The sequence below is a fragment of the Heloderma suspectum genome, chromosome 7 (genome assembly GCF_057233095.1).
Source record: "Heloderma suspectum isolate Gila_16-S chromosome 7, 16-S_ref, whole genome shotgun sequence".
Taxonomy (NCBI): domain Eukaryota; kingdom Metazoa; phylum Chordata; class Lepidosauria; order Squamata; family Helodermatidae; genus Heloderma; species Heloderma suspectum.
In genome coordinates, this window is record NC_139464.1 from 44,003,132 (window position 1) to 44,057,487 (window position 54,356).

Consider the following 54,356-nt stretch of genomic DNA (forward strand, 5'->3'; position numbering starts at 1 on the left):
ACGGGGCGTTGTTTGTTTTTTTTAACTTTTCTGTTGAAGTTCGTGGCCGGGGAGACGGGGCGCTTCTCCCTGGCCTGAATTTCGACCGGGGGCGAGGCGGGAAGCCTCCCCCCCGGCCTGAATTTCAGCCGGGTGAGGCGGGAAGACACCCCCCGCTCGCATGAACTTCGGGGGGAGAAGTGAAGCGCCTCCCCCCCACCGCGAAAAAAGCTGCGGGACAAGGTAAGTCCCTTTCGTACATCCCTAAACTGGCTCTGATATCAGGCCGTGTTACTCCAGTTTGTAGCTTAGCTCTGCCTGTTCCATACCAAATTATTCATAGCACTCAGTTCTACTAACCCAAGTGCACTTCCTCGGAAGCCGTTTGTTTTGCGATCATCATAGTTTGTTGCCTGTGTTTTGATACGCAGTCCACACGATGTTGTCAACAATTTGTAAGCAGCCCACATCTTACTGGTGCTCAACCCATCTATTCCCTTAACTGCGAAAATCCACTTGTTTATTAAAGGCGGCCCACAACAGTATCGCTATGTTCATTAGGTGTAGAAGTCCCATAGCAGTATGGCTCCTTCTTGGGAGGTGGTGCTACTTTCACACAATCTCCTATGGTTTTGGTAGGTGTATCCTAACATCATGCCCTCCTCTTTCTGTTACTTTGCACCTGAGCACAGCCAGCACACCTTCACCATAGCATTTCAGGCACAAACAGCAGTAGCCTCAGTTTTACTTTCTCAATGAAGGAGTTGTGTGAAATGGCCACAATGGGAGAGAGGTTTCGTCATGGCAGCAGGAAATATTGGATTTGTTTTCTGGGGGCAGGGAAGTAAAATAAAGGACCAGCCCAGTAATATCAACTCCTTTGAAAATATTGCTACAGAGATGGCTGCACGGGGCTATAACCACACTGTACTTGAGTGCTGCTCCAAATTCAGTATATATTTAATAGGGAAAGTTGGATTGGAATCTATGGGTGACCTTTTGCACTGTGCGGGGCTGGTGGTTGTGGTCAATGGGGCAAGGATTGCTTTGCTTTTGGGGAGGAAGAGCAGACTTTGAACTTGCACAAGACCACCACCACCACCCACCTTGAAGGCATTGATAGGGAAACTAGGCTTGGAATCTCCAGATTTATACTTGTGTCTGCTACACATGTGGGCACAGGAACTATCACTGCATGGGTGGGCTTTTGAGCAGAGGGGGCATCTGTGGTTGGTGTAGCAGGCATTGCTTTGCTTTTTGGGAAGAAGAGCGGACTTCAGAAATTGTGCAGAAGCCGGTGTGCCCTCCCCCCAAACAGTTTCCTTGTATATTGTCTTGTAAAAATGTAGCTTTGTGACTTCTGATGTATGCATATCTGTAGCCGCTACACACATGATCACAGATATCACAGCTGCAGACATGCAGGAACTGTTGTGCCTGTGCAGTGCAGTAAGAAAGGGCTGCAAACTCTGCCTAGGTGTTGTTCAACAACACCTATTTATTTATTTATTTATTTATTTCTATACTCCCCAATAGCCGAAGCTCTCTGGGCAGTTCACAACAATGCACAGATAGAAACAGCATTACATAAATATTAAAATATACAAAAATGTAAAACAATTTAAACATCCTATGCCCATGCCTGCAGAGGTTCATGTCGAGGAAGTGGAGGGGCTACAGTGGAGGGGGTGGACAATGGGTGGTTGAATGGACTGACATCACCTGGCAACATCCTGTCACGTTCCACCCTTCAGTCTGGACAGCAGATAGCGATATGCAGCAAGGAAAAAAATGGTGCAGGATCAGTAGTGTGGGCAGCCCATCACAATCCCACATGCATATTATGACACAAAAGCAGTGCTAGGAGGGTGGCCATGGGATAAAAGCATTGTCTGAAAGTGCCCCATGCCTCACTTCTATCTGGTAAGGGGAAGTTTTAGCAAGCATAGCCCAGCCTGTACCCAAAGCAATAAAGCAGGTATTCTCCTAGCCACAAAATCAGACTTGCTAACTTCCTATTTCAATGGTAAACACCTGATCTGAAAGATAATTTCACCCATTTTGGATATTGTTTCCACCTTATTTGAAAGCTAATTTCCAATTAATTTTGAGAATTGATCTCCGGTCTTTTCCTTTTTTCTGGTCAGTTTCATCTGCATGTTTGTTCCCTAAAGGAATTATATTGTCTTGTAACTGAATTGTAAGGTCATGCAAGTTGATCAGCTCTGGAAAATATTGGAATTAATTCATAATCAGCAGCACTTCAGGTATTAGCAGGATGTGGATCAGGGCCTCCAGTTGCGGAGTAGCAATTTCAGTCTGCAGGTCAACCTTAAAGCATAGCACATGAAATCATGTGGCAAGGACTGGGTTGCCAGCTTGTGCTGGCTCTGCTTCTGTGTATTAACAGCAGTCTGGGTGAAACTTTTCCTACTATACAGATTAGTGGTGGGGAAAAATTCACCTGCTCAATGTCTGTGTGTCAGGCTGCTATAATTAAAGGCACAGTAGCAAAGCCAGTAAAAATTGGCAACCTTATGCAGGGGCAACATCAGCCTGCTCCTGCACCAATGGAGCTGTACATACAGGACAGCTCATAAACAAATGCCCTGTCTATGCATAATAAAATCTAACCATACTGTTGTTGCATAGCACATAACTTGCTCAAACTGCCTTTCTGAAATTCATATGCTTCATAATAGGACAGATTGGAAAGATTGACCCTTTCGTGGAATATCCTAATACTACTATATTGCTTTAATGAGTATACAGGGAAGGGCTGAAAAATCAAGCAGATTTTCTCATCCCCCAAATGTTGCAACATTTCCAGCACTGTTTCCTGCAAAATAGTGTCCCCGATTCTTGCTGGAGAAATGACTTAATCGAGTATTCCAAAAGCCATTGCACAAGCCCCTAGGCATTTTTAAAAGTCAAGAAATCACCGGGATAACAGGCAAGCATGGCCTTGGTGTACAAAATGAAGCAGGACAAAGGCTAATAGAGTTTTGCCAAGAGAACACGCTGATCATAGCAAACACTCTTTTCCAACAGCACAAGAGGCGACTCTACACATGGACATCACCAAATGGTCAATATTGAGATCAGATTGATTATGTCCTTTGCAGCCAAAGATGGAGAAGCTCTATACAGTCAGTAAAAACAAGACCTGGAGCTGACTGTGGCTCAGATCATGAGCTGCTTCTTGCAAAATTTCAGCTGAAATTGAAGAACGTAGGGAAAACCACTAAACCATTCAGGTATGACCTAAATCATATCCCTTATGAATATACAGTGGAGGTGAGGAATAGATTTAAGGGATTAGACCTGATAGACAGAGTGCCTGAGGAACTATGGATGGAGGTCTGTAACATTGCTCAGGAGGCAGCAACTCAATCCATCCCAAAGAAAAAGAAATGCAAGAAAACAAAGTGGCTGCCTGTCTGATGAGGCTTTACAAGTAGCTGAGGAAAGAAGGGAAGGGAAAGCAAGGGAGAAAGGGGAAGATATATCCAACTGAATGCAGAGTTCCAGAGAATAGCAAGGAGAGACAAGAAGGCCTTCTTAAATGAACAATGCAAAGAAATCGAGGAAAACAACAGAATGGGAAAGACTAGAGATCTCTTCAAGAAAATCGGAGATCTCAAGGGAACGTTTTGTGCAAAGACGGGCATGATAAAGGACAAAGAAGGCAGGGACCTAACAGAAGCAGATGAGATTAAGAAGAGGTGGAAAGAATACACAGAAGAACTATACAGGAAAGATCTTAATGTCTCTGATAGCCATGATAGTGTGGTCACTGAACTTGAGCTGGACATCCTCGAGAGTGAAGTCAAGTGGGCCTTGGGAAGCATTAGTAACAACAAAGCTAGCGGAGATGACAGTCTTCCAGCTGAGCTATTTAAAATCCTAAAAGATGATGCTGTTAAAGTGCTGCGCTCAATATGCCAACAAATTTGGAACACTCAACAGTGGCCACAAGACTCAGTTTACATTCCAATTCCAAAGAAGGGCAATGCCAAAGAGTGTTCAAACTACCGTACAATTGCGCTCATTTCACATGCCAGCAAGGTAATGCTCAAAATCCTACAAGCTAGGCTTCAGCAGTATGCGAACCGAGAACTACCGGAAGTACAAGCTGGGTTTCGAAGAGGCAGAGGAACTAGAGATCAAATTGCCAACTTTCACTGGATCATGGAGAAAGCAAGAGAATTCCAGAAAAATGTCTATTTCTGCTTCATTGACTATGCTAAAGCCTTTGATTGTGTGGATCACAACAAACTCTGGCAAATTCTGAAAGAGATGGGGGTACCAGACCACCTTACCTGTCTCCTGAGAAACCTGGACGAGGGAAAAGAAGCAACAGTAAGAACCAGACATGGAACAACCGATTGGTTCAAAATTGGGAAAGGAGAACGACAAGGCTGCATATTGTCGCCCTGCTTATTTAACTGATATGCAGAGTACATCCTGAGAAACGCCGGGTTGGATGAATCACAGGTCGGAATTAAGATTGCCGGGAGAATTATCAACAACCTCAGATATGCAGATGATACCACCCTAATGGCAGAAAGCGAAGAGGCTCTAAAGAGCCTCTTGTTGAGGGTGAAAGTGGAGAGTGCAAAAGCTGGTTTGAAACTCAACATTAAAAAAACTAAGATCATGGCATCTGGCCCCATCACTTCCTGGCATATAGAAGGGGAAGAAATGGAAGCAGTGACAGATTTTATTTTCTTGGGCTCCAAGATCACCGCAGACAGTGACTGTAGCCATTAAATTAAAAGACGCTTGCTCCTTGGGAGGAAAGCTATGGCAAACCTAGACAGCATAGTAAGAAGCAGAGATATCACCATGCCGACAAAGGTCCGTCTAATCAAAGCTATGGTTTTCCCAGTAGTAACGTATGGCTGTGAGAGCTGGACTATAAGGAAGACTGAGCGCCGAAGAATTGATGCGTTCAAACTGTGGTGCTGGAGAAGACTCTTATGAGTCCCCTGGACTGCAAGGAGGTCCAATCAGTCCATCCTAAAGGAAATCAACCCTGACTGCTCATTGGAAGGACAGATACTGAAGCTGAAGCTCAAATATTTTGGCCACCTAATGCGAAGAGAAAAGTCACTGGAAAAGACCCTGATGCTGGGAAAGACTGAAGGCAAAAGGAGAAGGGGAAGGCAGAGGATGAGATGGCTAGATAGCATCACCGATGCAATGAATATGGACTTGAGCACGCTCCGGGAGAGAGCACAGGACAGGAAGGCCTGGCGTGCTATGGTCCATGGGGTCACGAAGAGTCGGACACAACTGAACGACTGAACAACAACAACAAAATTTATTCACTGGCCTTGCATTTTCATTGCTGTTTCCAGCAGTGCAAGTAGGCAGCTTCAAATTCGTTAATACTTTTTCAGGGTGCTTTGGAAGGGATGCAGATGCTCATGCATCATACCTTGTCACTTGTAGGTACTTTAAGGCCACAGTCCTATGCAGGTTTAGACAGAAAAAAAGTCCTACAACTCCCAGCATTCCCCAGCCAGCCATGCTAGCTGGGGAATGCTGGGAATTGTAGGACTTTTTTTCATCTAAACACACATAGGATTGTGCCCTAAAGATCACTTCCTTTCTTAGTAATATGAGTAATAAGATTAGCCAGAAATTGCATCTGGAGCGTATGACTGGGTGACCAGTTTCATAAAACAAGGGCATGTAGTGAAGTATCTTCAGTGGTGGCTCTACAATACTAAGAGTGCAATCCTACGCAAGTTTAGACAGAAAAAAGTCCTATAATTCCCAGCATGCCCCATGGTTGTACCCTAAAGAGTTTCCACACTTGTAAGGTTTTTGTCTTTTATTTCAGTTGCTTTCCTGGTGTTAAGCTGGAGGATGTGGATGTGCTCTTCTCTTCTAGTTGTAGAAGATAAAACACATCTGTTTTTAATGTTGCGTGACCATAATTGGCTAACTGGTTTTTCAGTGTTTTTAATTATTTATTTATTCAAAGCCTTTCTATCCTGCTCTTCAGTCAAGAGACTCCCAGAGCAGCTTGCAAGAATCAACAATCAGACAGTCCCTCCCCTCACACTCACTATCTAAAAAGACAGAGACACAAGGAAAGGGATTGGGAGGGAGGAGCAGGGGAAACATAATGGTGGCGCTTGATTCCGTTGCCCAGATGGATGACAATATAGCAGTTGAACTCAGGTATGGACTTCATCTATTGTCCTTCTGGGCTAGCCTGTTATTTGTTGGCCTGCTCTTCTTTTTTTTCTTCTCTTCTGCAGTTTGTCTTTGCGTTCAAGCCTAATCTGTTTATTTTCACTTCCCCTCAGTGTAAGATGTTTCCAGCAAGTATATGCTGAATCATGAAACAACTTCCTCTGATGTCTAACCAGTACTGCTGACCCAAAGCTAACCCATCCTGTTACACATAGGCATTGTGCTATGGCTACAGTATGGGCACCTACTGGGCAGAGTCTGTGACATCACTGGTACTGAACAAAGCACACACACCATACCTGGCAAATTTGTAGAACTTTTACCAAGTGGTGTTGCTGCTGCTGCTGCTGCTCCTGTTTTTAACTTTTGTGGAAGGTGAGTGCCTATTTTCTTGTGCAGAATTGCTCTGACCATCCTTCCTCTAGATGAAGCTCTACAGGCACCACAGATGTAGCACCGGTAATCTTGAATGTTGCAATCCTGTGCATTTACTTGGAAGTAAGTCCCACTGAATTCTGTGGGACTTGCTTTGGGGTAAACATGTATGGGATCAGGTTGTTAGGTGGAGAGACTCTTGGTAGATGACTCCTGCTGTCCCAAAAGAAATGTAGTAACCCAAATTAAAAACTGAACAAGGAATGGTATTCACAACTTCAGCATACCATAGCGTGCTGAACTGGGTTGACTTTTGTAATATGGGATTATGTTTTGTGAACCTATTAGCAGAACATAACAGAGGTGGTCCATGAAATGATGGTGCCTGGAATACAATAGTGTCTCCCATGGTAGTAAAAAAACAAAAGTCAGCATTTTGCTGCCCTCTAGAATATGCCATCTGAAGGAAACTGCCTCACCCTGCGCAATGATATGGCTGGCCCTGGAAGATAAGGCTATCGATGGCTACTAGTGTGGAAAGAATCCTTTAACCTCACCCCTCATGTGTTTTGTGTACCCCAGACTGGCAACGCAGATATAAGAACCAATTCCCTAGGGCGGTGGTGGGCTCTCCCACACTGAAGGCATTCAAGACAAGGCTGGACAGCCATCTGTCGGGGATGCTCTGACTTGGATTCCTGCATTGAGCAGGGGGTTGGACTCGATGGCCTTGTAGGCCCCTTCCAACCCTACTATTCTATGATTCTAAGAATGCTGTTAGCATCTGCATAAGATGGCTAACAGATGCTTGCGTTGGTGTTAAGTCTTTGTTCCCCAGTTCACCCTGTCTTGGCCCCTCAGTCTATAAGAAACAGATGATAGCCTGTCAGCAGTTTGCCCTGGGAATGGTTAGGGAGTATGGATTCCTCCCTGGGGAATTGCTGATAAGCACTGTACTCCGTGCGGCAACTCAGTACCAGCACCGGGCAAACGTCCACCCTGTCCAGGGAGGGAACGTTCAGCTCTGTTCCAGATAACTGTGTGTGTGTGTATGCCTCCAAGGAATGTGTCTAGTAGAGCACGACTAGAATTCTTCCCTATATGTGACATATTTCACTGTATAAAAGCCTGCCCCACTGGACACTCGGAACTCTCTGCCCCTTTGCTGACAGAGTGCCTGTGAGCCTTGTAATAAACATGTGTCTGATCCAGAAGCTTACCCGTGTCTAGTTGAATTATTGGACCATCTGCTAGCCAACGAACCGAGAGGCCTTTGCCCCTCTTACCACACTAGTCATGATGGCTATATGCTACCTCGAGGGGAGAGGGCTATTGTCTTTATGTCCTCCTTTGGGGCTTTGCAGAGGTATCTGGTTCACAACTGTGTGGAATAGAGACTCTCTCTCTGTATACACACACACACACACACACACACGAGTCTTCAGGCATCTTTTAATTTGCTTTTATTACATTTTCTTCTTTGAATCTTGTCAGCTGTCTTGAGAAATCTGTAAGACAGCAGTCAGAGGTTTTGGTTTGTTTTTTAAGTGGAGGGGAGATAAGTATTGCTAATTTATGCAATCCTATGTATGCCTACTCAGAAGTCCCATTATGTTTAATGAGGCATACCCTCAGGAAAGTGTGCATAGGATTCCAGCACAAGTTACTTTTGGAGGGAGGTTTGCACCTTGATGTTCTGCATGTTTACTCAGAAATAAGTCCTGAGTTGTGAGCATGGTACTGCAAGCTTAATACAGTACCTATCCAGTTCCGTCTAATGAATTGACTGCCCTTTCAGCTCAGTCCTATGCATGTTTTGTCGTGTGTGTGTGTGTGTGTGTGTGTGTGTGTCTTTGCAAGAACTCTAGCTTCAGTGGTGAAGGAAAGGCACTTAGTACATGCTCAGAGTTTCTCCATAACTTAGCCCTAGTTTTGAAAACAGACTCATTGGCTGAATCCTGGTGAAGTCTTGACACAAATGGAGTTATGGGGAGGAAGATACGAGAGCTTGTGCAAAACAAGGAGAGGTAGAGAGCAGTTGCACAAAACATCTGTTTTTATGAAGGGTTGCTGGAGGATGGTAGGATGAGGAGGGATGGTTGCATGGACGGGAATAGAATTAGTAGGGGGAGAATGTAAGTGCTCAGTGGTGAAAGAAAAGCATTCTGCATATGCTCAGAGGCACTCTTATGTTTAAAAATGTAAGAAGATCTGTGCTGCATCAGACCAAGGTCCATCTAGTCCAGCATTCTGTTCACACAGTAGCCAACCAGATGCCCACAGGAAACCCACGAGCAGGACATGAGTGCAATGGCACCTTCCCACCCATGTTCCCCTGCTGCTAACATTGGTGAAATGTAAATAAATTCTAGTCATTCTAAATTTGCGTGCATGTATATCCTTCAGAAACTTTGCAGGTTTCTTGCCTGGGAGACACCTCTAATGACCTGTGCATTTTCATACAAATTTACCCAAAAACTATTGGGGAAGGGGTGAATGGAAGGGAAAGCAAATCACTCCCCCCTCTAAATTGGAGAACTCCCTTTCCACATGAACTGCTGCACCTATCCTTCTGAAACTTTGCTGGTTTCATACTTAGGGACAATCTAGGCTGCCTATAATTTTCAGCACAATGGTCGACAAGGAAAATAGGGAGATAAGTATGGCCTCTTATACATGTGCGTAATCTATGCATGTGTGTAATCTAGACACACGTGCAAGCACACCACATGAACCCCCCCTCCCAACGTATCTTTCTATCTGTATTAGAGGTGCGCTTAGATTTGGATATGTGTGTGCGCGTGTGTGTATGCAAAATTGTGTCATGGGCCTGTGCTCCGGGTCTTTTAAGAACCTAGCAGCGCCCCTGGTATATAGGATTAGGATCGCAACTTGACTGGGTCCCGCAATGCATCGCCTGGGTAGAAAAGAGGTCCCGGGTCTCAAAGGGCCTGCTAGGAGGCGGCGGCGCCCCCACCGCTAGTCCCCAGGAAGCGGCCAGCAAAGCTCCGCAGCGCCCCGCCCTGCCCTCCTCCAAGTTGCTAGGGGCTGAGGGGGCGCGCCGGCGCGCGCTCTCGTCTGCGGCGCGCGCGCCCGTCGCCCGCCCTTCCTTGGGCTGCTGCTACGCGGGAGCGCGGCTGGCTGGCTGGCTGGCTGGCTTGAGGCGAGCCGGAGCCTTCCGCTGCCGCCCTGGCTGCGAGCGCGTTTCTCCCCGCCTTCCTCCAGCCAGGCGAGCCTCGGAGGCGGTGAGCGAGAGAAGCGACGCCCGAGATGGCCGTGCGCAGCTAGCTAGCTGGCCCGAGCAGCCCCCTCGTCGTTGCCTTGCCCGCCGCGCCACCCTCGCAGCGCTGCCTCGGTGCGCTCCTTGCTGGGCTGGTTCTCCTGCCCTCTCCAAGCAGCCCCCTCCCCGGGCCGGTGCAATAAACTTTAGCTGCCGAGGGGAATTGCCGGGGGCGGCGGCGGCGGCGGCGGCGGCGGCAGCTCGGCGGGTCTTGCTACGGGGCAGCTCTGAGGATGGACGCGCGCGCGTACGGCGCGACCAAAGCCGGAGGCGCCTTCGACCCTCAGATCTTCCTCCGGCAACCTCACACGATCCTCCGGATGGTTTCCTGGGTAAGGAGGACGCGTCTTGGGCGGCGGGGGGATTGCGGGGACCGGCTTTTCAGATCTGTATTCCGGACAAAACACGTGCAAAGCCACCTGCCGTCTGGTTTGAACACCGTTCCGATGAGGCGGGGGAGGGGTCGTTGGCGGAAAAGCGGCGGCCCTGGGCGGCCGAGGCTTGGCTGGAAGGGACCGTGGGCAGAGCCCTGTATAGCCCGCTGTGCTCGAGGGGAGCTCTCCCGCCCCAGGGCAAACTCTGCCCGACATTCAGGGGGCCGAGGAGGAACAATAATATCCTTCCCAGCCTGCGTGCGTGCGGAGGAGACCATGGAGAAAGGGGATTAGGGATGCCTGGCGTTGGGCTTGCGGTTGCTGGGCCGCTGGCCGGCTTTTGACGCGCGCCTCCGGACGTGGAGGAGCATTCCGCCCCTCTTCTCTGACCCCGTCCCTTAATCCTTCTAGTGTGGGGAGAAAGAAATTTGGGGGCTGGAGGCGCCGTCCAAGCGGGGCCGCGTGGCTGAGGAGCATAGCGCCGGTGCCTCCCCCAAAGTGACCTCTAAGATGGGAGCGAGGCTGCGGTGTCGCCTCTTGGAACCGTCGGCTCGGGTTGCTTCTTCTCCGTTTTCTCGTTCGCAAGTCGTCGCCGCTGCAGTGAAGGCGCGACGTTTGTAAACTAGTGGTGCTGAGTGTGTGTTGGGGGCGGCGAGCGGGTGGGGCAGCGGGAGAAGGCATGGAGCAGAGCAAGCCCAGCTGGCAGGATGGCAAACAGTCTCATGCTTCGCTCCCTCCCTCCTTTCCATCGCCAGGGTGATTTTTTAATTATTATTTTTTAAGTGGGAAACAGTTTTTTCGAGAGAGAGAGAGAGAGAGAGAGATATTGGGGTCTCTCATTTTCTTCCAAACCACTGCTAGCTAGCTAGCTAGCTAGCTAGATATATATATATATATATATATATATTTTTTTTTTTAAAGGAAATGCTTTAACTGGTTCTCCCCACCCTTAAGCCTGACTCTGCTGTCACTAATTTTAATCAAAACGTTAAGAAAACAGAGAGCCTTTCACATGCATGAGGACGTATAATACTGGGAGGGAAAGTTGGAAGAGGGAATCACAAAAGTGATTATGAATTATCTGCTTTTTCCTAACCCCACCCTTAATTTCCTTTAGTTTACCGGCTGCTTAATTCCGCATTTTTGCAGGGAAGATCAAGGGTAAGGAAGCGCGGGATGAAAATGTGTGCTTTCCTCCCCCCACATTCAGTTTAAACATTTCTCCACCCCCACTGTAATGTGTAGAGATTTTTACGTGAAGACTGTGTATGTGTGATGGAGGAAGTGATGGAGTTAACGGGATCAGCCAGCAAGTTGGGAGGCTGGGTGTGTTTGCCTTGGAATGGCTGTAGTGTGGGAGGTCGCTTTATCTTGTGACCCTTTTGCCTTGGCTGCCTCTGTGCCTGTAGCATATGCAAGAAGGTCATTGGGATTAAGAGAACAAGCTGCAAACACAAAGCTAGAGAGAGATTTGCCCCCTGTGGGAGTGGCAGAGAAGGGGAAGGAACAGATCATGAAAATGAGATCCCTTTTCCTTCCCCTCCCCCAACAGGCCAAGAAAGACAGACAGATTAGATCCAGGAGGGCTAGGGAAGCTTCTCTTTGGATAGAGGACTGGGGGCGAGAGGTGTATGGTAAACTTGGCCTGCCTGTTGGCACCCATTCAAGAAATCCAGATTAACCTAGACGAGTGAGGAGCATTGGAACACTGCTATTTCTCCATCTAGCCCAATATTATCTATGCTGAATGGCAGCCAAGGCAGCCTTCCCCAACCTGGTGGCCTCCAGATGTTTTAGACTTCAACTCCCATCAGCCTCAGCCAGCATGGTCAATGGTTAGAGATTATGGGAATTGTAGTTCAACATTTATTTGATTTATTTATTTGATTTAAACCCCACCTTTCCACCCCAAAATGGCATGTAAAACATTTGGAAGGCTGCTCCAGGATTTCAAGTAGGAGTTTTTCTCAACTCTCTCTGGGCATACCAGAGAGACTGGACCTGGGTCTTTTTGCATGCAAAGCTTGTGCAGCACCACTGAGCTATGACCCCTCCCTAAAGAGTTTTGCTCTTGTGCAAGCATCACATATTCCTCATCCTTCCCCCAATCTGGTGTCCTCCAGATGTGTTGGGCTCCAGATGTTTTGGACTACAGCTCCCATCACCCTGGCCATGGTGTTGGGGGATGATGAGCATTGTGATCCAGCACATCTGGTTGGGGAAGGCTGCACTCGCATTTTCCAGTGGACAATGCCCTTCCTGTGCTGCCTGATTGCATATGATTTTGGAAAGTGTTGGAGGAGGGGGGTGGGGAAGAGAATGAGTCTTGCAGAAATGCTAGCAGCACCTTTGGAAAATGGAAGATGATATTCATCTAGTTGGTTGGTGTGTCTGTCTTATTTTATATACAGTGTACTACCGTTGTTACCAGAGGGTGGAAGACACTCTAGCAATAATCTCCTGGCTCATATCTGCCACTAAAATTCAACATGAAGTGGTGGAAGAACCTTTTGTTGCATGAACACCTGCAGTCTAAATGAGGCAAAGCCGCAGAGAGCACAGGCAACAATAAAGCACTAGCCCATTATGACTGACATGATGTTAGATGGACACTTCTGTCCTTGATCACCTGGGACAGAATGTTCTCCCCATTAAAGCTGTGACTTCATACTGTTACTGCAGGGCTTCCCAAATACAGGAGAAGAGAGAGGGTTTCTGTGGTGTGCTGCTTTCTGCTTCATAATACTATCTTATTGGCTCTCTTCATGAAATCAGGTGACTTCCCTGCTGTAGAAAGATACCCAGCATCCAGTTTTTCTTGGATGTGCTCCTGTTTTCCCAGAGCCATCAGCTGTGTGCTGTACCTTGACCTTGGAAGTGACTTTGATACCCTTTTATTTCATGCCACGGTATTACTTTGCTTGTCAAACACATCAGTTGCAGAACAGTGAAAACACAGGCCATTCCTGGGCATGTTTGCCCAGGAGTAAGTGGCACTGTGTTCAATGGGATTACTCCCAACCACATGTACAGAGGACTGAAGTCTCAGGAATTGGAGCTCTGGCTTAGAGGAGCAAGTTAGGAGAAGGAGCTGCTTGAATAAGACCTCTTTTTTTCCTTGTTTGATTTTTCTTCCTATATCTTTTCTCCCTTTTGGTAACATACCAGTCTCTGCACCTCTTACCTGCTTTTGCTCCCATGCTGTTGGTCACAAACCTGCATTTGGTACAAGCTTAAGCATGTTTACTCAGAAGTAACTCAGACGAAGTTCAATGTCACTTGCTTCCAGGCAAGTGTTCATAGGAGCATAGCTGTAAATGTTCTGAGCCCTGTCATATTATTATGAAACATTAGATATGTTTTTAATATATTAACACGTATGGTAAAAGTTACGGCCCCTCTCTAAGTCTGTAATAATTAATAAATGAGGTACAAAACACTAATCCTGTTACAGTTTTTGGAACTGTATATTGCAGTAGTGGCCTACATAGAATTTGCACTGTGCATGCATTCTCCAAAGCATGTGGGCTATTTATTTTATATATTATCCTGTAGTGCTGAGCCCAAACAGATTTCTGGGGCAGCTGCTTAGGATTTGGAGACTTTTGAGTTTTTTTAAAAAAGCAGTGTGCTAGTCCTCATTATCATAATGACAAGACTAAAAATACAGTGGGAATGTCTGCTAATGGCTCAGAAATCAGAAGATAAGAACCAAGTTTAGACTTTCAACCATCTATTTTATTTATTTTATTTTTATTTTATTGCATTTATATCCCGCCTTTTTTCCTGTTGCAAGGAACCCAAGACGGCTTACATGATCCTCCTCCTCTCCATTTTATCCTCATAACAACCCTGTGAGGTAGGTTGGGCTGAGAGTCTGTGACTGGCCCAAAGTCACCCAGTGAGCTTCCATGGCTGAGTGGGGACTAGAACCCAGATCGCTGGGCTCCCAGTCCAACACTCTAGCCACTACACCACACTGGCTTCCAAACCCAGTTTATGAGCTTCAAGGGAGTGATCCAAGTCTTTACAACTGGGACTTGGCAATTCTAGAGTAAAATATTGCAGAATAGGTCCAATATATTTCTCAGTTGTTGTGTCACCTACAGCATTTCCACATATGTGATATGAACATCACCATGCAAATAAGCAGGAGTAGTTTTTCCAACATTAGGCAGTTGTAAATCCCCCTCCTCTGCAAAGGTGCATGTCAACATAAATTGTTCTTCTGGTGATAACAGGCAGATCTGGGCTAAAATGGGGAAAGCAGGAGAGAAGGTTGCTCCAAGTAGTACAGCTCACTAGAACAGATTGATACTGTAACATTCTCCTTGAATGTAGACAATAACAAGCAGATGCAAGGTGGACATGGCATATGCAGATATGGCCTATTAAATAGTGGACTTCCAACTAAAATGCATTCACTTGACCTAATCTTGCCAACACTTTTCTGATAGGGCTTCTTTGCCTTGATCAGTTACATACAAGCAGAAACTCAACAAAGCTTTTCCTATTTATATGTTAAGAAAAGATTTGCTTGCTAGATCCATGCTTGTCTTTCTGTTGTGAAAGGCACAGGAAGCCCATAAAAATAAAAGCTGGCAATGCTAGATAAGCACACTTTTATTGTGTGAACTTGATAGCTTAAAAATATCCCCACTTGGGGCAATATCTCAATAAGTATGTTAACACTTAAATTATACTTAGGATAGAATTAGGATTTCTGAGTAAACATGCTTAGAATCAGGCTGCAAGTTATATAATCTGGTGCAATGCTTTGCAGGGTTGCCAGCTTTTCAGCTGGCTGCTGCAGCTGTGCCTTTAGCAGTAGGTTGATATGGAGGTATTTAAAAGCATTTGAGGTTAACACTTCATGCATTTGATGAAGCGGACAGTGTCCATGAAAGCATATGCCAGAATAAATGTGTTGGTCTTTAAAGTGCCACAAGACTCTGTTGGTTTTGATAACAGACTAACATAGCTACCCCTCTAAAAAGCAAGAGAGTATCTCTATTGTGTGAAAAGGTTCAGATGCTGATTTGCACATCAAGCTGCTTAGGAACAGGCCACACTAGTTTTTATGGTCAGTTGGCTACCCAAATGCTACATCTGTTCAGATGCAATGTAAGGGTTGCCAACTGACCATCAAAACTAGTTTAGCCTGCTCCTAGGCAGCTTGATGTGTAAAAATCAGCCTCTGAACCTTTTCACACAATGGAGATACAGTCGGTAAGAACAAAAGCAAAAATAACCCCACCCTTGGTGGCAATGACTCCATGACTTAGAATTTCAAATCATGCTTGGAAGCCCCATTGCATTCAATGGGGCTTACTTCCAAATAAGTGTGGTTCATGTTACATCTATATCAGTCCTCAGTGCATGGCCATTTTAATGGTAATCGTTCTGGTAGAGTAATGAGATGCTGTAGAAGATAGGACTCTGGTATCTTTAATGCAGGGATGGGCAACTTCTGGTCCTCTAGATGTTTTGGCCTACAGCTCCCATCAGCTGGAGCCAGCATAGCCAAAGGTGAGGGATGATGTGAGCTGTAGGTCAAAACATCTGGAGGGCCCCTGGTTTAATATTTTTTAGAAGACAGGAAACTTGACTTCAGTTAAACTGATTATCCTGAATACAGGTAGGTGAGATTATATTTGGGCTGTCAATTCATTAAAGAAACTTTAGTCAATTACCTGTATATGTTTCAGTTAATTAAATCTGCACAAATGTGTGTATCTGAGTAAAAAATAGATCTGAAGCAAAGCATACTCTTCTTGTTTTTAGATGATGCATATGTGTGTCATTGCACACGTGGCTTTACAAGGAGATTAGATGAATTCATGGAGGATAAGGCTACTAGTGGCTGCTAGTTAGGATAGGTGGATATTATCTCCAGATTCAGAGGCATTATGCCTTTATGTACCAGGTGCTGCGGAAAACGAGTGGCAGGGTGTTAACAGCACTCATGTCCTACAAGCAGCTGGTTGGCCACTCTGAACAGAATGCTGGTAGGCTTTTGGTCTGATCCAGCATGGCTCCTCTTATGTTCTTACCATATATTACACATCACAGCTATAGATTGTATACAATCTAGAATTGAGGTGCATGCAAGAGCATTTTTATGACTGGAACTACCCCTAGCAGTAGTTGAAGAACATCATACATGCTATCAGAGCAGCCCAGGAATAGCACCATTTGCACATCCAATTGGAGCTGCCTTCCCAATAAGGCCACAAAAGTTATTAGCCTATCATACCCACCCCTGCATATTTTATTAGTCAGTTTTAGTACGTGAATGGCCTGTAAGAACAACGATAGCAAAGAACCAATGCTTTCCACGTTTGCAGAAGCTTTCTTGCTTAATCGCCTGGGGCTGATTCTTAAGTTGCCAAAGGTGACCAGGCAAGTCACTTTTCTATGCCTGAAACAGAACAACCCTTGCTGTTAGACCATTTCTGGTGCTAACTCTTATGAAGGAGATTCCATGGGCAATGGTAATCCACCAGCAGTAGTCCTACTGGTAATGCTACATTCACACAAGCAAAAGGCAAACATGTTTTCTTGCTTATGAGAGTTATCCAGGAGGGCAAACTTCCCTTGTTTTTAACCTTCCATACAATTTTTGTGCGCAGGTGCTACATTTTTCACTTTAGTTCATGACCCCGATAATGGTGGCTGAAGTCATAAGAAGGGGCAATTTCTGTGGTCTTGAGTCAGGAAGGCAAAATGTAGCATGCATGCTTTGAAGACAGCTTTTAGTCTCCATCAGCAAATGAAATGTTTTGTTGGAATGAGGTGTGCCTGTTGCATGTTATTCAGGTTTTCCAGATTGCCTGGGGAGTTGTTCATTCTGCTGACATCTGGACTGTTCCGTTTAAAATAATCAAACAGCTTTCGGGTGTCTTTGTTTTAGAATATAGAGCCTTTTGAGATGACATATGTTTAAGAAAGCTAGTGTGCAAGACAATTCCACATGATTGCACAGCTATTCTTCAAATGCAAGATGAGCCCTAATGCTCAGAAGAGAGTAGAGTTGCCACCTTTTATTTTGGCCTTGCTACTGTGCCTCTAGCAGCTCCCTAAGCACAAAGGCTTCAACCCTATGCACTCTTACCAAAGAATGAGCCCCATTCATTGGGACTTTCTTGAAGCCTGGGGTTGTGCTGGAAGAGCCAACAGGTAGAGCTTTTGGCTTCCCCTACCCCCCAGCAAAGCTGAGCCTTTAACAATTATGTGGCGAGCAAACATTCAGCAGGTGAATTGCACAGCAGTGAGAAATGGTTTCCTCATCACTGCCAGGAAAAGATTAATATTTTTAATAAGAGCATGACAGGCAGATATTGAAGGCACAGGCGCTCTGCCAGGAAAGAAACCTGGCAACCTTGTCACATGATCCACTGCAATTGCCACCCTTACTACTTGTGTTTTGTTTCTAGATATGTAAGCAACTTGTCACTGAGCAAACCATAGCACTATATGTCATGCAGTCGCATTTTATTAAAACGTTATGTGTTGTCCTGGGGATCTTACTCCTGACATTTGTTTAAAAGCTCTTGGATAGGAACTGTGTCATGTGAATAGGAAAATGGCCAGCTATAAAAATCATAATTGTATGGTAATGATTAAATAAGCTGCAGTTTTTTGTTTGGTTTGAAGAATGGGGTAAAAAAAATAATACCCAAGGCATATTTAAAGCCTACCTTTTATCTGGAAGCTCTTAAATATAATACAGATGATATGTCCAGGCTATATACTAAATTAAACAGAGCGGAATTTATCAATTCAGTACAGAGAAATAGCACACAGGGAAAATGGGGGGGGGGGGGCAAATAGGGATACACTGAATTTGTTTTCAGGAAACTGCAGAGAAAGCATTTGTCTGGGAAAACACTCCAAAACTGAGAAGGGATAAAGTCATGAAGATTAAATGATAAATGGGGAGAAAGATCAGAGGGGGCAGCTATACAATGAATTAAATGTGAACTTGCAGTAGGATGTGGCAGCAATGATAACCCTTGTTGTTTTAAGCAACATATGTTCTATGCATTAATTGAGTGGGGAAAAAATGTCAATTTTTTCTGTATATGAAAATGTTATATTCAACCTGAGCCTCTTAGGCTGCAATCCTATGCACACATACCTAGGAGTAAGTCCCATTGGTCTTGCTTCTGAGTAGACATGGAGAGGATTGGGCTGTTCATAACAAATACTGTAGTAGGACATTGTAAGCAACATCAATCTTACATACTGCTCTTGCGAATTTCCCTTTTCATGAAGAAAGAGTCAGAGAGAGAAATAGTGTTCATCTTGATTGAATTACCAAATTATAGTGAAGAGGATGGCACCACAAATCCAAATACAAAGAGAATGAATCCGATGGGTGCAGCAAGCAGTATGAAGTAAAGCAATGAATTCCAAGCATTTAAGTCTTCAGCAGGGGAACGTTCTTAAGGTTTTCCTGTGTCAGTAGCATATTTTGGAGTAGGTAGACTCTACTTAGGAGAGCATCTTTTTGAAGCAAGAGAGCCTGTGTGGTGTAGTGCTTAGAGTGTTCAATTAGGACTGGGGAGATGCACGTCCAAATCCTTATTCTGCCATGAAGCTTACAGGTTGACCTTAGCCAGTAACTAACTCTCAGTCTAGCCTACCTCACAGGGTGGTTGAGGATAAAATGGGAAGGGGTGGAATAAAAATTAACAAATAAGTAGACTTCTAAAATATTCTGCAGATGAAAACCTAAATGCTCAAAATTCAAGAATATTGTGTTTAAATCCTGCTTGATATACCCATTGGAATCATTCTAATTGCTTTTGAACAACTACTAAAGGGAAGAATTCATTATACCATAACAGCATTTGAAAGGCATTAAAGTATTCCTCTAGCAGCATATGGTTGCCCGGATTGGAGTTCAAGATTGCTCCTGTGCCTTTTAAGAACTACACAAAAAGCAGAGTTTCACCAGGAACTGCTTTTCTTATGGCAGCGACAGGAGAATTGGATTCTCTTCTCTCCACCTCCCCTGCAGATCTTAAAGGTCCAAAAACTGTAGGTTTCCGCCTAGCACCCTGTTTGGCACTATACCAGAAGCACAGCTGAGCTTCCAGATTGCAGTCGGATGTATAAAGCGTTGATGGCTCTCTAATTTTAAAAAAGAGCAGCAAAGCAAATGGTGCTCAGTGTATAATGTTAACTTGGCAGTCTTCAACACAAAATAAGGGGGATTCAGAGGGAGTTTTGCTTAGAGAAATTAGTCAGACCAGTCTCCAGGTGATGAACATCCTTGCAGACTGCCCAGGGCAGGTGTGTTTGGTCATTAGCATCCATAGCAACAGTGGAAAGTACCACAGTCTTATCTCCTACAAAGCACTCTGCCAGCCATATGTCCCATGCTGTTGTCAGTTCATATAATAACACAAAGGCCAGCCAGCAAAGGACACAGTTTAAGGACTAGTATCTTGTCACTCATCTCTTCTGCATTCCAGAACACGCATGCATGAATTTAACAGCAGACCCATCAGATTAGAGTATAATGGTTAACATTGCCGGGGTGGGGGCTGAATTTAGATGTCTTATTTCCATTTGAGTTTCAATCTAGATGATTTGAGGAGCGACCCTCCCCCCACATGTTATATTTCTAAAGCAGAGTTGGGCAACTTGTGGCCCTCCAGATGTTGTTGGGTTGCACCACCTACAGTCCCTCATTGTTAGCGATGCTGGCTGGGGCTGATGACAGTTGCAGTCCAAAAACCTTTGGAGGGCTACAAGTTGCCCACCCCGTTCTAAAGTTAGCAGTGAATGGCTTGTGCTAGACGTTTAAACAGACTATGCAGAGACTGAAAATATTAAAAGGGTGGTGGTGCCTTATTGGCTGCCCCAGATAGTCCTAATGCAGAATGCTGCATGCATACAATGCTGCATTGTACACGACGTGTGCTGCGTGCACACAAAGGCAATTGGATACTGCTGCGGGGATAAGCGGGGAGTAATTACCTTATTTCTATTCACACATCCTTTAGTATCACATTGGGTGAAGTCAGGTGAGGATTTACCAGAGTGCCTTTGCTCTGCTTTCAAGAGATGTACTACTACTGATAATCTCTTTGGTGGGAGATTCATGAACACTCCTGAACAAACATCTCAGGAATAAGATTGATACTGTTTAGTATAAGGAGACATTCAGAAGGTAAAGTTTTTCATTGTATGGAGGTGCTGTGATGGGGAGAGCTTCACCTGCTGGGTTTCTGCTTGTTATGCAGCAAATACAGGTACAGGGTCATAGGAAGCTGTCTTATTCCAAGTCACATTATTTGTGCATCTACCAGCGGTGGCTGTCCAGTGCCTCAGGTAGAGGTCTTTTGCATCACGTGGTCCTTGAACCTTTAAACTGGAGATGCCAGGGATTGAACTGAGGACCTGCATACAAAGCATTATTTAATATTATTTATTACATTTCTACACCGCCCCATAGAGATTAAAAACCATTTACATAAAAACACACAGTACACACAAAGACAACATATATCTCAAACTACTTTGAGCAATCAACCACCTGATTAAAACTCTTCATATGTTGCCAAATGCATGAGAAAAGGGAAAGGTCTTAACCTGGTACCTAAAAGATAACATTGTTGGCTCCAGGTGGGCCTCCTCGGGGAGATCATTCCAAAATTGGGGGTCCACCACTGAGAAGGCCCTCTTCCTTGTTGTTGCCTTCCGAGCCTCCCTCAGAGGACACACCTGGAGGAGGACCTGACCTGTGATCCCTCCCTATAGGAGCCCCACTAGGAAACTTCCAGAATTGCACGGAAGGAACAGTTTTCCCTCTTGTGCCTTTTCCCATCACAGTGCTGCAATGACGGGAGTAGTCCTATATTTTCACTTCCGTGCAGATTAACGGCAGTCTTGGGATCTGGACTTGACAACCTTACTTGTTCCCTCCTTGCTTTAACCAGTCTTTAGCACACTTCTAGCTCCTGTCTTGAGAAAAAGAGTTACAGTAAAGTAACTGCTTTTGCAGACTTGAACACCACAGTAGAATCCAGTCAAGGAATCTGCAAGGGAACAGAATTAAGGCTGTGCATTTGCTTTATTGGTTTTGACCTCTTCCAATAGGAGGTGAATGAGTTAATATTGTGGGATCAGCAGTTAAACTTGGGGAGTGGGCAGGGGATGGGGTCAATTGCAGCAGCTTGTAATATTCAAAGGCAAGGCAAAATTGAGATCAGAGAGCAGTTCACCTTTTTATCGTTCGTTGCAGTTCAATTGCCTGCTATTCATAGGCAATACAAGTTTTTACTGCTTGGAGTGGAGTACAAGAGAGGCAGTAAATATTTCAAAAGCAACTAATTGCCTTAAGGCAGCTTTCCCCAACCTGGTGCACTCCAGTTGTGTTGGACTACAATTCCCAGCATGGCTAGCTTAGGCATGCTGGGAGTTGTAGTCCAACACATCTGGAGGGCACCAGGTTGGGGAAAGCTGCCTGAAAGAATAATAATGTGGGTTGAGATATGGAATATGTATTAACCCTGTGTTTCTCCAAGCAGCTCCACATACAAACGATGATTGTTCCATACTGGTATTTCACACAGCAGTCATTTAACTGGGATGCCCCACATACATCTAGAAACCCTGGCCCAATCAGGTTTTCCAGAGGCATATTCACAAGGGTATGGCATCCACAAGTTATGTGCTTGCTGCAGGCAACTTTTCCCAGAAGCAATTGTAATTGTGCAAGTTACCCTGTGTGTTTCTGCTGGTGGAGTCCTGTAGAGATCATGTTTAGTTCTGCCTCCAGGAGCACATTTAGAGTTGCAATACTGAATCCTTTTACCTTCAGAATCCAGACAACACTATTATAGATGGATGCAGCATAGACATTTTTGAAAATGGCAGCATTGGTGTTTTCTGTTCACTTCTTATTCTGAAAATACACACCCAATACTTTAAAAAATATGCATGATCTTAAGAAATCTTGAAAATGGAATTGGGTCTGGAATCTGACCTTACAAATTATTGCAGAATATGGCTCAGACGTATTATCAGGGAAGTGTGTGTGTTTTTTGAAAATTTTGCTGGCTGCACACTTACTGATTCTGTGTGTAAATGGATAATGTCATTTCTCCAAGCAGTTGATCCAGCGGCAATCCTGTGATAGTAATAAAAGCATTCAGTTTTCCATTTTGTGGTGTCCGTCTATTTTTAAAGATATTTGTTGCGGCTGTGAAAGCTTTGTTCTCTACTGCCACAAAGAATAATCCAACAGACATGCAATGACCATGCTGGCTGGGGATGATGGGAATTGCAGTCCAACAATCTGGAGGGCACCAGATGGTTTTAGGTATTGAATAATTGATAAAATGCCCAGCCCAGTCCTATGGTTAGCACAAGACATCTGCACTCCAACATACCCTAAACCACCACAGTGCTTCTTCCAGGCTCACTTATGCTGGCACAGCACTATGTCCAGGCCTACTTGAGCCCAAACTTGTCTAGGGCTCAGCCAAAATATTTCTAAACTGATGCTTTACAGTGAAACAAAGGGATTGTGCCCCCCCCCCCCCCGCAGATTCACCTATGGGCAGCATCCAACGGAGTCATTCCAGAATCTCACATAGCACTAGTAGAGCTCTGCCAGGTCTTTCCTTTCCACAAGCGGTTGCCCATTATGCTTGCATACCTGGTTGCACAACAGCTTGTACGATCAGTTGCACAAGAGTTACATGCAACCCGTTGCACAGGGAGTTGCATAAGTGCCATGCACAACCACTTGTGTAACCACGCTTCTGCAAATGTAACTTCACTTGGATTCATCTCTTGCGCATAGTTCAGAACAGTTTCCGCTAGCACAGCGTCGTTTGCGCTAACACAGTGGGAAACGGCCTTACATGTTTCAGTCTGCTTCTTCTATGGCTGTTCACAAACCTCACAGCCACAGAAGAAGCAACTCACAAAACACACAAACATTTCAACACCAGTTGCAAAACTGCTCTGGGTCAGAACATTGGTGCATCTATCTCAGTATTGTCTACACTGGTTGACAGCAGCTCTCTAGGGTTTCAAGTGGGAGTCTTTCCCAGCCCTACCTGAAGATGCTGGTGATGATTTATTGGATTTATATTTTGCTGCTCTTCACAAACAACCCAGGGTGGCTATAACCTACATAAAACATATTGGAGCACATAGACAACATTAAAATCATGACTCTTGAGTCTATTCCTTTATAATTACTCATTATCATTGTCCCAGCCTGAGGAATTAGGCTAGAAATTCATATAGCAGTAGTCATCGTTTTCTTTTAAAATGCAATAAGAAGAATACACAAAGGAAAGCATAAGCGTCTTCCTGAATTTCTAGAGCTTCCCAAAACTGGCAGCTGAAAATGGCTGCATAAAAATAAAATGGGAGTTGATAATCTGTAGCCAGCAGCTTGCTCGTTTTTCTTTCTGTGAGCTTGGAAGGATATATGTTATATACATACATACATACATAATACATACATAGATATAACACATATTTAAAAGAATTGGTGAATGGTTCTTCAAATGCAAGAAAAATCCTTTGCTTTATTCTATCTGAACTAGATTTGATTATAAATCCGGTGGTGAATATTATGTAACATAATAATTTCCTTTTTATAACTGAATTTTAAAAGGAAGAAGGGGCTGGTGTAGCAGCAGCCTCATGACTGAAAGGGATCATGGTGAGTTAAGGGCTAGAAGTGAAGGGAGGCATGGACATTCCAGCCAAAACAAGATGGGCATCTTCAAAAATTAAGCACTAAGCTGGGGAGGCAGAATGATAGTTTCCTTCCTGTGGTGTTCAAGAAACATTAATGGGCTGAATTGCAGAGGCATCACATGGTACTCAGGAGGGCCTAATAGACTGCTGGAAATTGGTATCATGCTGCAAGCATCACGTGGCACTCAGGAGGTTCACTGCCTATGCTATCTGCTCAGTTTACTGTGAAATACCGGGGCCAGAAGAAGGGAGATCACATTAGCAGCCCTTGACTACGCAGTGTGACTTTGATGGAAATATCTGGTGAAGATTTATAAGTCACATGGGGCCTGAGCAAGATTTCCAGTGGCTAGGGAATGCAACGTTGGGGTCCTATACAATTTATAATTTCTCCCATGGTTTTCATTCTTTACCCACCCACCCCTGATTCTTTCAGCCTACTGGAAAACATCTCCCTAAAGCTGTACAGGCCATGGCTATGTGAGTGAGGTACATGCTTCTTTCATACACCTCTTTTGGTCTGGTTTTTGTTTTGTTTTTGCATTGATTGGCTCAGGAGATAGAGAGCCAATTCATTCTGTTCTCAATCAATAACTAGAGGATTTTTATTATGTGGCCAGATTGTTTTCTAGCATTGAAATAATAGAAACGGGGTTGATATTCGTACAAAGCAATGCAAAGCTGTTGCTTCAGGCAGCTAATAATAAATTCTAAGCACAATTTTCCTGCCTCCAATCTCCTTCTTTGTGTTTCATATAAAAAGAAAAGCTGCAGTTCAGAGCAGGGTGTGGCCATTTTGACTTCTTACTTCAGGTGAAAGCATGTCATGGTACTCCAAACTAATATCCATGCTTATTTTTGGTGTGAGCTCACCCTGGAATCTTTCAGAATCTCCTGTATCAAGGGATTGTTTCCTTCTCTACCTAAAGGTTAGGCTAGGGAAGAGAGTGACTTTGGGAATATGCAAGCATCTTTTCATCACCACTTAATAATTCTAGCAAGATATGTATACTAGTAAGATTTTGAGGTGCCAGTGGTTCAAAGGAAAAGGCTTGTATACAGATGTCTTCATAGAATCATAGAATAGTAGGGTTGGAAGGGGCCTACAAGGCCATCGAGTCCAACCCCCTGCTTAATGCAGGTATCCAAGTCAGAGCATCCCTGACAGATGGCTGTCCAGCCTCGACTTGAATGCCTCCAGTGTGGGAGAGCCCACCACCTCCCCAGGTAATTGGTTCCATTGTCGTATTGCTCTAACAGTCACGAAGTTTTTCCTGATGTTCAGCCGGAATCTGACTTCCTGTAACTTGAGCCCATGATTCCGTGTCCTGCACTCTGGGATGATCAAGAAGAGATCCTGGCCGCCTTCTCTGTGACAACCTTTCAAGTACTTCAAGAGCGCTATCATATCTCCCCTCAGTCTTCTCAAGGCTAAACATGCCCAGTTCTTTCAGTCTCTCTTCATAGGGCTTTGTTTCCAGAGTTTCAGTGATAGCTCCATGATTATGGAACTGTCTCCCTTTGGTGACTTGCAAAACCCCCATACATAAACATTTTCTAGAGGCGCAGTAAAACCTAGAGCATCTCTACACCAGCCTAAAATCCTGCATTTAAAATGGGGCTTTCTGCTTCTGTTTTAAATGCAGGGTCACGATAGACCCCCTTTAGACATGCTTCCTTTCCCCCCTCCATCTCCTCCTTATCTGAGTCTTCCATATGTTTCAATGTGCAGCCTCCTCTTATTGTGGGTTTTCCTCTTTTCACAAGGGATCTCAAGAGGAACTCAAGTGCTGTAATTTGATAGCTCATTATCTCTGATCTTTTAAAAAATGTAATAAAGGTAATTTAGTGTGGATATTGACGACATCATCTAAAGGACCTGCAATCTTCGGTGAGTAACCAATCTCAATAGCAAGATAACAGCTCCGTGTGAAGAAGCCCCTAAACAACTTGGCACAACACTTTCCTAAGGACCACCACCTCCCATGTGAGTCTGCTTGACTATTAAAATGTTCCTCCAAGGCTGCTCTTTGGGTTCTACTGCCTTCAGAAGTTAGCGGGCTTAGGAGAGAGCCTTTTTAATGGTGGCTCCCCAACTTTAGAACTCTGTCCCGAGAGACTCGCCTGGCTCCGAGGCTGTCTTTCCAGTGTCAGGCAAAGACTGTTTTATTCACCTAGATCTTTTACTGCACAATTGTTATATACATGTTTACTTGGAAGTAAGCGCCATTCGTTCAGTGGAACCTACTTCCATTAGTGGAGTGTGCATAGGATTGCAGGCTTCATGGCTGCATGTTTAAACACTATTTTTAATCTGGCCCATATTGCTGCACTGTTTTAATCTTGGATCTTCTTTATCTTTTAAAAATGAATTGTCATTTTCAAATTATGCATTCGCTGCTGTGAGAGGGTTTTGCCTGGTAAAGTGGAATTTAAAAATATTGTGTGTGTGTGTGTATTATATATGTCCATTTACAAGTCATACATACAAGTATGTATGACTTGTAAATGGATGAAATACTATTGGTTATGCTGCATGGTTAGATAAAACGCCAGACTAATTAAAGCATAGAAATGGGAGCATGCGGATGTTCCTGCATTCCTCTGGATTCCAAACAGGAAGGAAAACAAAGGAAATCTTCATTTCTATGTAGTGTTTAGCCCAGATATGGAATGCATGTCTACATTCAACAGGAAGTCTATTGAACGTTATGCCAGCAATGAAAATAACTCCCAGCTTGTGTGCTTCTCAGGGCAGCCATAGGATGCTTTTGTAAATGGGAGGTTAAAGGGAAATAATACCCTGGGGCAGACACACACGTCCTTCCCACCCAGGAGTCTCCCTATCCCAATTCTTGGCTTAAAAATTGAGCGTCATCCCCATTCTCTTTCTCTCCTTCCCCATGTCACAGCATTAGTCATCTCTTCTCCAGCCTTTTCACTTCCCACAGTATCCAGATGGAGAGGGTTAGCCTTCTCCTCAGAATATAAAGAGACCCCCACCGCCCTTCATTCCTCTCCCCCTCCCCCCCATATCAGGCTGGGGAAATACCTCCCCCTGCAAGGAGCCATCTCAGGCAGATAGACAGGTAGTCTGGACTGGGAGGGAAGTAGTAACTAGGCCTTGGCAAGCTCCTGTAGGCAGCGATTCAAATAGGAGGAACGGAGTAGCTCCTTCTATCAGCCGCTGCTTACTGAGTTACTCCTTGAGGTTCTGAGGTGGTTCTTGCATTGCTCTGCGCTGCCTACAGCCTGGCTTTGAGGGAGGAGGCAACTAGAGATGGCAAAAGTGCACAGAGAAGTTCCTAAGGGTAAGCAGTCCCAGAACTTGGGTCTGCATGTGCACTGGATAACTCCTGGAGTCTCGTGGTATGCCTCTACTGCAGGGGTCTCGGGTCCCCCATGCCCTAGGGCCTAGAGTTTGAGGACCAGGGGCTGGCCTTGCTATGGGGCAGGGGGAGACAACCTGCCTCAGCTGGCAGGTTTTGGAGTTCCATTAAAGGTCAGTAAATTATTTAGTTAACTATAATATTTTCACCATCCTGAGTGTGTTTCATATAGATGTTCTGCCTTGGATCATCTCTGTCGAGAACCAGGGTTTTACATTCAAATCGCCTGACAAGGCAAACATGGCCATGGTTATGGATCTTTTAGGGACTTCCTGCAGTTGCCTTTGAAATGTCAAGACAGTATAACCATATCAGGCAATGATGGAGAAGGCTGTGTGTGACGAGATATAGGTCAACAGTAGTGGTATGCTGTTGGCAACAGCTTTGCCAGACTACCAGATAATAATTACTGACTGTTTGGTGGGTCTGTGTGTGAGGACATCTTCTGCAGTCTGAAGGGGGAAGAGGTACTTTAGCTCCTGGGAACAAGCCATGCTCTCCCCTCCACCAGTCACTGGCCATGATTTTTGCTGCCCCAGCTACCATATTCGTTTTCCATTGAGCAGGGCTATTGAACCTCTTTCAGTCCAAGAGCCGAATTCCATTTCAGAGAAACACTTGAGGCCCACTTTCCAGTGATGGGCAGGGCCAAAGGCAGAGGGGGCACAGCCAAATTAACCAAAATGTCAGCATATTTTGCCTTATAGTTCTTACGGCCAGTAATTAAGCCTCAGGAGAGGCATTGCAATCCTTTAGAATGGATAAAGAACTGGAAAAAAGCCTGGAGAATGCCAAAAGATCAGTGGTTGGGGAAAGGATTGAGGCCTGGGAAAGGGGGCGTGGCCATCTGGGAAATCCCAGAGGGCCAGATTGGGGGGCCAGGTGGCCCACAGGCCTGAGGTACTGCATTCCTGCTATAGAGCAACCATTTTAACTCATATGCACAGCATGCTTGTAGCGCGTCATGCAAACATTACTGTGGTGGAGAAGGGGAAAGGGGAAGCAGCTGGTAGTAGCTGGAGGGGATTCCCTAAATCTTTTTAAGGAACAGGCTTGAAGCTTTGGATACCAAGCCTGCTCATCTTTTACCAAAACCTGATGGTGCAGCTCTACTGTTGGGTCCTGTAAATATCTCTGGGCCATACCAGATAGATGGGCACCATTTGTCAAAATAATGGAAAGGGTAAAGAAATTGGAAGAGAAGAATATTTGATTACTAGCAAATTAAACAAAAGCAGAATTAACTAAGTGAATGGGGGTGGAGAACTTTAGTGGTAATATTTGGATAGATCAGATACATGGGAAAATAGAATACAGAGAAATGGTAGGTAGAAGATTGAGTGGGAGATTGAATTGTGGTGGTGTAAATTACTAGATCTGGGTAATTTGGGAAGCACCGCTGCTGTTTTCAAGCATATTTCAGCCAGATTAGTTACTAGCGGAGTTTGAAAGCAAATAGGGATTGTTTAAATCTAGTGGGCTTCTAGAATGCTGCACTAAAACACCTGGGGCTCAATTCAGCCATGCTGAAGCCCATCTAATTTTAGTTAGGCATGTGCTTAACTCTCTTCCATCAACATGAATGGGATTTACAAGTTCTTCTCTTGCTGGAACATGCCCCTGGTGTAGATTGTGTGTTTCTGCAGTGAATCCTTTTAACCCTTCTCTCCCCTCTCTGAATCTAGCTTTTCTCCATCGTTGTATTTGGCTCCATTGTGAACGAAGGCTACATGAACAAGCCAAGTGAGTCGAAGGAGTACTGCATCTTCAACAGCAACCAGAATGCTTGCAACTATGGCATCACCGTGGGAGTCCTTGCCTTCCTCAGCTGCCTTCTTTACCTGGCTCTAGATGTCTACTTTCCACAGATCAGCAGCGTCAAGGACCGCAAGAAAGCTGTGCTGTCTGATATTGGTGTATCTGGTGAGCTGAAAGGTTGGGGAAGGCTGGTCTGTGCCAGGTCTTGGATCCAACGTCTTTTTCATGTGACAAATTTGATCATTCTCTGTCTTTGTAAGCATCAGTCACAGAATTGGTGATTCTGACAAGAGGGCAACTGCCCAGTAGATAGCATTTGCCTATGTATAATTCAGCAGGCCACTTGTCACATTTTCTACCATCAGGGAACTGATTCTACACTGATGTCCCTGCCAAGGATTCCCTTTTGAGGATTCTCGAGCTGGCAGGCCTAAGCTTCCGGTTTGAGGGGGCTCATGGCAAGGTACCCTCTGGTGGCCTCACTCCTGCATCAGTGGGTCACCCGAGCAGGCTTACTTGACAGTGGCAGGCAGCAGCAACAATAGCATTCTGATCACTAGCAGGCAGCCCCCAGTGGGAGTCCATTTTAATTTCCTACAATACCCTGACATAGCATCACTCCAGGGCATTGTGGCAAATTAAAATGTTGGTCTCCCCAGACCTCTATTCTGGGCCACCATCTTAATTTCCCACCATTTCCCCAGCCCAGACGTCTACTGGGGGACTGGCCAGGCTGATCATATTCCAGTACTTTTCCAGCTGCACTGGCTGCCAGTCCATTTCCAGGCCCAAGTCATTGTGCTGATATTAACATTCAGAGCCCTAAACGGCTTGGGGTCAGATTATCTGAAGGATCATCTCTTCCTGTATGTACCTGCTCGGATCCTAAGATCATCTTCAGGGGTCCTTCTCTGGGAGCCCCTGCCAAAGGAAGTGAGGAGGATGGATACCAGGAAGAGGGCCTTTTCTGCTCTGGCACCCCAGTTGTGGAATGAGCATCCTAGAGAGGCTTGCTTGACGCCTACATTGTGCTCTTTCCGGCAGCAGGTGAAGACCTTTTTCCCCCCCAGACATTTTAGTGTTTTATCTGCTGTTGTATTTTAAACCTCTTCATTGCTGGCTAGGTTTTATTCTGGTTGTGCTTTTATACTGTAGTTTTAAGCTTTTATATTTTATGCTGTATTTTGTGGTTTTAATTTTTGTGAACTGCCCAGAGAGCTTTAGCTATTACGTGGTATAGAATTTTTTTTTTTTTTAAACAACAGTCTGCCACTGCTGATCTCAGTGAGGAGCTACTGATGAGTTTTCAGGAAACCACAGGGTTCCTTGGAACACAGTTTGAAAACCACAGCAAAAGCTTCTTCACCATAGCCTTTCTGCCCCCAAGCTACCAGCAATGAACATAAAGCTCTTTCAAAACATAAAACCACAATGGTTAGACAGTCTCCCTATCAAGAGGTGGGTAGAATCCCATGAATTCCACAGTTTTAAATTAAAAAAAAAGAAATGTGCATTTCAGAAGAAGAGAGTGATATAGGCATAGTGCAGAAAATAAAGCAGAAATACTCAAGGCTGGGCTTACATTAGGTGGAGTGAGGCAGCTGTCCCAGGCAGCTGACTTTGGGTCCCTGAAAAGGCAGGTAATTGGTAGTTATTTAGATGATGATGATGATAAACTAGCAAATGGACCCGGCTTTGCACAGGGTGGAGTAGTCCGTAGTTTGATACAGCAAAGCCTTCAAGCAAACATACACAGTTGTCAGAACTGGAGATTTTGTGCTCGCCCCATCTGAGTGAAGCCATGCCCACTGGCACCCCTATAGCTCCTTGAGGGAGGGGTCTGTCCATCCCATTCTCCTGAGGGGGGGGGCTCCACATAGCAGGGGGCAGGTGTATAACTATATCCCTTGGCCTACTAATCTTACCTGGCTTCAAACTGTATGGTCTGCAAAGGTAAGTTTAGATTAGGGAAATTTGCCACTAGTGCCTAAAAATGTTACTGCAGTCTTCAGTCACATGGACACATTTAAGGGTGCAATGCTGTGCATGATAGACAGAAAAAAGTCCTGCGACTCCCAGCATCCTCCGTCCAGCATGGCTGCCTGGGGCATGCTGGAAGTTGTAGGACTTTTTTCTGTCTAAACATGCATAGGATTGTACTCTAAATTAATTAAAAGTAATGTGTTTTAAAAACAAACTAATCCTGAGGTGCACACCCCTAGGGTTTGCCTGCCAAGTTTCAGGTGGTTAGGTTTCATGGTCTTGCCACTATGGCAAGGATGGACAGGCAGAGACACATCCTCTTATTATTATAGGAATAATAGGCTACTCTCTACAACCCTTCGCTGTTGTATAAAGGTCTCTAAATCCAGAGAGTAATTTACTTGAAGTTGCAAAATTTAAAAAAATAATCTGGTTGCCATCTCACAGCAAAGTTCCAACAAGCCCTGTCTCTCATGGAGAGCCAATGTGGTGTAGTGGTTAGAGTGTTGGACTGGGACTCAAGTCCCCACTCAGCCGGGAGGCTCACTGGGTGACTTTGGGCCAGTCACTGACTGTCAGCCTAACCTACCTTATAGGGTTGTTGTGAGGGAAAAAAGTGGAGAGAAGGATTATGTAAGCCACCTTGGGTTCCTTGCAGGAAAAAAGACAGGATATAAATATAATAAATACATTAAAATAGTATCACTATGACCTTTGCCGATACCATAAGACCTTATGCCTTGCAAAACATACTGTGAAACGATAGGACCGTTTGCTTCCCCGATACCATTAAATCTGCTTTTAGAAAAAAAAGGTGATCACCAAAATCATTTTTCCTGCTCTCTACTAGAAGAAGCCACATTCTAGTGCATAGCTTATGTAAGGTGGGATTACTCTTCAGGATCCCATTCGGTATTGATTAATATTTGTTTTATCTGCTTGCTTGCAAAACGTAAATTCTGTTGAGGCCAAGCCCTGAACAGTAAGATTCTAGCTGCAGCCTGAACATAAGAAGAGCCATGCTGGATCAGAGCAAAGTCCATCTTGTCCAGAATTCTATTCACACAGTGGCCAACCAGCTGCCCAAGGGAAACCCACAAGCAGGACATGAGTGCAACAGCACCTTCCTGCTTGTGTTCCCCAGCAACTGGTGTACACTGGCATACTGCCTCTGATACTGGAGGTAGCATATGGCCATCAGGACTAGTAGCCATTGATAGTTGTATCTGCCATAATCTTAGATTAGATGTTTGACGCTGGAGACTCCAGATCAGCCTTGTAAATATTTATTATGTTTATCTTGCCCTTTCTCCAAGGAGCTCAGAATCCTCCAGTTTTATCCCTGCAACTGTTGTGAAGTAGGTTACGTTGAGAGGTGGTGACTGGCCAGGGTCACCCAGTAAGATGTGTGGTTTAGCAGGGATTAGACCTTGGGTCTCCATGGGCTAAGCTCAGTACTCCTTCCACTACATCACATTCACCTGGTTCGCATAATCACTGAGGGTTAAACAAGCCATGGCGGCTTGTTTAAGCCATGGCATGTGCCAGCGTGTGTGGGGCACGATTTGCATAATCACTGTGCAGGCGCAGCTTGTCATGTTGTCCGAACCTGGGCAACATGGCTTTTTGGAGGGTTAAACAACCCTCAGATAACCCGTGGCCTGTTGTTCAGATGACACGAGAAGCCACCCATGCTGGCACTTGCCGAGGATTAAACTAGCCACAATGGCTTGTTTAACCCTCAGTGATCCTCCGAACTGGCCCATTGGCTGTCAGCAGTGTAAATAGCTAGCCACCTGGAAACTGGTGGAGAGTAAGAATTACCCCCAGGTAGCCAGGTAGTAAAGCTTAGAAATTGCTACCCAGAGATTTCTGAAATAGTTTGAAGCAACCAGGACAATAGGTTTAGCATTTTTAAAAACACTACAGTGGGATTTGGAGTTCAAGCCATTTTACTCTGCTTTTGGAAAGCTGACTCTATTGAATTCTAAAAACCATTTTGAAGTTTACATAGTTCATAGACTTCAGATATACTTCGCTTAGAATTTGCTCTATAGCAACTCAGTCCTCATGCAACCAAGTTTGCATATCGACTGACCCATCCATCGTCAAATTAGAGGCATGTTGAAGCATCTGCCTCCAAAGCACAGATTCTCAAAGATGCCTTGGCAGTGTAAATTCCAACTGTTAATCACCGGATGTATTCGTTCTAGTGTAGCCATTTTCTGTAACAATTAAGCTTATTTTGGAACTTGTTCTTAGCCTCGCTACTCCCCATTTTGATCCCTGCTTTTTCTTGTTTTTTCCAATTGGAACAGCTTCTGATTACATACATTCCAAATCCAGACAGGCAAATGTTTAGAACTTTTACTTTAAAACCTCTGTTCTTTGAGTCACACATTTATGTGACAATGTCTGCTTTTCTTTTGTTTTAAAGCAAGAGTTTAGTATAATCTTCCTAGTTGCAGAATTTAAAAACTTGTTCAGAGGATATGCTGAACTTTTAAAAAGCAGAAGGTGAGAAAGGGAACCAAACTGAACTCTAGTGCATTCTTGAGAAGAAGGAAGGTTCAACAAATGTTATTCATGAATACCCCAGTGAAAGAAACATGGTTTTCTCAAATATCCAGAAGCAGCTTGGTTGTTCTTAAATCTTTTTCAGAGATGATGATAATATGTATTATACTTTCTCCTATGACATTTTTTTAAACACAGGATTGATTTATAGGAGGCATGTGGGGCTCAGTATAGCATAGTGCCTTCAGAGAAATAAATCAATGTGCTTTTTCAGTTAATTTCATGGCTAGGCAGGCCAAATGCATTCTCTTTCATTAATAGTGCAAACTGTTCCCAGTATCATCCTAAAAGTAAGTTGTCCATTCATTCTAAGAACAGTATCTTCATTCTAAGAGCTTGATTTTCGTTGTACTGAAGTGTACATTGCAGACACAGCTCTCCTGCAGTTAATGATGTCAGCAAAGATCAGAATAGCATGAGAGGGATGTTGGCTTAGTGCTTGCTCACTTTCCCCTTCTTGGTTTTGTAATCAAGTTTGCAAGCTATCTGAGGCGAGTTTTCTTTCCTTTTGGCAAATTCTGTAGTGCAGCCATCATACAGCCAAGGGAATGCTATATTAGTAAGAAGCATTAAGATGCAGTGAAGGGTGAGAGCCAGTGTGGTGTAGTGGTTAGAGTGTTGGATTGGGACTTGGGAGACTCGGGTTCTATTCCCCATGTGGCCATGAAGCTCACTGGGTGACTTTGGGCCAGTCACTGACTCTCACCCTAACCCACCTCACAGGGTAGTTGTGAGGAGAAAATAGAGAGGAGGAGGATTGTGTAAGCTGCCTTGTGCTCCTTGGAGGAAAAAAAGGCAAGATATAAATATAATAATAAAATAAAAACAAATAGAAGGGAGCACATTTTGGACTAATAGCCCAATCTGCCTAACCATGATTACTTGGAAGTAGGTTCCTCTGATTTCAGTAAGACTTAGTGATGTGACTCAGAGGCTGAGTTATGAACAAGGAGTTTCCAATTTAAATCTTCCCCCTTGTTAGGTGGCTGTTATCTCTTGACTTCACCCCCATCTGCTAATGTGAGGATAGTAACACTGGCCTACCTTACAGGGCTGTTGTAAGGATTACTGAGATAGTGGATGCAAAGTGCTTTGAACACTCTCAAGAACTAGATGGTGATGATGGTTATGCTTAGATCTGTAGCCTAAATGGAATATAGAATGGCAAACACCCTGATCTAGACCTTCCTCTGTACCCCTTGGATATATAAATATCAGAGCTGAGGATGACGCTTTATGCATCTGATGAAGTGCTCTGTAATCCATGAAAGTTCACACCACAATTTAAGTTGCCACAAGACTTGCTTTTTTGCTGTAACAGATGGATGCGGCTACCATTCTGAAAGTATCTTGTTCCACCTGAGGTGCCGCCTCATACATGTTTATGACAAGGTAGTGTTTTCTCATAGAATCATAGGGTTGGAAGGGGCCTACAAGACCATCGAGTCCAACCCCCTGCCCAGTGCAGGAAGCCTGATTCCTAGGCGGTCTCCCATCCAAGTACTAACCAGGGCTGACCCTGCTTAGCTTCCGAGATCAGACAAGATCAGGAGCATTGACATACAACCATCTAGATGTTGCCCTTCGTATGTGTTTTTAAAGATGTGAGCTGCAAAAGTATTACCGTGTCTTTTAAAATGCAATGAGGAAAGCAACCCCCAGGAAGAGGGCAGATAACCAAATTTGTAATCAGTTTTGATGAAGGGCAATATAAAAATAAATAAATGTGGACACAGCTTCATTCCCACTGGTGAGGTTCATTGCTCTAACAGTACATAGTCCATGGTAAGACTGGAGGCAGAAAATAGCTTTCAAGAAATGGAAATGAACTGAGAGAGATTTCACTTTCTGTAGTTCGAGAGAGGTTTCACTTTCTGTAGTTTGAGAGAGGTTTCACTTTCTGTAGTTTGAGAGAGGTTTCACTTCCTGTGCTGTTCCCACGTATGTCTTTTGCCCCAATGTTGCCTCTTGTGAAACAGGTTTTTGTAGATTTTTGAAACAGTACAAAACCTACTTACCAGAAGCAAAAGCGTGATGATGTATACACCTCAAGAAGTAATACCACTTCTAAACTTCCTTCAACAGTCTGATGAACACATTAGCCACATTCACACATACTGCTAAACCATGGTTTAGCGCTATATGCATGAGCGGAAAAAAGCCCGTGAGAAGCTTGTGCGCTCCCCCTTCCCACGACCGGGAGAAGGAATAAACCAGAATTCAATTTCATTTTAGCAGATTCCTGGATTATTATGTCTGATCCAGGAATCGTGTTTTAAAATAAATTCTAGCCAAGTACTAAACAAGTTAACAACAAACCCTGAGTTGTTTTTTTCTGGTTTGTGTAACAAATTTTATTTGTTTTATTTGTTTGTGTAACAAATTTTATTTGTTTTACTCTGTGTAAATTTTATTTACACAGAGTTTATTTTAAGCCACAATTCTTGGTTCACAACTAACAGAAAGCCAGGAATCTGCTAAAGTTAAGCTAAATTCTGGCTTATTCCTCCTCCTGCTCACATAGGAGGAGGGGCAAGCATATGAACCCAGCCCTTCGTGCAGGCTCCTTTCTACATTGCACTAAATTATAGTTTGGAGTTATGTATGAATGTGGCCAATATCTGTCTCTTCCCACACGGGCCTCCGTTGTTCATATAGTTTTGAATGTCTAAGCTTAAAAGTGTGGAATATTTCTGTCCCCTTGTTTTTTCTGTTACTATTCTGTGATGCTTCATTTTCCCAGTATATGTGAAAGTCAAATGTTAAGTGCAGTATGAAGCCCAGGTCATACCCTCTCAAAAACATTTGGTTAAAGATCCCCTGACACTTTTCCTCCTTGAGAATCAGGAAACTAGCCCTAGAGCAGCCTTCTCTAACCTAGTGCTGTCTAGCTGTGTTGAACTACAACTCCCATCATCCCAGCTAGCATGGCCCTTGGTTGGGGAAGGCTGCCCTAGGGTTTTGACAAGTTCCCAGTAGCTTTCCTATGGAAAACGTTGTGGTGTTTTGATTGTTTGCTTAATACAGCCTTCCCCGACCTAGTGCCCCCCAGGTGTGTGGGAATACAATTCCCATCATCTCCAGCCAGCATGGGCATTATAGTCCAACACATCTGGAGGGCACCTGGTTGGAGAAGGCTGCCATAGAGTTTTGCCAAGATTCCAGTAGCTATTTTTGCAGACTAGAGAGTTCCTCTGCAATTGATTTTGGGGACTTTTGCTCCTCCGCTGTCTCTTCCACCCTCATCCTCAGACAGTGTCTCATTCTGTGGCTCAGTTCTGCAGAGAGGCTGTAGTTCAGGAATAAATGAGCAAGTGACACTTCTGTTGTGATGCTCAGCAGACCTCACTTGTGTAATGGATGCACCAGCCGTGTCTTATGTGGTGAGCCCCAGTACTAGTGAAACCGTCTTCCCTTGCCATTCCACAGCATGTCAGTTCTACCTCACTTAGGGCAGAACCACATGTTCTCTCTGCAAACATGTGTTTCCAAACCTGTGTTTGCTGGGATACAAGGATTTCAGAGGTGGGTGGAGGCATTTGCAGGGGAGAACTGGTGGGTGGATGGAGGTAATTAACCTTTACTCACATCTGTTGATTCTCCCCTGCAGAGGTCTCAGGACATGTTCTGGAGACACATGATTTGAAGCTTAGCAGGTCTGGGTCTGGTCAGCTTTAATGGGAGACCACCTGGGAACCCTACATACTATGCTGTCTTGACTTCCTTAAGGGAAGAAAGCTTGAACACAAATATGAATGAAATGAATGAATGAAGAAATAAGTACTCCCACCCCCAGCCATATTTTTCTGCATCTGGGATTGCTTCTGATTTTGGAGCCCCGCTGCGGGAGGGAGGCTAGAACTGGCTGGGGGTGGTACTTGCCACTAGCAGATGTGGGAAGGGTCCTCCTACCCATCAGTTCTCCCCTTCAGATTCCTCCCAGTCTGCAAGAGGGTATAACAAGAGAAACACGAGGTTGGGAATATGTTTATCCTTTAACCTGCAGATCCCACCTTATATGCCCTTGCAGTGGGCTGCACAATTGGAATGTGTCCCAGGCTGCAAAACATTTTGTGATCCTGTAGGGGTGAAGTTCTTGGGGAAATGTGAGAACTAAAATGTTTACATGTACATTGTTCTCCCCTCACCTCTTTCCCCTTCTCTTTGTTTTGATGTCGGTCTCCCTCAGCCTCCTGGGCATTTCTCTGGTTTGTCAGTTTTTGTTTCCTGGCTAACGAATGGCGTGTTTCAGAGAAAGAAGACAACCCGCTGAATGAAGGAGCAGATGCAGCCCGAGCAGCCATCACATTCTCTTTTTTCTCGATCGTCACCTGGGTGAGTAATTCAGTCTTGGACCCCGGCTAGTAACTATGGAACTCATCTGTGAAGTATCCTGTTGCCTCAACTTCCAGGCCTGTTATACTCAGTGCAGCTCCCTTGTTGCATTGCTCCACCACCAACCCGAAAGTCATCTTATGCGTCCAAATAATCATTGGCTGGACTACAGAAAAAATCCCATAGTGACTTGACCGTTTTATTGGTCAAACGTTATGTAACCTAAACATTTTGTCCTTTCCATATCTGCTTTTTGCATCTCTTTGAACCAGGACACCCCTAATGGAGGTAGCATAGCCTCATAGGAATCCCAACCCCATCCTGGAGGGGTAGTGGTGGGGAACAGTTGTTCCCCAACCAGGTGCCTTTCAAATGTGTTGGACTATAGCTTCTATTATCCCCTGCCAGCCAGTCCAGCACATCTGGAAGGCATCAGTTTGGGAAGACTGATGTGAAGGGTGAGGGCATAACAGGCCAAAGCCACTGTCGCAGTAGGGAGCCACTACTTCAACGGACCTGGAACCACAGTCACTAGGCCCAACATTTCCACAATACTCAGAATCTGAAGCCTCCCCGCCCCCACTTTCTGGCAGGGGGGGTTGCTCCCAGTGTAGCAATGATGAAGGGGAGGAGTTGGCATGCAATATAGGACATTGTTCCTGTGCCTACAATAGCTGGTTAGAAGGGAGACTGTGAAGATGAGGGCAACTCAAATGATCAAGGGCTGGAGCAACTTCCCTACAAGAAAAGATTACCAACATAAGGCTTTTTAGCTTAGGAAAAAAGTGAGTAAGGGGGGACATGATGGAGACGTATAAAATTACGCATAGTGTGGAGAAAATGGATAGGGAGAAGGTTTCTTTCGTAACTAGAACCCAGAGTTGTCCAATTAACCTGAATGGTGAGAGATTCAGAAGGAAGTACTTCTTCACACAGCACACAGATGTAGTAATGGCCATGAACTTGAACAGATTTGAAAGGGGATTAGACAAATTAATGGAGGATAAGGCTATCAAAGGCTACTATTCTTGATGGCTATATATTACGTTTGGATTCAGAGGCAGCGTGCCTCTGAATACCAGCTGCTGGGGAGCACAAGTGGGAGGGTGCTGTTGTGCTCATATCCTGCCATAGCCTTCCCATAAGCATCTGGTTGGCCACTGTGGGAACAGAATCCTGGACTAGATAGGCCTTTGGTCCAATCCTGCAGGGCGCCACCTCATGATCTTAATGACACGTCATTTTTTCATAGCCTCAGGATGGGAAAAGCTGTACCTCCTTAAATATTCCCTTATCTATGCAACACTCCATTTGGAAAACCCTGTGTATTGTGTGTGGCAACCTTCCCCTCACTTTTCCGCCATTTCATTGTTTGTGGCAGAGCTATACCTGAGCAGCCACTCAACTGCCTTAGAATAGTGCCTTGCTGTTCCAGAAAATGACCACCTGTTGATTCAGGAAGAATCTCCTAATGATCAAACCTTAAACTGTTTTTTTCTTTTACTGAACCTTTCATGGTTTTATTTTAATATTTCTAATCTTTAATTGCTTTTTTTAAAAAAACAAAAACCTTTTCACTGATGAATGCAACAAAACTGCTAAAATGATTGCTCATTTAAATTTGTCATGGGGGACTTATTAAAAATCACCAAATCCTAACTCCTCTGGTTAGTATTTTATATTTTTATAAAGCTTGTGTGTTGCTTCTCTATACAACGCCAGAAGCAATGTATAATTAACACCAACTAGTGTTATACCCATCTATTGTTCATTTGTAAGTCTTAATTCACTTTCATTTATTTAAATTTAAATTTATTTATTTATGTATCGAGAGCCAGTGTGGTGTAGTGGTGAGAGTTTTGGACTGGGAGTCGGAAGATCCGGGTTCTAGTCCTCACTCGGCCATGGAAGCTCACAGTGTGACGTTTGGGCCCGTCACAGACTCTCAGCCTGGCCTACCTCACAGGGTTGTTGTTGTGGGGATAAAATGGAGAGGAGGAAGATAATGTAAGCCGCCTTGGGTTCCTTGCAAGAGGAAAAAGGCAGGATATAAATGCAATAAAATAAATAAATAAACAAACATATCTTCGGAGAAGATCAGGACACTTATTAAGGTGTCCTGATTGTTCTGTTCAAAACAAGAAATAAAATACTGTGCCCTGTACCATTGTAATGCTTTGCAGTCAAGAGTGCAAAAGCCATTACACTAATTGTGACTTCAGAGTGAAAATGCATATGATTGAAAGAAGGCCTACGAGATACACCACATAACCAGCCACTGTGGAGTAAGGATTATGATCAGAAGTTCTGTTGTAATGGGTGACCTTTATATGAAGAAATGATTGAAAAGTTGCCCTTGAATATTTGGTATAGATAATCACAGGCTTTTTTTAAAGTGTGGCCCAGTCAGCAGAAAAAGTAGGAATTTAGTCAGGAATATGTGTTCTAAGGCAACTCATCAGTGATTGGAAGAAAAGGAGGGAACCCATTTCACACACAGGAAAACTGAGGCAGCAGGCAATTGAATCCAGTGCTGAGTATGGGTTACATAATCACAGGGCTTGAAACAATAATTTTGACCAGCAAATAAAAAACAGGAGGAATTTAGCCAGAAATGTGTGTTCTAAGGTGTTACTTTCCACCACCAAACAAAGGTAGGGGTAAAAAAAAAAAACCAGACTGAGAAGCATTGTATAGCACCACAAAATGGAGGCCAGGCATGGGCCTCCATTCATTACTTAAGGCAAGCATAAGGGAGGACGAAAACACTTCTGATTTAAAAGCAGTTCAGACCCCCACCCCGCCCCACCCCAATTTATCCAGAATAGCAGCACAGAGAAAGCAATTTCTGGCAGAGGCCAGTTATGAATGATTAGAAGCAGGGGAGGAGAGGGGGAACCCATTCCACACACAGGAAAACTGAGGCAGGAGGCAACTAAAGTCAATGCTGAGTTTGAGTTACATAATCACAGGGTTTAAAATAATAATTTTTAAAAACAGCAAATACAAAACAGGAGGAATTTAGCCGGAAATATATGTTCTAAGGCATTACTTTGCACCACCAAAAGAAGAGAAAGGATAAAAACAGACTGCGAAGCATTGTATAGCTCCACAAAATGGAGGAAAGGAAAGGTTTCTCCTGTGCAAGCACTGGGTCATTACTGACCCCTAGAGGGATGCTGCTTTCGTTGGCGTTTTCATGGCAGACTATAGCGGGGTGGTTTGCCATAGCCTTCCCCAGTCGTGACTACCTTTCCCCCAGCAAGCTGGGTACTCATTTTACCAACCTCGGAAGGATGGAGGGCTGAGCCGGCTACCTGAGACCTGGCTTCCGCTGGGATCGAACTCAGGTCGTGGGGAGAGTCTCGGTTGCAATACTGCCGCCTACCACTCTGCACGACACGAGGCTCAGTCCCACAAAATGGAGACCAATTACTTAAGGCAAGTATAATGGAAGACAAAAAAGGCCCAGTAAAAATTCCATAGATAAGAGTGTGATTGTATCATGAAAGCCCCTAGACTTAAATCGGGTAGGTAACCTGGTGCCCTCCAGATGTTTCAGACTACAACTCCCGTAAGTCCCAGCCTTCATGGGCAACGGTGTGGGATAGCGGAAGCTGTAGTCTAAAACAACTGGAGGGCACCAGGTTGCTTACCCCTGACTTAGATGATGGTGTCTTAAATGACATCCGTGTGTCGTGGAACCCTCACATGTTGCAGAGGATTCTACACTCCAGTCGCCAGAGCCCACCTTCATGGGATTCACAGGCATCCCTCCTGAACCGAGTCTTCCTGCTCATCCCCTTGTAGCTGCACATTGAAGAGGAAGACCAGCAGTGGCTGCAAGTTGTCTTTCGGGTACATTTGTCTCCTATTCCTAAAGGTCTCACTGAGGATAAGTTTGCAAGGAACTCCAGCGTTCCTCCAGTGACCCTGGATATTTCTCAGTCTCATAATATTTCACTACTGTCAAGTTCTTTCTTCTTTCTGCTCTCTGCCTAACTTTTCCAGCAATCACCTTTTCCATCCCATTGCTACTTATAATGCATTGGAAGCATTCCTGAGAATTCCTCTCCCCGTTTTGCTGTTCGTGCTTTTCAAAGGCCTGCAAATATCAACCTCCCTTAGTCATTGTCTAGACAGATGCCGCTTCTCCGAGTTCAGAAGGGCACGTTCTTCCCCTTCCTATGCGCAAGGAAAGTGGCTGCACATACTGACACCTGTGTGCCAGCCAATGCCACCATGCAGTTAGCACATGGAGAGATGTAAACACGCCTTTTCCTTTGGTAACTTGCTGTCCTTCTTGCAATGTAAAGTATTTTGGGGTGGCCTGTTTTTGAATGGGCAATTGAGACCCATTCGTGTTTTTTTTTAAGGCCTGCTCCTAGTAGAGATAAACACTTCTAGAACTGGTTTGCTGATATGGGTCAACACAGCTGCCTGCAATTTTGGACTCTCCTTAGGGGCGTGGCTGTAGGTACTGTCATGATGAGTGACTGCACTTCAAAATTCAGCACTACTCTACTGGTGCCACAGCACAGGATTGGCTTCTTTCTCCATTTGCCGCAGCGTTGCATATCAACATAAGAAGTTGCCCGGTGCTGAATGAGACCATTGGTCCATTTAGCCCAGTATTGTCTACATCTACAGAGACTCAGCCTGCGGTCTTTGCCAGCCCTGCCTTGAGATTTCAAAGTGGGGCGTTCTGCGTGCAAAGCTCGTGCTCTGCCGCTGCACCACAGCCTTCCCCCTCTATGCGTATGTGCACTGTTCCATGACTGCAACGCCAGGTGATGACTTACTTGTGAGGAAACAGTCAGCACTGATGAAGCACCATGGCAATGTTTTTACATCTCCTCAAAATGGATTGGGTCCGGCTACGTTAGTTGAACCAAGTTCCCACTGACATCAATGGGTCTTACGTTGAGTCACGAGTAACTTGCCCCAGTGACCTCAGTGGGAGCTAAGCTCAACTAACTTAGGGCACAGTCCTGTCGGGACAGGTGGCCGCCTCCAGACGCGGAGGTGACCGCCTATCCAGTGCAGAGCAGGGCCAGCGTGGAGGGGATCTTCTCCGAGTGTCAGCCGCCCTGCATTTGTGGCTAGACCGCCGATTTCAGCTGTCTAGCAGTGGGAAGTCGGAGCGGGGGGGCGGAGGCCGGATGATGCATCAGAAGCATCAGAAAGGCACTTCCTCCCGCCCCACCCCCAGGAACGCCCCATTTTTGCTGCTGCGCACTGCTCTTACGAGCGTGAGGCCGATCTGCGCTGCCTGTGAGGCAGCATGGGAGGGAGTAGAGGTCGGTCCTCAGGGCTCCGAGGTCTGTTCCTGGGAACTGACCTATCCTATGGCCGTGTAGCCACTGACTAGCGGCCATAGGATTGCGCCCTTAGTCTAAATCAAACCCAGTATTTTTGAGTGGAAGCAATTCATACAGTTCAATAGTGAGCCATCAAGTTACAAGTCATTGGATGATGAATGCATGTGTGAATCAGCCTTAACATGGCTACCCTTCTGGGATTTTCCATGTAAGTTGTTCTGAAGGCTTTTGAAGGTGGAAAAATGACCTATAAATGCAACTATTATCTCAGTAATGTAACAACTGTGCAAGGCAGAGGTGAAATTTGAACCAGGGGCTCCATAGTCTCTTAGACTAGATTTATTAAAGCAGTTCAGCAACCGTCTGGCACAACAATACAGGCCAGCCACCAGTGCTTCACTTGACCACGAGCGGGGGGATTTTACTCCTCTCCACATTCTATGGAACCATGCAGAAGTACTCTCTGCCCTGAAATTTGAAATGGGAAGATTGCTAAGGACCATAAACAGGCTTTTAAGAAGGGAAATGGTCAGGGCCTAAGCTGTGTCCTCTTAGTCATGGGAAGATTAGAGGCATTATTCAGGAAAGCAGCCAAATTTTCTGGTGGGTTGTGTGAAGATAAGGAGTGAGCAGCTGCAAGATATGCTCAGGTTTTTAGAGAAAATGTCTCTGGCCCAAAGGAGCCGAGACAGCAGCAAACCTGTGTGTCAAGAATGAACTTAAGAACATAAGAAATGCAGTGCTACATCAGACAAAACATCTATAGGTATACAGTCTCTGATACTGGAGGTAACATACAGCCATCATGACTAGTAGCCATTGATAGACTCATCCTCCATGAATTTGTCTAACCCCCTTCTAACGCCAGCCAAGTTGGTGGGTATCACTACATCTCATGGTTGGGGGGTATCACTACCTCTCATAGTAGGTAGAGAATTCCATAGTTTGACTATGCCAGGAGTGGACAATCTCTTTCAGCACGAGCCCCAATTTCATTGATGAATGCAACAAAACTGCTAAAATGATTGCTTATTTAAATTTGTCATGGGGGACTTACTAAAAATCACCAAATCCTAACTCCTCTGGTTAGTATTTTATATATTTATAAAGCTTGTATGTTGCTTCTCTATATAATGCCAGAAGCAATGTATAATTAACACCAACTAGTGTTATACCCATCTATTGTTCATTTGTAAGTCTTAATTCACTTTCATTTATTTAAATTTATTTATTTATTTATGTATCGAGAGCCAGTGTGGTGTAGTGGTGAGAGTTTTGGACTGGGAGTCGGAAGATCCGGGTTCTAGTCCCCACTCGGCCATGGAAGCTCACAGTGTGACGTTTGGGCCTGTCACAGACTCTCAGACCGGCCTACCTCACAGGGTTGTTGTTGTGAGGATAAAATGGAGAGGAGAAGGATAATGTAAGCCACCTTGGGTTCCTTGTAAGAGGTAAAAGGGTGGGATATACATAAATGCAATCAATCAATCAATATTTAAATTTTAATTTGCCCATTCTTTGGCTATAAAGCTGATGGCTTACAAAAACAAGCCCCAATAACAATTGTGTAGTACAAAAAATGATCAGGGTGGTTTAAAAGGGGAATGTAGACCCAGCATCCCATAGTCTGACATTCCTCAACATTACTATATAATGAAGTGAAAATAGATCTCACATGGCTATTTTCCTTTGCTTTATATGCTACCATGTTGTCAAAATTGGGAAGAACAGCAAGGAAGTTATTACCCTGCAGCATTTCCACCTTCCCTAGAGAAGAGAACCCTCTACTGGTCATTTGTATGTGTATGTTGAAATACACGCACATTTAAAATACCCCATTGGGAGAGAGAGCACCAGTAAAAAAAAGGAAAAAGAACAGGAGCCTGAGATGGGCAAATGCAGTCTGCCTGTTTAAAAGTGTCTAAGTGGACACAATATGGACTTTTTGGCATAGGATGTGTTCTACTGTCTAGAATACTTCCTGTGTTGGCAACTATAGCTCATTTATATTTTATCCAGTAACAAAACTGCAGGATTTCTTTGGCATTTGAAGCACACTTCCCCTTTTCCATTGCTGTCGGTGACACTCGCCATCTTCCAGTTGCCTTTCTCAAGTGTTTTTGGCCCTCTTATAAAAGCAGCTCTTTGCTTTTTCATCAGTCACCTTCTAAACCAGGGGTGAGGAACTGCAGGGAGTACAGGGGCCATTTTTACTATAACCCCCCCTGATCCCCCTGGGGACCCTCACTCAGTGGAGTGCCACATGAAAAAACAAAGAGTTAAATTTGACCCTTTTAGTACTACTTAGTGGCTATGGAGTGCTTAAAGGGTCAAATTTAGCTTGTTAACAACAAAACAAAACCTGCTTGGGGCTGCATCAGGGAAGCAACAGGGGCCACGTGCGTCCCACGGGCCACGTGCGTCCCACGGGCCACGTGTTACCCACTCTCTATTCTAACTGTGGCTGGTATTGGATCCTTTTTGGCCAGAGCAGAGACCAGGTCCTTTAACTGCAGAAGGAGTTTGCTGTCATGCAGAGCCATTTTGTAAAAACAGGGGAGGCCCCGGTTTTCCCTTCTCTGCCAAATGGCATTTGGACACCCTCCTCTTTGTATTCCGTGGGATGCCTTAGTATGGTTTTGCAGAAATCTTTCCCATACTGACTCTCTTCTCTAATGCCCCTTGTTCCATCCTGTTCTCTCCCTACAGGGCTTCCTGACATATCTGGCCTTTCGGAGACTTAAAGAAATTACTTTTCAGGAAGAGTACAACACACTGTTCCCTAGCTCTCTACCAGTGCTCCCTTAATCCCAGGGCCCGTGAAAACTGGGTATATCAGGGAGGAAATTTTTGGAGTGAAAATATTTCCCATTCTTCAGTTCAGGGGCAGGAGGGAAGATAAAAAAGAGGAACAAAAGATAGGATGTTTGTGCAGCTGATGTGAGGAGAACACCCGCCTTCCTTGGAATTTTGGAAGGCTTCCCCTGCCCCATCCTTTAGCTCCAAGCATCTCATTTTCTGGTCCTTCAGCCCTTTGTGCCCTCCCCCAAACTAATGCCAAATAACACTGATGTGCATTTCTCTCAACCACAGTACAATCTTAATGCGTTTAACCACAATGGCTCATTGTCCAAATGTATTTTCTGCTTCTGCTTACCCTTGCATCCTTTTGCATCCAATATTGTTCTTCTCCTGGCACGATCCGTAGTGTCAGAAGGTAGCTGAAGAACTGCGACCCCTGAGCCTCCCTTGCTCTTTCTCTGTCCTCGTTTCTCTGAGGAGCATTGCACAAATAAGAGTTTTGGTGATGGAGCTGGGCCTCTCTTAACCACTGCTTTGATCAGTCTTGTGTGATGAAGATGTCACTTTGCCTTGTCGTCCCATCTGCTAGCATCCATTATCACCCAGAGCTACTACAGGTGTGTCTGCATGTGCAGGACATGTCCCTGGAAAAGTTAGCTCTCATTTCTCTTGCAGCTGCTACCAGCCCCAGCGCTGCAGAGTCAGTGGCACAGAGCAGCATGATCTGCACTTACCCTGCAGTTGGTGCTGCTGTCCCTGTGAATGAGGAGGAGACTGGTCCAGGCTGAAGCCCTCAACTTACCTAGGCTAGTGGGGATTGGATATGCTGAATAAACACATGTGATCCCAGGAATAGGCACCTTGTTTTGCATTGTGAATTGGACCGTGCTCCTTTCTGCCAGCCATTTCTCAAAACACTGAGATACAATAGGCTGAAGTCTCCCACAAAATGGTCTCTCCCTAAAGTTAATCTTCCTGGTTGATGTTGATCACTCTGTGGCTTCTTTCCTGAACTTGTACTCTCTGTGGGGTGTGCCAAATCTTCCTGCTGTTTGCAGAATGTATTTACGTTCAACTCGTTAATTCCGGTATGTCTCATGCACTCATTTATGTCTTGCACACTAACCGCTACTAACCCGGCTTCTATTTGTTTCTCCTTGGTATGTTTCTCTCTTTCTTTTCCCATGTCTTCCTCTTTCCCATTCTCCAAAAAACTTTCCCACACTGCCGCGTCCTCCCTTAAAGGTGGGCCAGTCATTTCTGGCATACCAACGATACCAACTTGGAGCCGATTCAGCCCTCTTCTCCCAGGACTACATGGACCCAAGCCAGGAGGCCGGCATGCCTTACGCACCTTACACAAGTGAGGATGTCACTACAGATAGCATGGGGACGTACCAACAGCCCCCTTCGGCGGATGCTTTTGATGCTGAGACACAGGGGTACCAAGCACAGGACTACTGAGAGCCGGTGGAGCCCTCCCCCTCCCCCCCTCTGCCCGCTCCCCTCTGCCACCAACAAGCCAAGGTGCAAAACAGACATGTGTTCCGGAGCAACCAGTGGCTCTCAGTCACTCTCCAGCCTTCTAGGGTCTCTGGTTTTGTTTTGTTTTTTAATAGAAAAAGCCCAACGCCACCTCCTCCCTCTTCTGAATTCTCCACCAAAATCAAATTGTCAATTGCAAAACATTCTACTGTCCATGTTGCAGTGAGAGTTCATTCTCTCTCTTTGTCTGGAGGCCTGCTGCAGGCCGGAATCCAGCTTGCACTCTCCATAGGGGGAAGAGGGAAAGGACCTCAAGATGGTGTTGGTGATGTAAGGCACAGCCGTGGGATGGGTGGGGGATGACTGGGTGAGGTGGAGCCAGAGGGTGCCATGTCTGAGCATTGAGAGTGAGCAGCGAGAAGAGAGAACAAGACCTGGACAGATGGGGAGGCAAAACACCTGTGAGTGAGAGGTGTGAGTGAGCACACAGGCATGAAAGGGTGAGTGATGTAAATGGCAGCGGGAAGGTGTACGTGGTGTGCAAATAGATCTCAAATAGGTCTGAGATTTACCCTTTAACTGAGTTCATGGAGTTCAGTTTAAGACCTACATCCAGTCCTGTCAGGGTTGGCAGTACTGGGGTAAAACGGACGTTGGTCTGGCTAATTCTCATGAATATTTTGGCCATGACGGAGTGCTTGTCTGGCGTCCCTTATCTTTTGTCTGCATTTTGCCTATTGGAAATTGGCCACAAGTGGGTGGGGTGTTCTTTTTCTCAGCTTGCTTTTTGGACAGTCTGTTGACATGCCCACCTGCGGTTGGAGCCTCTGGCTGAAGCTTCACCAAGATCAAAATACAGGTGAAAGGTAATCCAAGCTGGAAAGGTACAAACTGGCGCTGAGCATTTGTTTTAGGTACAAGACAGCTCTTGACACCTGGGTAAGGGACATAATTTTACCCATTCCACAGCAAGCTAACACACAGTCTGGTGAATTGACTTCGTTTAATTTGTAAAAAAATGTATGGAGGAAAGGTGTTGAGAGCATGTGTTTGAAGCAGAATGTTTTCTGTCCCAGTCAAAATCCACAGGAATGTATAGATTTAAACCAAGAGAGTCTAGGACTGAATATTTTTGTGGGATGACATTTTCCCCAGTGGATTTTGGTTTGTGAATGGTTCAACATATGTCCTGGTCATGATTTGCCAGTGTTGGACTGGAATGATGTGGAATCCCAAATCCAGGATAGAGGCCGTTTGTTCTCCCTTCGATTAAGATTCCCAGCTAATAGGTTGCCCTCAGTGGAGGCTGGTGGCTCCAATTTCAGTGGGGCTATGAAGCTGGTCTGGGTTCCAGTTAGAACCAGTGAGATCTTTAAAGGAGCTATCCAAGGTGCTGAAACCTATTTTGAGGACTGGGTTCAGCACCCTGGATGGCTCCTTTAGAGTTCTGACTGAAGCCCGGAGCAGATCCACAGCCCCACTGAAATGAGAGCCACCAGCCTTCACTGGTTGCCTCCAGGATAACCTAATGCACAGCAGACTTCTGTTGGGAAAACAGCCATCTACTGCCAGCAAGGGTCTGGAACCTCCTCTGAAAACGTTAACCCATCTTGACTGTGAATCAAGCCTTGATTGAACAAAATTACTCTGTCTATATTCTAGTGCATTCAGCCAACCCTCTCTTCAAAAGCTATCTTTTGCATTGATTCTGTGGATCTTGTTTTCCTGAGTCAGGTAATAGCGAAAGGGAGGCAATAATCAGAATGATTTCCTCAGAATAAGCCACACCTGCAGGTTAGTGGAGGTGTAGGACAGCCTGATCCAGTGCAGGTTTACTCAGAAAGAAGCCCCATCCAGTTCAGTGGGACTTATTCCTGAGAAAATGTGCCAATAGGATTTCGGCCTAAGGAATTTTTTGACATATACATGTTAATGAATTTCTAAAGAGAGGTGCCAGGAACAAAACCTGCCTGTGTAAGCCACATTCATAGAATGAGCTAACACGAAGTAACTTTTCTGCGGAGCCACATTAACACAACCATCTATTCTGTATAGTGTAATAAAGCAAAACTCTTCTGCATGTTAACTTGCTACATGGAGGCACCCTCAGTGGTCACAATCCTTTTGATGAACAATACTGTGATGGAGAAAGAATTCATGGGACTGGCTTGTTGGGGATACATTGCCATTCAAACCCATGACTACCATGGCCTTTGCCAAGTGGGACAGGGAGATCTCTGTTCCACTAGATACATTCTGTAGCTGTCCTGGAATTAAGAGGGAAGCCTATTTAGCTCTAGTTCCAAACAGAACATCTGTCATACCCACTATCTTTGTGATCAAGAATAACAAACTAGAACTCCGGCTTTGAGTACTTTGCCATGCTGGGAGAAAAGACAGTTTGTTGGGTTAGTCAAGGAAGAATCTACACTTTCCAGACTGGACAGGATCAGTCAAGTACACCCACTGCATTATTATGTCTCTAGTTCATCCTATCTGAGCCTGAGGGGCTGTTCACACAACGCGTTAACCCACACTCAGTGGGTAATTGTCACTTGTTTTGAACCATGGGTTAGCTTGTCTGAACACAGCATGTTTTCCACAGGGTGGGTTATTGTGCTGTCTGAACTCAGGCAGGGTGGCTTGTTAACCCTGAACAACCCAACAACAAACCATGGGTTCTCAAAGTGGCTTGTTTGAGAAAGTAAACCACACTTATTTGGTTAACAAACCACCCTGGCTGTGTTCAGATGCTAACCCACGGTTCAACAAACAACCCATACTCAACTCACTGACTGTGGGTTAGCATGTTGCGTGAATAGCCCCTAACCCTTAATAACCATCTCAAATGGGGGAGCTACAAAGCAAGCACATTCCTTGCTTCTACAAACATAGGTTGGGACACATTTATAAACCACACTTTTATTTGGGATTAATTGGTTTGGAAGAACTTATAGTTAGCCAGTAAGAAGAATCTTTCCAGAGGTATAGAAAACATGAAACACTTATAGTAACAAGCCTCAACTACAGCTTATTCAGCCCACAAAGCGAGGCCTGCTCTCAGAAGTCCAGACATTAGGAATCAAACACAGGACACAGCAGTGAGCCCAGGGAGAAGAAACTGTTAGCACCCTGCTTTGGGTCACTCCCTCTTAACTGTGTGGAAATATAGTCAGAAATCACGCAAAGGGTGCATATTCTCCCTATCTGGAATAGCAGTTATAAGTAGAGAATTGGGGAACTATAGATTTGCTGTGCTAAGAACTAAATTATATATGCATGAGGGCAATACAGGGCACTGTAAAGGGTTTAACCTGTCCCTGGGTTAATGTTTACCACTGAGGTACAATGACACAATTAGGAGCAAACAGTCTCATTAAAAGAGCACTTCATAATCTGCTCAGAGCTGCATATGGTCCTCAGCGGAACAGAGCAAACCAACGTCAATTTTTTCGCACATTAATAATCTGTTGTAGAAATGCTAACCTTCTAGTTGTAGCATTATACCTCAGTGGAAGCATTTGACCAGGGCCAATCGAGAAACTCTTATCTTGGTTTATGATGTATTGGTGTGGCAATCCATCCCACCCTAATCATTTCTTAGCAAGTCTTACAGTGGGCAAGTTCTCTCCTAGAGGAAAGCACACAACATTTTAAGGCTGAACTACATCTTACTGTAGACTTAAAGTGTAGAGATCAGGATGACGAGAAGAACAGAGCACCAATCTCTCAGAGCTGAGAAATAACGGCACTAAGCCCAGGGTGAAGAGGCAGTGATCAACTCTAATCCTTCAGGCAATTTCCAACATTACAAAAAAGCCAAAGATGCATCTTTGTATTGCTGAAAGAATTAGAGTCTTAGACCCACCTGCATTTTACAAAGCTCCCACAACCTCATCCTTGCTAAATGTATGTATAGCTGACCTTTCTAACATAACAATACCTTAGCTTAGCTGCTTCTCTATACACATTTCATGTGTATAGGAATGCAGCGTTTGAAGAAGCACATATTTTTTTATTGCTGCTTCCCTTCACTAAGTACCAGCTTAGGAAAAGGATCGTATTAAAGAATGGAGCAACTTGGCATAAAGGCTTCCCATAAAGAGGGAAACCTTCCTTTAAGTGACCAGATCCCTGCAGGGATTTTTTTTTACCCACAGACTTTAACTGCAGGAGAGGACATGAGGCTTCTAGCAAGGGGTTAAATGGAGGAGGAACCCCTGTAATAGAATCGGGTCTTCCCCTAGTACGTGTCCCACATGCTGGTGTATGTGGAATTGCTTCAACATTGTTTCTATTGGCACCTCCTTTCCAGAGATTCACCAAATACTGTATGTGGCTAGCAGGGAGTGAGAGGAGAGAGATGGTAGTCTGTTGCTCACCTAAAGCACAAAAGAGGAACTAAGTCCCTCGCTTTATGGTCCCAAGTAAAAGCAATATTATATAGAGCTTGAGGGAAGGGGAATATGTTTTCCACCCCAAAGCTCTTCTATTGGGATGGCCTAATATTTAGGCTTGTGGGTGGGCGGGTATTTTACTGAGTGGGTTTCTTTATAACTGAGGTAAGGGAGAGGTCCTTCCTTTTCATCTCTTCCCCCTGGAGGGAAAGAGAGAATCTTGGGATTGGAGGGTAGGGAGGGCGAAAAATCCAGTGTTGCAAAGTGTGTGTCAATTGCATGCTTTCACATGGGGGTGGAAGGGGAGATTTTCCATTCCTCAACATCTGTTTTGTTCAGTTTCCAGAGATTAAAACTGGGGTCTGCCCTGGGGGACAGGCTAAGACTGTGTTAAACTGTAAACATTCAAAATGGATCCCAACTTCTTATACTATGGGGATTGTTTTTAAACCCCTTCTATGTCACATATGGATGGATTCCCAAGTCCAAAGAGGAACACTTTACCCATTTACCCACAGTGCCCCTCAGCTAGGAGAAGACTCCACTCACAGTTGTGGTGGACCATGCAAAGTTCATGGGCACAATCCAACGTAGGTTAGATGCAAGGTAGACCACTGATTGCAGTTACTGTTAGCACACCTAAGTCTGTATTGGCCATTCTTGCCTGCCGTTTGGAAAAACAAAGTCACATAGGATGTGCAGTTTGCTGATATCTTGGCCGGTGGCCCATCTCTGCCTTTCTTCCCCTTGCTCCTTATAAAGAGTTCCATGCTGATTCCCACTGTGTGTTTTCTAGTGTTTTAATTGCGCAAGGAAGAGGCCATACTATGAGAAAAACATGTGATCATGCTGGCTATCGTGCAATACGAACCGTTTTTGAAAGATAAAAAGGCATCCTTTGGTGGGCCCAGAATTCCATGGGTTAAGTAAGACATTCTGGCTACTCAGAAGGTGCACTACTGTGGTTGCACTTTGATAGTGCTGCCACAACACCCTTGCACCATGTGAAGGCACACCGCAGTAGTACCGGGCATAAATATTTACCATATGATGTCCAAATCATTTCATGCTTTATAGAGCAGCTGTATCTCCCTGGTGCTCCCCACAGTTAACATGAAGTGTGAAGGACAGATTACACCAGCCTTCCCCAAAGTGGTGCTGGCTAGGGGATGCTGGGAATTGTAGCCCAACACATCTGGAGGGTGCCAGGTTGGGGAAGGCCAGATCACACATGGTGGACTTCCAGGGAACTGTGGCCAAACACAAGCTTTCTGGTGCATGTCCCTGCGTTTTTAAGAGCGCACAGCTGCCTTTCACACTTCATGTGTTTCCTGTGGGAAGCACTGGTGTAATCTGGCTGCTGTGTCAAATGTGAAACAGCTTTAAAAGTGATATTAAAATACTGCATGATATTTCTCAAGTGTGAATGCAGCCTTTGAATTACTCAAACAGAGGGAATTTAAGCCACACACAGAGGCAGACATATTGCTAAATAGACCTTACCAGCACGTGGTATCTTTCCTATCGAACAATACTGTCAGCCAGGCTTGTACAGCATCTGACCCACCAAACCAAATGCAGGCCACCAGCCAGGTGTCTTCAGTCAAAGGAATACAGGAAGCTGCTTCTGACCACTGGTCCATCTAGTCAATATTGCCAACACTGATTGGCAGTGGCTCTCCAGGCTTTTAGGGAGGAATTTTCCCAACCTACCTGGACATGCCGAGGGCTCTGCCTGGGACATTCTACATGCAATGTCTTAGCCAGACCACAAAAAAACAGGATGTTAATTGATCCTCGGGTTGGTGGACATAGATGGCTAGAGAGCTGCCTTTATGCTGATGGGTTGCAAGTTATGCAGCTCTACTGTAGACTCCTAAGTGCTCCACAGTGAATGCGGGAAGACCCTATATTTACCAACCCATCTCTAGATAGATGCCATTTTGATGCAGAATCAAATAGGCAAGTGAATGTGCACCAGCTCCAGTTGCTATTCCATTTCCTCTATCTGCTACTGCAGCTAAAATAAGGTCTAAATGTGCATTCACCTCATTTGCTTCTCTTCCCTCATCGTGGTAATAATCAGGAAAGCACAGAGGCAGAACCTCAGATGCCAGGACAGAGAGGCTGGTCTCCTTAGGCATTTAAACTGGAACATATCTGAGAATAAGGCATCACAGGTCAGTTGATTTTGCCTCATGTAATACACGCAAACTATTTGTTCTGACAATCTCACTGCTCCTGGAGCATTGGCAACATCCTTGGGATCTCTGTGTCCCTCGCCTACAACACTATGGCTTGTGTATAGTACATATAAAGAAGGATGTATAATATAAAACTGCATATGCACACAC

General features: G+C 44.8%; 1 protein-coding gene across 3 annotated transcripts; it reads left to right on the forward strand.

Moving 5' to 3' along the window:
- The first annotated feature begins 9,666 nt into the window (after window positions 1-9,666).
- SYNGR1 (synaptogyrin 1) lies at window positions 9,667-49,695 on the forward strand. Of its 3 annotated transcripts, XM_084809880.1 has the most exons (5): window positions 9,667-10,176; window positions 29,030-29,267; window positions 37,852-37,997; window positions 44,567-44,741; window positions 46,028-46,968. In XM_084809880.1, exons 1-4 carry the CDS (start codon window positions 10,078-10,080, stop codon window positions 44,738-44,740), a joined length of 657 nt encoding a protein of 218 aa, XP_084666006.1. In that variant the 5' UTR covers window positions 9,667-10,077; the 3' UTR covers window position 44,741; window positions 46,028-46,968. The 3 variants fall into 3 exon arrangements, with proteins under 3 accessions (XP_084666006.1, XP_084666005.1, XP_084666007.1); XM_084809879.1 differs by lacking the exons at window positions 44,567-44,741; window positions 46,028-46,968 and adding an exon at window positions 47,366-49,695; XM_084809881.1 differs by lacking the exon at window positions 44,567-44,741 and having other exon boundaries at window positions 46,028-47,756.
- Window positions 49,696-54,356: the final 4,661 nt, after the last annotated feature.

Coding starts and splice junctions, on each gene's coding strand:
- SYNGR1 (XM_084809879.1), top strand. CDS start 10,078: ATGGACGCGCGCGCGTACGGCGCGACCAAAGCCGGAGGCGCCTTCGAC. Junction 10,177..29,029: donor TCCTCCGGATGGTTTCCTGG/GTAAGGAGGACG, acceptor CTCTGAATCTAG/CTTTTCTCCATCGTTGTATT. Junction 29,268..37,851: donor GTCTGATATTGGTGTATCTG/GTGAGCTGAAAG, acceptor GGTCTCCCTCAG/CCTCCTGGGCATTTCTCTGG.